Here is a 72,089-nt window from a genome sequence, read left to right on the forward strand (position 1 = left end):
AGCCAAAAATGACCAATTTTACACCTCTTGGAAAAAAATGGGCTATGGGTTAGTTAAAACGAATGTATAATTCATGGATACCATGAATATACAGTAAATTGAAAAAGAAAACAGCCAAAGTGACCTTTTTTAAAATGCTGTATGGTGCGCCAAATCAACGAAAATCAGATTTTAGTCCTATGTCAAAAGGTAGAGACTATTGACACAAAAAACCTAAATTGAGTGACAAAATATTATTGGAAAAATTAAAGGGAAGGCTTCAAAGGACCCTTTATATGCAATTTTAAAGAAGAGCAAAGAGTTAATCATATTATCAAATATTAATAAATGGATGACTTTTCATCAAAATGAAATTTCAGTTAATTCTTTCATGGTATATAATTGAAAAATATTAGTTACAATACTTTGAAAAGGCATGAATACAATAATGATAAATTTCATTTTCCAAAATTTACGTTTGGCTCTTCACTAGAGAATATTGTATAACATATAAATTAAATGGCTAGAAAAATGTATCAAATATAATTTAGCCCGTAAGCTCTAAAAAACTCGACTTCTATTTTTCGAATGAAAACTTCTGTGGTCCTCTCAATCTCAGCTTAAATTCTGAGCTCGAAATACGTATAAAACTTTTTTGCCATTTGTCAAACTCTGATTTGATTTTTAGACCGTGCATGATATATGAGAATTACAAAAATGCTCCAAAAGTGACTGAACACCCTGATTGACAAGCGTTATACATATGATGACTTGTGGGGGTGGACGGGGGTCGGGGAAACCGAAATCCCGACTCATTTTTCTTGGGTCATCGTCAATGCCGATAGCAAAGATTGCTAAAATCATTATTTTTCAACCTCAAAATCTAGTACCATCAACCCCTTTTGTGATAGGGATATCCAAAATAAACTGGTCTTTGGTCTAAAAATATTTTTTCGAAAATTTGCCCCGTTTTCAAGCAGTATGACCGCTCACGATCACATGCTTTGAATCTGACAACAAAAGAGCATAATGGACAGCAGCTAGAAACTAACATTTATCACTTTTAATGAATTCACAGGGTGTAAATGAAAGTAGGGGAGAAGGGACCTAACACATCGAGATTAATTCGGTTAAGGTCATGATATTAGATAATACAGAGCAATTATTTATCCGCGACTTGCGGCTCTTGTTAGAAATCATGATGGATTTACTTTGTCTGAATCGCAGACCTCTACAAAACCGCAAGTATATGGAGCAAAAATTCGTTAGTGGATGCCAGCAGCCTACGATTTACTCTAAACAAAATATGCTCTGTTTTTTAAGACACATTGTATAAATAATTCCATACTAGAAAATTTCCATGACCAAAAAAGAATGTCTAGAAAATGATTTTCTTGGTTACCCCAAGACCAAGATACGACGAAGGTTGGTCTTGTGAGGTGAAAGTGATCTGATCAGAAGTACATTTCGCTTCACCACTTTTCAATGTTGGTGGTTTATAGCCAACAGATAGTAAATCCTCCAACCAGTATTGAACTAACAGAGCGTCATCAGGTCTCCAAAAGTCCTCCTTAACCATATCTCTTGATAATTGTAATATAGTATCAAGAAAGTTTGTTTGTTTGGATTGCCAGTTGACCAAAAACTCAACTAGACCACTAGACTGGTGATACAGCTCACGTTCGTCTATAAAATCATCTAAGTAACTATGTGAGTTTCTAATTTGCACTGCATTTGGAGGGAAGAAGGAAAGATATCGATCGACTTCCCACATCAAACGTTGTGCCCAATAACCACGCCAAATATCACACACACGAAATGCAACAGTCTGAGGAATTAATAACCCCCAAAAAGCATCATATAAGTGTAACGTGTTCTGTGTATTATAAGGTGCCATGAGACCTCTTGGTAAAAGCACTGGTGGTGCCTCCTTATCGAATGTGACTCGTAAATCAACGCCGGTGTCTTTTCTGGTCAGTCTAAAGATGGCATCTACATCTGGGTCGCCATCTACAACCCCCTGCTGTATGCTTGCTCGACCATGACATTTTCTGAATGTCTTTGGTGATTCCTGGCTAATCTTATCCAATGGATAACCTCTTGGCCATATCGACTTTTGACCAAAATGAGCGTAAGGATTAACCACATGTGTTTGTGAGCCTGTATCGTAAACGTAGTAATCTCGAGTCAGTGATTGGTCGAATTCGATTTGTCCATTAGTTGGACTATTGTCGTCGTCTGTTTCATAGATGACTTGTGCGCCATGTTGGATGGCGTATAAATAACCGATATTTTTACGCGTGTACGCTCTGTATTTCAACAAAGAATGACATTTGTAACCAAGCTGTTTCTGTTTTTCAACATCCAGGAAAATGACGTTAGGATAACTGTAAAAAAAACAAGATAATGGGCTTTTATTTCTATAATCTGAATACGACTTCGATTTTAGCACCGTAGAGTGAAATGGACTGCTCCGTACTGTGTAACAAGGGTCAGAAACAACATTTTAGCGGGGCTGCGAAACAGGGGTGTAATACAGGTGTTGCAATTCATGAGAGTATCAACCTACCTCCAGTCTTTTGGTGATTTGGTGTCACCAACCATGACCACTTTCCATCCAGGGATTTTTGCCAATTTCTTGACATCTTCTGTTGGAGGGTTGATAGAAGTGATGACAATCCATTTGTCGTGTTTTTCATTTTCTGCTACTTCAATTTGTCGTTTTGCTTTATAGTTTTGGAATGAGAATCCTTCATCTATGGTTGAGATTGTCACTTGATAGTTTGTTCGTAAGTAGAGTATGATAAAACACACTGATAGGATTGGGAGGAAGACAAAACTTGGTCCTATGAAAGAAAAAAACATCATTTTATTAACACACTAGAGTCCCCAGAACTCGGACCTCTCTATTAATCGATATTCTCCTTAATTCGGAACCGTTTTTTGTCCCTTCATTACCAACACCGGAGAAACATCTCCATGACTCGAAATTGTTCCATTCCATCACACGAACAAATTTGAGTTCCCCGTGCTGGCTCGAGTTATGGAGACTACACTGTATCTCTTATTGAAATGGATTGGGATGGATGGATTTGTAGACGGGTTACCTAAACAAATTAAACACTATCCAGGCCGCCCCTCCTACCGAAGTGAAGCCACTTATTTTAGTATTAGAAGAGGTCATAAGGGTTGAAAAAAAGCAAAAGAGTACACTTCTCAAATTTCAAACAAAACAATATTAGAGAAGCTTAACTTACTTGTGCCCGAAGAGTTGCATTTTGGGTAGATCGAGTCATTCGGATCGAAATGCTTCATAAGAAGAGAACAAGGTATAACAGTTTTCGAGAAAATGAAGATGAGTAAAAAATACCTCTGATTTGATAAATCATGCTGGCTTTGGCGTCCACGAAACACTTTCAGCTTCTAAACGCACCAGGAAACAACTAACACAAACACGTTCGGTTACCAAACGAGGAACCCAGAACAAGACACTTAACTTAAAACTTGTGAAATTATTGACACAGTCCAATCTGAATGTTCATTCTGTGTTAAAATAATTCATGAAGTTTTGTTCATATTCATAGTACATAGAATTCAAAATTTTTGACACTTGATTGATCATCATTACTTAGCAACCAAATTGACTTCTTTACCTTAAACCTTCTATTCTTATATTTTTAAGAAGGCAGTTCAATGTTTTTTTTCCGGCTAAACAATTAACCTCTACAAGTTTTTTAATAAGAACATACAAATTTTTTTAACTTTTTTAGTGTGAAGCCTAATAATGTTCGTAACATGTTTTTATTTTCACCATTTTTCTGAGCATTTTTGTTCATTTTCCTAAGGATGTTTTAAATAGAGTCCTCAAAGCTGTCAAAGCCTGAAAATGTTCTTAACTTGTTCTTAATATATTGGCCATCGAAGCCTTAGATATATAGTTCTTATATAGTTTGTTCTTATAAAAAAATACAACGTGTACCAGATTATGTTTTTATAAGAAAGCATCATTTTTTAAGCTAAACAATCAAGCTCTAACAGTATTAGCGTTTTTTTATAAAGGCGTAATTTAAAGTTTTTATTCGGCTAACCAAATTACTTATAGATAAGTATTATAATGAATTGATGGATAACAGACATGTAATTGGTCAGACTGCAGAGCTTTAAAATCCCTCTTTCTCGTTGTTGATTAGAAAATAAATTCCCGATTGAACTTAGGCTGCACGCATCCTCTCTGATATGCTTTGATATATTGGATGCTCATCGTGTATAAATTCCCGTCGAGAGTGATCCCCCCCCCCCCCGTCTTCTTGTTTTTGAGCTTTAGAAACTTGATTAGCTTGATTAGTAAGTTTTATATGAGAGATATTTAAATTTCATGAAATTTGAATTAAAAATTTGAATCTCTCTAGAAGAATCATTGGATTTCTAAACCTTTTTAAGAAAATTGAAAGAGGTTACCCCAAAATTTGGGTAACTTTTGGAGGGGAATTTACTACACGATCAGTATCCTCTATCAAAAACATATCAGAGAGTGATGCAGCCTAAAAAAACGTGTTTGCTTAAAAATGATAATCCACTCCTACAGGATTCATTTTTGAGCCGAGAATCTGCTTCAACATGTTCATGGCTTCATCTACAACTTAAAAGATAGTACACTACTTTTTACAAAAGCCAGAACAAACTAACGAAACATGCATTTCTTATAAAAAACTCACGATAAAATCCTTTAGGAATGGATATTTCTAAGCAAACACGTTTTTTATAAGAATGGTGTTTTTTCATTTCATCATGGATATTCTTAACTTTTTGGCGAAAATCATCCAAAATATTCTTACGGTATTCTTAGGTTAAGATCGAAATTGGCAATCTACAGGTTAAAATGCATTAAAAATGGCATTCTTAGGTTCAGTTGCTATCATTCCATGATAGTGATATTCTTACCATATTCTTAATTTTTTTGGCCATTTTCGATGCTAATCGTGTAGTAAATTCGAGAGTTACCCAAATTTTGGGGTAACCTCTTTCAATTTTCTTAAAAAGGTTTAGAAATCCAATAATTCTTCTAGATTCAAATTTTTAATTCAAATTAAATGAAATTTAAAGATCTCTCATTTAAAACTACCAACATAGTTGAAAATTTGCAGTCGACGAATACAAATATTAGCTGACAAAATCTAAACATCTTGTATTTTTGTTTCCATTTAGGGTCAGACGGTTTCAACAACTCATCAGTTTGGTCCCACCTATAAATTTTCCATTAATTTGCCTGTATAATATAGTATATATCTGTTTTCTTTATTTGCTGACCACTTAAAATTGTGGATTTATATACATTTCTTCTTCCGTTTCATTAAAAGATCGCTATCAAAAATGCGAAAAATATTTTCCAAAAAATAGGTAAGTAAAAAAGGTAAGTTGTTTCAATTTTCTTAAAAAGATGTAGAACACAAATGGTTGCATCAACCTCTAGCCATTCAAATTTTTAATTCCAATAAAATTCAAAGATCTCTCATATAAACTTACTGATCAAGCCAATCAAGTTTCTAAAACTTAAAAACAATAACGGGGTAATTCTCGGACGGGAATTTTATACACGATACACATCATATAACAAAAAATATCAGATCAGAGGGGATGCATACAGCCTAACATTTAATATGTGTAACTCGTCCGATATCATCTTGGTGCGACTCCGATTAATCTTTCTAACCTTGTCAAAGATGTTTAATTTGGGTTCAGTTTAAAAAGTTCGATTTCCATTTAGTAACATTAACATTTTATCGTGTGATGAAACATTCGTTAACGATTACTGTGCAGCTAATTCTACAAAGAGACGTAGCCTTAAATGCATACACGACCGATGCTAGCATGTCTCGCGCCTACTTTCGGCACGGTATCCCTTTTAATACTCCTTAGTTTTGAGGCTGACATTACGTGCCAACAAAATACTTTTTCATCTTCCACTTCCGACGCACTCAATCACGTGCTCGTTTCGCTGTTCATCTCGTCGTTGGGCATCGTCTGTAATTGCTAGCATAAAGATGAAAATGGACCGCGTTACTTTCACTACGGAAGATAAGATACATATTACATAAATGAAATAAAACCTAATCAACCAAGGGGTCAAAGCAAGGTTTTTCGTGTGAGACGGTAAATGGATTTTACAAAGAGAAAATTAGAACATATTCTTGAAATTTCGGTGAATTATGCAGAATTTTGAGACGGAAAAGCCTCTTTATATACTTCCATGAGACGGATGAGCTTTGAACACTATCGTCAGAAGAAGTGACTGTCATCTTTCGTTCCTCACTTTGAGCATTAATAAAACTTTGCTTATAAAGTAATGCAATCCGAAGGCTTATTCTAAAGTCCTCCTGATATCAGTGGTGGAATGCGCTTTCAAAAGAAAAACATAAAAATCTGTGTTAAAAAGAAAGGAAGCACCAAAATTAGTGATCAGATGTATTTTTGGCTTTTTAGATTATATGCATGGGGTGGGGTGGGGTTGGGCTGGGATGGGTGAATAGCTGCTCCCTGCCATCATGCTAATTCTTCAAATTTCTCATTGTCGTTAAATAAATGATAAATAAAGGCCACAGCGTCAGCTATAAAAGCAGGGAAAATAGAATCAAAATCGAAGTGTCACATAATCCAAAATGGTGATGTAAGAGAATGTTGAGCAACGTACGGTATCTTCTTCGGAAGAAGACGTGCCACGATAACGAGGGTTTATGTACACACGTGTTGACGATCTACAAAAAGAAAGAAATGGATCATGGTTTTCTTAGCTGTATGAAGAATATAATCTAAAGTGGATGACTTTTCGTGTGGACTGTTTTTCGCGATTTCGCGGGTACAAAATTTCTTTTTTCAACTATTTTCTTTCTTTTTTTGAGGTTTTGGCAAAAGTCCTGATTTCAAATTTTTCGCGAGGACTAAATATTCGCGAAAATCGTGAAAGTTAATCCACGCAAAATTTTATCCACAAAGTATCAATGTAAACTATCAATTCTATCGTACATTAGAATGTAACTATTTTAGTTAAACGAGTGCCTAAATTTTAAATGATGACTATTCAAACTAAATCGTGGAAATAGTTGCATCAACAATAATTGTTGAAGTAAGTCACAAAGTCCTGGGAACAAATACATCCTTTAAAATCTGGGTTGTAAGTTACTAAAAAAACCAGGATAACTCATGAACCAGCAGCCTAATTGAAAATTTAACGAAAATATATTTCGGTTACTACTATAGTCCATGGTATCAAAGATTTATTATACACTGCATAAACGACGCATAAAACGGAGAGCGATCATTGTATTTTCATTGTTTCAGAAAACAATTGATGTTCAAGCTTTGTCCGCGAAGGACAACTGTCATGGCGGCTCGAAGATGTCTGATTTAAAAAATTGTTTATCAGTCTTATTTTAAAATAGTTCTCTAGCTCTTTCTTTTTGTACATTTGCAGAAAAAAAGTTTGAAAGTAAGGTTAGCATACCAAGCTGGATACATTTGTGAAATCTGGTGTGAGAAAATCATCATTAGACAAGAAATTCAGACAAAATGCTTATAGTGACACGAAATTTTCAATTGGAAATATCTTTCCAAGACTGTCCCCAGAATAGCTGAAATTAGCATACATAAGACTTGAGTGTCTTGGCTCCACTGTGGTATGAAAATCCTTTGGAGGCACGTGGTGGCAAGGTGGTTGTTTTGAGGTTGAAGTTTGAAAATTTCCGGTGTCAACATTCAATTTCTTATACACAACACGTCTTTTGCATCTTTCTCACAGCTTGAAACGTCATAACAACTTATAACAAGACGACTTAAAGTCGAAAATTTCGCATAATATTTGAACATAAACGACGAAGACGCGTGAAACGTGACTCCTGCAGCATTATGCATTATATATTTTGAATGAAGCGTTATACAAAAAATACGCATTGTATTGTACATACAGGTCGTAGATACCCTGTTTTCTTATGAAAAATCTCAATCCATTAAAAACAAAAAGATTCCAAAAAAATTCGACTAAAAAATTCCTTTTAATAAGCGTAAAATAAGCGTAAAAAAACCGTAATAAACTGGAGAAAAATAATTTTAAAATTCTTTGAAAATGAATAAGAAAAAAATAACTTTTCGTCATTCTTTGATGCCAGAAACTTCATTTTGTGCTTCACTTGGGCAAAATTTATATCAGCTTCTTTCTATAAACAGTAGAATTTTTCTAAAATTGAGAAAATGGCCGAAAATGGCTTGTCATCTCGAAAATATAGTATAGTATCTTTGCTTTTTGATATGAATGATGGCGCACCACCATCAAAATCATAGACATAAAAAAAGTTGAGTAGTTGAGCTCCAGCTTCTGGACTAGAAAATGGAAGGGTTAAAACTATAACAAACTTTAAGCTTTAAAGAAATAATACTCCTTGAGATTAAAATTTGGCTATTATTGCCAAAAATTTCCAAGATCTCAATGCAATAATCCATATGAAAATATATTAAGAAAAGCTTGTAAAATTAAGGATACAGACTTCGGTCAAGATTTATTTACCACTGTTACTCAAATTTTCTTACCAGATACAAATTGACTTAAACCTCACTTATAAAGTAATACAATTATTCTTCTGATGCTGTAATAGAGACCTTTAAAATTATTTTTTAATTAATTATTTCTAGGTTGACCGTAAAATCATAAAATAAATGTTTACACGCAAGTGAAAGTAGTAAGTGCTAAAAACAGTAACAGAATCAATATTATACGTAATCGATTAATGGCCCTTCTAGCAAATCCCAACAATGACTCCTTTGTACCGTCAACTGCTCTAACTTGGGACAATTGGTTGAAACATCGGACTGTTGCATATCTGGTCTGTATTTTCACTAATTGTAAAATCGAAAGAGAAATCCTTTAATACGCCGTTCCTTAACTCAAATCAAATGACATTGGAGGTTCGGTGAAATGGTAACCGAATTGCCGTCCCATGTTTTGTCAGATAGCCCCAAGTTAGAGCAGTTGGTTGACGGTAACTATTTAAACTGCATCCCGTTAAACAAACCCTCCCCAATCTCTTGCTGGTTCTCCAGTGAAAAATATATAGGGGAAAGATACCAGAAAGGCTACAAGAATCTTAGTGCGGAAATGGGAATCTTATACAAAACAAAGGTACCACTGGAGTTTTTTTATTTATCAAAATGAAAATCCAGATTAGCAAAAGGTGTATCAAGATCGGTGAAGTTTGATTGAAGCTCGATTAGTTTGATTTATTACCTTGTTGCCCATTCTTTTTAGATTCCGATGGCTTATTAGCAGACGCCCACATTAAAGCATAAAGAGCAGGCCAAAATCTATCACCCCATCGGGAAGTAAAAGCTGGAAAATTCTACTTACCAAACCCATCAAACACTAATCAAACTTTATCGGATAAAAAACTGTCATCAAACTTATATAATCAAACTAATCAAAAAAATTTCTTACCAAATAAGGTTCAGTAATCGAACAGCTATTGTTTGATTTCGATGGATACTGTCAGACTGTGAAATTGGGTATAACTTGCATCAGTGGAGGGAAACTTACATACCCATCAAAATTTCAAAACAAAAGAACTGCGCAGCTCTGCTCGCAGCTCTACTCTATCATTTTTGTTTTGATTTAACTTCATTTGAGGGGATATGCCATATTAGCCTCCACTGACAGTTAGTCACACTAGCGTCCCGCCAAAATACGTATCAAAGATTAATGCTGCGAAAGCGCTATATAGTTTACATGACTCTCCAAGCAAAAAAATGCGCCGCAAAACTTCTAAAGGGATTCATGAAAAAAATAACCCGGCGCTTTTTAATGAAATTAACATTTTCAAAAACTTTGAGAAATTGCCTAAAATTTGACCCATAGATGAAAAAAATAAAGCCAAGCCTACCTTGAAAACTAATTTGAAGATCAACTTCCCAAGAAAAAGATCTACGGGGGAAGCGGAACCTACCTAGATCCGCGCACCGCCGGATAGGATATTTCCCGGAAATTTTGCCAGACCTCAAACAACCATTTGCATGTGCAGAATTATTTTTACTTCAGTGTATAAACAAGCCCTAAAAAATCAAAGCGCTGTCTCGGGAATTGATCAACAAAATTTGGTTGGTTGATTTCTGGCTGCTGCACGTTCGCGATCAGTAATTTTGTCTCATTTTAAGTTTTCAAGTTTTAATTAATTGTCAGGTAACTCTTATCCTTGTTGTTGCAAATACATCCTGTAGATGACTGATGTTGTTTTTTTCTGAAAGCTTAATTTCCTAGTGTGGCACTATAACTGGACTGATGCAAGTTACCCGATCTCACGGTAGTTTGACAGTTCGATTACAAAAATAATCGCTGAATTTCAATTAACATGATTTAAAAAAAATACTTGCTAGAACTGAGTGTTTGTCACAACTGGTTTCACTATCAAAAGGAAAAAAAGATCATACCTGTGCTGTTTGTAGTTTTAGTGAAGAAGAGGGTTTTTTTATCTTTTATGTTGTTGCTGTGAAAAAGTAACTCTTTTTATTCTACTTGCTTTATTGGTGCATTCACTAACTACACAAACATAAAATACTTAGTAGTAAACGAATAATAAACCTCTTTAAATACTCTACAAAAGACCAGAAAACATGATAAAAATTTTACAGCAGCAGCAAGTTTCAAAAGCAGCCATTAAAAAAAAAGTTCTCACGATGAATGTTTACAAAGCCTTGGTTACACTTCTTTCACTAGCGTAATTTTTTATTATTAAAAAAAACACTTTTTTATCTTTGTGAGTGAGTCCAGCTTTAGAATATTGGCCGTAGTACGCCCGCAGCCAAACGCCCACGCCATAATTTGCGCCCCAAAAATTTTCTCGATAGACACGCAGAATGACAATCGTAATACTTTCGCTAGGCGAAATTAATTATCAATTAAGTGGAAGAATCTGACTCTCACAGGAAAAGTTTAAGTCTCTTTTGGGAATTGGATGAGTGGTTTTCGATAAGAAATGCAATAAAAATGCTTCGAAAAAACATTTAATGAGGGAAGGAGAGTGAACAATAATATCATTACTGCGGACATAGCTAGTACACGAGAAATCAGCAAAAATCAGGTACTTGTATATCCAGTGTATAATAAATCCTTGATGGTATGATAGCCAAACGCAGTGACTCATAGTTTGACAGGCCTTCTGACCCCTTTTACAGGCCTTAGAACACCGTCAACAATTCGCCCATTTTGCTTTGCAATCACAGCGTTTAGCCTATTAAGCCTATTAAGCCAAATGCATCGACTAAAATATTCGCTGTACTTCAGGTTCGGCATTCATCGAGTTTTTTTTCCTACTCAGTACTGGAATAATATTCAAGAACTCACTTGCGCTGTAAATAATAAGCCATTGCAGCAAACGCTCCACATGCTGACACAACTCCTACGCCAAACCCAATGATGGTGCCTTTCGTACGCTCTAATAAAAAATAATGAAACATTTAAAACATAATCACTACAATTAAATAGAATTCAATATGCTAGGAAAAAGAAACCACTAAAGCCATTCTTAGAAAACAACAAAAAAGTTTAATCTAACAATCATACGTTTTTGCACGTGGTTTTTTACCCTGGGTATCGAAGCTGTAAATTATTTTGATGTTTCTGTTATCGACAGCTTGGTCTTTAAAAAAAGTACGCATGCGCATGCCTTCTAATATTGGAATGCAAATCGCTTTAGGAAGATCAAGCAGTAAAACAGAAACATCAAAAATCTTAAAAAAATAAAGTTTACAGCCAGTATTTTTAGGCTTGTAAAAAAGTCGTTGAAATGGGTCACTACTATACGAAAAAAAAAATTTAAGCTCGAAAAAAATAATCAATAACGTATTTTTACGAGGTCCGTTTTCTGAACTTTAACGACCGACTAGAAGCTTTTTAAAACCATTTTTTGATTTTCAATTCATATAAGAACATGAAACTTCGATTGGCCAAAATGAGTATGAATAGTAGAAGTAATTTGAGAGCTTATGCAAAGGCTAAAGGCGCTTCGTACCATCAGCTTCTATAGCTTTTCTTTGTTTTTGTTTCTGGGCATCTGAATCGAACAAGTTTGTGTAATAAGTGCAACGTTCGCCGTAAAAGTTACGTCTACATCTGGAAAGAAAAGAGAAATTCGTTAATTGCGTTATAAATTAAACGCCCCTTTTTTTAAACGCCCCGATTAAACGCCCATGGTGCCTATTCAAAGTAATACGGTATTCCTATCAGTTGTTTCCGATTTTTATAACGGAAATTTTAGTCAGTATGCCCCATGGTCGGTAGAATGTAAGCGGGTGGCCACACATGTGTAGGTTTTTACTAAAAAACTAAATGTGTGACTTCCAAGAGCTTCCAAAATCGGGGAAAAATCGAAGGAATTAACAACCTTCCCTTAACAATATCTAACCATTGTACATACCTACAGATGGGTCTGTAAAAACTTTCGTTGTTTTTACTTTCAATACAAACGCCTTCATTCTTGCAATAACCAGGCAAACATCCATATCGAACTATGAAATACAAATAAAGTCTGTTAAATCAGCGCCCTCATTTTTCATCGTTTTCTGTGCCTTAATGACGGCGGATTGGCAGTCACCATCTTTGCTAAAACTTTACAAGTAGCAGGCAAAAAGGGGGCTTTTTCTGTCAGTGTTTTAGTGTTTAAATAAAAAATTTACGGTATTTCGGTATTCACCTTATGTGTAGTGACAAAATAAGGATTCAGGTATTTCGGTTTTAGCACAATGCTTTACGATCAACCTAATCAAAACTTAGAATTGAAATACTTCCAGGCCCCTTAATCGCGTCAACCAGGGTCTAATTTGCCATTGGAAAAGAATGACAGGCACCTATCGTTATCACCAAGTTATCGAAGTCTCCAGACTGCCCTAAAGTTTTAGACTCGTTTTGGCGCAACTCGTCCTCAGGCCATAAACATCAAAATTTTCAAAAAATGAAAAGAAAAACCAGGATACACCCAAGGAACAGATGTGCCAAGTTTCAGTCAAATCCGACTATTTTTGAAGTCTCTTCAGGCTGCTCTAAAGCTTTTGCGACACAAAGACACACAGACACAGACCGACATTGTCAGATTCTACTTCTAGCTCAGTTGAACTTGAAAATAGAATACAGTGTTAAGAAACTGGTTTGAGAAAAGTAAAAGGAGGTTCTTTAATGGTTTAAAGTTATGAAATAGAAAATGTATATATTGTAGGTATATTGTATTTCTTAACAAATATTTCTGTGGACAGTCAACTCTAGTTTAAGATCAATTGAGATTTACAGAATATTAAAGAACGCTTCCTAGTCTAGCAAGCTAGACGACTTATTCAGACATATTAGAAATAAAGCAAAAAAGTAAATTTTAGTCGTCTAGAAACCTTTGTGCACCAACTCCAAACAAAAAAAAAGTGTCAATATCGCAATTAAAATTTTTTCCCGCTCAAAAAAAGTTCTTGAAAATAAAATGTGTGTGGATTTGTGTGTTAAAAATGTTTCATTTGAGTTGATTTTATTTTGAGAGTTTGTTGTTGCTTGATAAATTGTTTTTTCGCTACGCAAGTTTCTGCGTAGCTAGGCCCGGTATCTATAAGGCTGGAACACCGGATTCTTCCAGTCGTTTATACAAACTAAATCCCGTATCATTATTTGTGTTTATTATTAGTATTACATGCATTATAAACGACTCCAGTCTAAACGTTTCCCTGAAGTATCTAGCACAACGAAATGGTACATACCAATTTTTCCATTCGAGTTATAGATTGGTTTAAGCAATTCTTCAGGCTTGTCACACCGCTCGCCAATGAACCCTGCATCACATCTAGCGTACAAAATCGTGAATTTAAGTTATATATAATGATCTAATATGGGTAATTAGCCCCCTATAACTAACTCTTTCGATTTACACAATTATTTATAAGAATTACAAGGCTAAACTCAAAAACTTGAGTTTTTCCTTCAGTTAAGGTTCAAAATCATAGTAAACCTTTAAGAATCGTGAGGCTCATTTTGATTTCTTCTTCCGAAGAAAAAACTGTTAGGTTAAAAAAATCAACTCCTCATAATTTTAATAACTGTCATCGTTTTGATCATACCCCGGATCATACTCACTTGCAATGAGGTTTCCATCGTTGATTCACTATCTTTGCTTCACATTCACCAGAATGACAAAATCCATCGTGACATATTGACGAGTCTACAAAGAGTGACACAAGAAATTGGTTGAAAACTACTGTTAGTGAAGGATACAGGCGAGTCTCTTTAACTCGAACAATTTTTCTGGCTCCTTCACTTAACAATATCTCATAAACCAGTGTTCATAACTCGAACAAATTTACATTCCCCGTGCACGTTACGGAGACTCCACTGTAGTACTACTTACTGACCCTTACTGAGAAAAAAACCCAACTCACCGTTGACATTACATGTGATTCCATCATCCATCAATTCCACGCCGTCTGCACATGCGCACTGATGGCCGTGGTTTTGTGATAAAAAACAAAGATGACTGCATTTTGCACGTGCACACGGGTTGGGAGCTACAAGAGTAGAGAAATTACTTATTATGAAAAACAAAACAATGTATTGGAGGTATGCTTTCTTTAGCCCGGAGAGGGGGGCACTTATACCTTTTTGATGGACTGGATGACGATACTAAGTGGCCAGTGTTATTTGATAGACTTCATTTTTGGGCTTTACTTGAATATGCAGCAAATCCATACCACTAGAAATCCAGTCCATTGGAAAAACAAAGCTTTACCTGCAGGTTGAAGCATGTTATGGTAGGCAGCAATACCCATCGGTCTGTACAAATACTCAATCATTCGTTCGTCTTTCGATCCCGTGAATTTGTTGACACGATGAATAGCACCAGTCAACCAATCCGTCCAGTAAGCGAAATCTTCAAAAATAGCCAATCCATAGGGATGATTTTCTCTAGTTTTATGGACGATCCGGTGGTTTAGCATTGGAGCATGCAACGTGACGACTTCAATGGTACTTCTCTTGGGGTCGATCCAAAATAAGGAATCCAATTCGAAATCGAGACACAAACAATTGGGCCAGCTACCTAAATAGAAGAATTATTGTTATATTTTCAACTTGGTTAAGTAAGATAATGGAGGTTCGGTCCATTAAAAAGGGTGGAGACCTATTTTCACAAGAGGATTAAAAAGGGTGGAGACCTATTTTCACAAGAGGGACTTTCTATGATTGGTCTTTTCTACCCGTCAAAATCTTTTTTCAAGAAATGCTCAATAATTTTTTTTTCCAGAAAAGCATAATTACTGAAACAGGGCATATAGCCATATCAAATACTGTAGTAGCCTCCTACAAATTAACCCCAGTGGTTCAGATGGTTACGGTCATTTGTTGATTTTACAATTTCTGCAGGTTGAGAGGTTGCTGCTAAATGAACAACAGATGGGACTGACTTGGGTGAGATTTTATTTTTCTGTAATTTAAAGTGTATTAGGGTTAAAAGGGAGGGGGTCGAGAATCCATTCATTGCATTATAGAAAGCCAAATTATTTGAGAATTTTGAGCTTTACAAAAAAAAGTCAATTCAAATAAATAGCCCATCATATAAAAGGTTCGTTCTTTATAAATATACCTTCAGATTGGTAAAAGATGATTTTTGTAGTGTTTTCACCATCCATGCTGATACGTTCAATTTGTGCGGTATCTCCCCAACTTGAAAAGTACAACAGACGGTGTCTAAAAGAGGAGAACAATTAGAATTAATCATCCGAAGAGGGCAAAAAAATACACTTAAAAGGTTTAGGAAAAAGTTAAAAAAACAAAATACTGAAAACACTCAGACCCAAAATTAGTGTTTAAGATAATACCCCAAAACGCCAGCACTTTAAAATACAAAAAGTAACCAAAAAATTAGAAATTTTCAAATATTTTCAAACAATTTTGAAATGTGAGGTAACGTACGTTAACCTTTATTAGCCTTTATAGCTAACTTTTTGTCAAAATAAAATGAACTGTAGTACAATACAATACAACAGCAATCAGAAATCAAAAATGACAGTGGTTGCTTTCCACAAGCTCCACAGAGGAATATTAGAAATTTTAGGAGCCCTCGTAAAAGTTTGGTACCGTATCGGCCCATTTTACACCGGCCCTTGTAGGCGTTATTTTTGGGCCTTTGGCGTAAAAAGGGCCGATAAGGTAATTGTTCTCAATGTTTTATCGAATTGGAGGCGCTAGAGAAAAAAATTTGGAAAACTGACCCCTATTGGCAAAAAGGCATCTTTGTTGAGTCAATTTTTGAAGCTATACAAAGCTAACCAGACTTATTCATACCATCAAGAATCTGGACACAATCCATAAAAAACAACTCTACCCTCGTGTAGCTAATAAACAGGGGGTTTGGAATAAGCAGGGTGGGTGGAAAAATTCTCAAAACTTAATAAGCAGGGGAGGGGTTGGAACAAAAAAGTCTTGAGTGAAAAATCTTTGAAAAGGAGGTTAATGAGGTTAATACAGCAGAGAATAAGAGCAAAAGGGAAATCTTTCAAAAAATTTTCCCAAAAATTAATAAGCAGGGGTTTGGAATAAGAATGTCCTGGGTGGGAAACTGTCGAGAGTATACAAGGGCCTAACAATTTGTCCCAGTTTTTCCAGTTAAATCAATTAAACGGTTTGAGCACGATCATAATGTTCCACCAAAATATTTGAGGGTTTTTTTCTTCTTTAAGAACAAAGTATATGAACGTAAGGCTTCGATAGCCGAAATATTATGAAAAACTTTCTAGTCTAAACATTTTAAGGCTTTGCGGACACAACCAATTTCTTAGGAAAATGGACAAAAACACTCAAAAATGGCGAAAAAAAATACATGTTAAGAACATCTTCAGCATAAAACCCAAGAAGTTAAGAATATCCGAAGGCTTCAACAATTTTATATGTTCTTATACAAAAGTGTAGTCAAAAAAAATTAGAACAGGATTAGTAACGATGGGAAAAAACAGTTTGAATTCACCCATAATATCTGATGCCCATCTGAAGTAAACTTTCGAAAACAATATTTTTCCTAAAATTCATTAACAAAAAAATCTTTCATTTTAAATGAATTTAGTGGAATCATCTACAGTGTTTCGGATCAGCGTTCAAGCTTCGGGGCCTATCTCTTGAGTTACAAATCCACATCTAAATGAAGTCCACCATCTTGCCATCGATGATTTCACCGGGGGGTTAATTCTCATGAAAGCTAGAGCATTTATAGTTCCAATGATAGACGGTAAAACCCCCTGGAAATTGCTAACTCCGATCTTTTCTTTCTCGGTTAACATTTTAAATCCTAGAAGTATTTGTACGATTATGAAAAATCCGACGTATATTAAAAATAAGTATAAGTAGACACCGGTAACATTCAATACGCCAGCCAGAGTCGTGTCCCCTATCGTGTCATGCGTCCTCACATACATTCTAATCAATTTCATGGATAGGAAATAGAAAATGATAACTACAACCATTACAATAAAGTTAGTTGGTAATGTGTAAGGGAAGGCATATCCTACATAATGTATATAACTTAACCACGATGAGATAATCGTTTGGAAAGAGACCAGCATAACATAACCTGTCAACACCATACGGAAACGTCTCTTGTGAAAAACTGTGGAATAATTCTCTAAATGTTTGATGCGTAGATAACGGTCGAATCCAGTCAAAGCAAACATATATATAGAGCAATAAAAGGAAAAATTTTGAGCGCAAAAATAACCAGCCAGAACATGACAATTGTTTTTAATGGATGGACAAAGGGTAATCCCTCGTGTAAAAGCTACCAGACTGCTACATATATCAATACTCGATAAAAACGCTATCAATCGAATGGATTGGTTTGACATTTGATTCGTTTTGAAAATAAGAGTAATCACAATACAATTGGTAACCATACCAACGAAACCAGTGATGACATACAACCAGACACACGTGTTTTCCACAGCCGCAGTAATTTGGCGACAAGTAATTGGTGACACCATCTTTGAATCTATTATCTTATTATTTTGTAATATATAAACCTTTTCATAAATTACGTCACGAACATCGCTTGCCTCGTTTTGAAATTATTTCCATGGTGATTAACTCTCAACGGAGTTAATTAAAACTACTTTCTATTTATACGAAAACCATTCAATGTCTCAAGGGACATAATCACCATGGTAATTGTTTGAATACGAGGCACGTGATGTTCGTGACGTAATTTATGAAAAGGTCTATTCTTGAATGGATATAGAGCTGAAAACGGTTAGGTCAAACGATAACATACACATTTCTTATAAGAACACCCAAAGTTTTTGAAGCTTTCTAATGTTCTTTCATACAATACACGGGTTTTAAACTATGTTCTTAACTTTTCGAGTTTTAAGCCTAAAAATGTTCTTAACATGTTCTTATTTTCACCATTTTGTGACTATTTTTGAACATTTTCCTAAGTAATTGGATGTTTTAGACTCTGCAAAACCTTAAAATAATCTAAACATTTTGACCATCAAAGCCTCATTTTCTTATATAGTTTGTTCTTACATAAAAACGTGTAGCCTTCTGCTCATCTTCTAACAAAAAGAGTTTCCGGTTGTGGAGTAAGTAGAGATCTGCGACTATACTACAGCACCTGACCCCGAGAATGTAGTAAACCCCGAGAATGTAGGTTTCTCATTTTTTAGCATGGTAGCCCTAACGATAGTTCAATTTCATAAAAAGTTGTTTCAGAGTATACTGTTACATATTACTGATTATTTCTAGACATAAAATTTTAACTTGAATTGATTTTTTCAGGCGAAAATCTGAATCGAAGTTGATTGGATACTACCCGAACTGAGACATTTAAAAAATAAATCCTCTCTAAATCGAAATCTATTGGAATTAAGTTATGATGATAGGGTATTTTCTTACTCCTAATGAACTAAAGAAATGGGGAAAATAGTCCATTTCAATATTTATTGTTCTAAGTTAGATATTTTAACGAAAATGTTTGACCTACCTTTTGGGGTTAGTTGACCTACAATTTGGGAGCCTTCATAACCCGACATGAAAAGTCTATCAAATTATATAAAACTTTTTTGTTGTACTCTCATAACATGAAAGTATTGCCTGAGAGATGATTAATGTTGGCATTGTAAGCTTTTACGACGTGTCCCAGACCCGCTGGGACCCCAGCCCAATCAGAAAATTTGCCTAAGTTTGGAACAATAGAATTTCTATCCCCATTGGGAATTTAGTAGAAAATTTTTGACCCGATGTGGGAAAAGTTCCACCAGGGCTGTGAGGCAGGGGTGTTGTTACATTATTCACGTATTTTAACACAGAATCTTACACCTACAAAATAAAAACAACTTTCTTGTCTCTTCTTTTCGTCCTTTCTTTTACTTTTCATCATTTGTAGCACGATAAAATTAATATCTTTGTTAATTTTTTGTCAGAGTATATTTCTAAAGTATGAATTTCACTTAGAGAACAAAAATTTCCGAATGATACTGAAATTTCTCTCTCAGCAACCAAATCTTTTCACCTACATTCTGGGGGTTAAAAAGTGAAAAAATCTAATTTTCAGAATAACAAAAGCTCTTTAGAATATTGTTTTGGCATAAAATATTTCTAAAATTTCCTGTTATAATTAATTCAATCGAAAAAATATCCAAAATTTTACTATTACTAGATTTAAAGCCATAAAACCAAACCTACATTCTGGGGTTATAACGAAAATGGGAGTCAACTTCAAGGACCAAAAAAATTAGCTTATCTATCAAAAGTAATGAAACTAACCCCTGGGAAAGGATTTTGGAAGTTCAAAATTTCGTTTAAAACATTCAATATGTTTTTAAATGCAAATCTACATCTCTCAGGCCTGATTCAAATTTCACCTACATTCTATCTCGGGGTCAGGTGCTGTCTGATCAAACTAACATTACATTCGATAAAACAATACTTACTACTCACTCGACTGTATAATTCTTTAAACAAAAACTACAATACTAGGTCAGCGTGTTTCAAACACACTGTTGGCGATCGCTTATTTCCGACAAAATCATCGGAGAAAGAACCTTCTGTAGTGTTCATTAAGAAAAGAATTTTCACTTTATCCATTTTTTCGTTAGTCGTAGAAGAACGAGGTTGATGGATTATTACTTTGCACCCTGCGATGCGGATTTATCTCTGATAAATTAGAGTAAGACTAGAGCAGGTAGACGAATTTATAAAGTCGAGTGAAACAGTCGAGTAAACGTTACATTTTAAAAGCTACTTTATGGTTGTTTTGATTAAACTTTCAATTGAAATTTCAATTCGAGACACTTATTTTACTATCAAAATCGTTGTAGTAAAAAACAAAATGTTTACGCATGCGTTTTAAAACAGCTGTGAAATTATTGTCTCGCTTAAAGTAAATCTATTCAACAGCTCTAAACATAATGTGGCATAATGAACATGGATAAATGAGACGAACATTGAAATGATAGGGGAATGACGTCATAAACAATACAAAAGTGATGAATACAATAGACTACTTAAGGCTGTTATACATTTTATTTGATCTGCAACTTTTGCCATTATTAGTCAGTACATAACACATGATTAAAGCAAAAGTAAAGCGTAGACCCTAGAGAAAAAAGTTACACTTTGAGGAAGGGGATGGGATATAGCCTGAAAATTTTTTAAAATCTCTCCTATTCAGACAAAATGTAAGGAAACTAATGAGTTTATAAAGGTAAGCGAGTCAAACATTTACTTTCGATTTCAAAAACGAGATTTGACTTGTATATCTACACTGTTAAAATCGCCCTCAGGCGATCGATAAACAACTGACTAGTTTATCAAATTGTAGCTTCTTTCTACGCGTGCTTAATTAAGAAGCCTACGGAAAGTCTACACAAATTAAATGTTTGTAATTATCTTCTTTCTTTTTCCCTATACTAATTGAGCTATTTCGAATATTCTTCTAAAATTGCTATCCTTTTTAGTCAGCCCGCTGACCTTTCAAATCGGCTTTTTCCATGCACTGGCAGTAGTAGAGCGTCCGTTTAAAAAATTGTTTCCTCGATTTTCCCTGATTGGAATATCGAAATTATCGCGAAGCGATTAAGTAATTCTGCGACCTATTGCATCAGAGTTTTTATCTCCATAGTGTTAAACACGTCTAATACACCTACCGGTAAGTCTATTTATCCGGCTTTTTTTTGTTCCTCAATCGCATGTAAAATTGGATCTCTTGTTACTCTCTTTGGTTAATTTAAAAGCGTTGGAGTGCAAGTCCTTCCGGTCAAAAACTGAAATTTTTAAAGTGGAATGTTTTGAAGCTCTCAGCGTCCAAATCTCTGCTAAGTGATCCTTTTCTGTTTATTTTCACTCACATCTTAACTCTAAATACTCTTTTAGATCAATCATAAAACTTTAGCAAGAAGACACAGTAGCGCCAGTTGTGCAACTGTTTTGTGTTTAATTAAAGTTACACAGAACTTTCTCTATATTAAACTTTCATATCTGATACCATTTTAAGCTTTGAAAGTTTCTTTGTGGCACTCTCGACTGAACAAACTGTTTTTTTAGAGTGAATTGCCACTACTGATCGCGATCTATCTCTGTAGGGCATAGAAAGTCATTTGAGAGCTAAAAATATGACATTCGTATAATTCGTATTGCTCCACAACAGATTCTATTTTGATTTGTTTATATTATTTTTTTTCATTTGTTTATACTTTGCTACTTTGTATTTAAGCATATTACAATTTGAAAAATTATAAGTACACGTTTTTTTTTTATAAGAACGTCAAAAATTTTCGAAGCCTTCGGATGTTCTTAGTTTTTTGGGTTTGAAGCCTAAAAATGTTCTTAAAGTGTTCTTATTTTCAGCATTTTTTGAGCATTTTGATGTAAATTCTTAAGAAATTGCATGTTTTTAAGTCTCCAAAGCCTTAGAATGTTCTTAGAATGTTCTTAAATTTTTGGGCCTCGAAGCCTTATGTTCTTATATAGTTTGTTCTTATAAAAAAAAACGTGTAACGTATTTTAAAACAGCGAAAAACAAAACATTTCGAACATTCCACAAAAAGGTAGTGCATTTCTCTTGATTTACCCAACCCTTATAGTGCACTATATTTCTCAGCTGTAAATCTGCGTGAAAGAAGAAGCTTGGGAAATTTTCTGTTTCAAAGAAAAACTGAGAAAACTATTCTTGTCAGCTGTAATTATCAGTCAATAGAAACTTTTTCAAACAAACGAGAAGTAAAAACCTTTCTTTTTAACAATTACTTCGAATTTGTTTCAAAATTCGACCCTTGCAGTGCAATCTCACAGAAACACACCCTTACAGTGCATTTTGGGATGCTGAAAAACCCTACCCTTAAGCGCGGCACATGACGTAGGCTAGATCATATGAGTGCCCCCCCGGGCCTATACCCCTCAAAATATCTCAGTTGGGAGACGATCTTGCGTATATCAAGCATATTTTGGAAAATTTTCAAAAATTGTCTCGAGGGCTAATTTTTTCGCAAAATTTTAATCTCCAAGGGTCCGTTTTCGGCGGTCCTGGCCCGGTCCGCACATCCACATAGTCTCCAACACTATTAACCTCTCCATACCTGTTATCAAACAAGATAACAATCAGAGACAAAACACTCTTTAAACTGAACTTGAAATCGTGTAATGAAAAAAGGTATGTTACAAGTCTCCTCCAACTGTGCTGCCAAATTTAAAGAGAGTCAAAAACAAGTTGATAAAAATCTAAAAAAAGAAACTTTGGAATTAAGAATGCTAGATATGAAGAACATTTTCATGAAAGTTTCTGATGGGTTTAGAAGATAGCAGTATTACATATATTTTTAAAATACACTGAAAATGTTAAAGATGCATTAAAGAAATGGCAGATTTAAAAGATAACAGTAATGAAATATTTTCAAAACACACGTATGAGTTTGACGCCCTTTTTCTGTAGGTTTTTCGTTGCTTGAAGAAAAAACGACAGGATTTTTACGATTTATGCTGCCGACGTAGACGTAGATTTAAGAAAAAGACTTTTTTATCTTGGTGTTGACGACCCCCGTACTCTCCTCACTCAGGTACCCGATAGAAATTTTTAACAGTGGGGATAAATGGAGATTCGTAATGCCAATGGTAATTAAAAATGGAATATCTCTAATTTGAAATCGATATGGAGTACAGAGTTCAACACACAAGTGCCGTAATCGGGTAGGAAAGAGAGTTTTACGTAGTCAAAAAAATCACATTAAAATTCAAACATAATACAAAAAATCAGCTCTTTTTTATAAGAACAATATAAGAACAATAACGCTAAAAAAATAACTAAAAACAAAGAATAATTTTAAGAACAATGTTTAGCCTAGAATGACTGAATTTTAAGCATGTTAATTGTCAAAAAGGAGGTGTTAAACATAAGATAGCTAAGTTTTGCCCAACTGTAGACATAAGAACAGGATAAGAACAATTTTAGGCTGAACGTGTTAAAAATAATAGCAAAGCCTCATATAAATGATTCTTAGAAAAAGCAGTGAGATGAATGAGATGAGATACTCTATCACACCAAAAACATCGAATAGGGAAAAAACAAGTTTGTTACTTATTACAAAAACAATTATCTCCTCTGATCCGGGGGGGGGGGAGTTAGACAAAATTGGGTACGGGGAAGTGCCGCTTTTTATAGTGTAAAATCTCATAAGTTCTAATACTGGAGATATTCCAATCATGACTTCGCTATCAAGTCTCTGATAGTTTTTGACACAAAAATGATGATTTTTGGCATATTCTAGCCCCGTTACTTTCTCATAAAATTGTTCTCACAATGCACTGGTCATTATCATGGGCATTCATCATGGCACCTCCTCCCCCACGCCTCAGTGAACTGGTTCCACATTTAAAAACAATACATCATGTATCACATAATCTTATTTCTTTCTCTCAACAAAACAACAAAAAGAGGCGCCCCTCTATGCTGACAAAAAAAGACATCAAAAAATCTTAAAATTTGTGATCGCGCGTCGCCGAACAAATAGGAAAAAGTTGGATTCTTTCGTTTCAAAATGCCGTGAAAACAAATGGTAAGCGATGAAATTTACAAGTTCAATAAAAGTATTTTTTAACATTTTGATCGATAAAACAATTTATTAATTGATACACCTTATAAGATTTAAAATTTAAGATAAAGGGGTAACTTAGAGAATAGAGGTAGATAAATATCACTGGACGCCTCGACGTTTCGTTTTTATCCTTAAATCAATTCAAAATACACGCTTTTTTATAAGAATAGTGTACTTTGGCTGAGGGTTAGCATTATTCTTATTTTTCTATTGTTCTAAACAATAGGCCTATTGTTCTAACTCTGAAATCTCAGCCTGATATTCTTATAGAAGTTATTTTTATAAAAAAAGCGTGTATTGTGACCCCCTTATGACTCTTGTTTAATGCAAAGATTCAACGTTAACCGGTTTAGTTAAAAAAAAAAATATCAATCGTACCTAGCCAGTAACTTTCCCTACTTCCCTTCCCAAATTTTAACGCTAAAACGCGGCAAAAAAGCGTTTTTCGTCTAGCAGGCTACATGTAACTATAAAACCTCTGAAGATTTAAAGCTGATCGAGCTCAAGTCATAGCGACTAGTCGATCACCTTGAATAATGAATTTGGGAATAGTAACATTTAGGTAATACTACATCTAACAACAGAACACTTCACTTGCTACCAACAACTTATACACTATTATGGCTATGATAAAATTTGATGCGAGAAAAGGCTTATTATAAGTTGAGAAAGAAAGACAATGAAACTTAAAAACAAGAAAATCCTCGTTTCCTACAGTTCAATACTTTTTAATATATTTTCCGCTAAGCCGCTTTGAACGGTAAAAAACTTTTATCACCCTTTCGTCTTTGTGCGCCTATATTGTAACTTTGTAATGTAATTCAATTAAGAAAGTTAAAAACTTTTTCGAAAGATAAGAATCCCCACATGGTATGCCAAATTTATGGAGTGTGTTCATGCGGACAAAATTATATCGGTGAAACAGAGAGAAATGTAAGGCAAAATGGGCCTGATAACATAAAACTGTAAATCACAATTCCGAGCCCACAAAACATTAAAAGGTAAACCCCACCCACCAATTTCAATGGAGATGCATTTTGAAATCTCCAATACACCTTTTCGACCGTAGCCACCAATTGCCGCGCGGGCATTTTTTTGTCCGTTTTACCACCCTGAACTCGATCCAATCCTTTTTTACACCTTTTTCTATTGTCTATAGGTGCGGAAAAAAGACTGGGACGGTTTTGCAGTGGTAAAACGGGCAAAAAATGCCCGCGCGGTAATTGGCGTGATAAGGAAAGGAAGTTTCTGGAAGTCTCGCTTATTGTTACTATGGAACCATTATTGAAAAATCAACTAGAATCCAAACAATCACAATTCTTTAAAAACTATATCAATTGAATCACAAAACAGAATAAAATTTTATGACCTATTGTTTTAATTTTTTATCAATGAATATTCTATTTGTTGATAATTGGGCAAATTTCTCAGATTTTAGATAGTTATCATCGAAATGAAAAATATAAGCAATCTGATTGGCTAAAAACGCGTAAATAAATGCTGTATTTCATATTGTACCGTACAAATACAAGACCGCGTTCAAAAAAGGGCCTTGGTAAGCGAGAGCATGAACATATAAACGACTGGACATCTATCTTTTATTGTCTCTTTGAAGCGAGCTTCGTTGCCGCCTGTATTTCAAAATTGCTATAAAAAATCCGACAATATTCCGTCGTAATTTTATTTCTTTGAATTGTTTAGGTAAAATGATTGATAGAGCTTGAACATTACTCCTAATGCACAAAAAAATTATTTTTAAATTTTTTCACGAGTTTGAAATATATTTTATCAACATTTTCAACTCTGAAATGCAGAATTTCAACTGCGTGTTTACTTTTGAATCCCTTTTGTCACTCCAATAATTTATTTTATGACTTGAAAAAAATAGCTTGCCAAAGTTGAGAGCCTTTGTCATAAGAATATTGAAATTAGAATGTGACACTCTCTAAAATTATAAGACACTTTTAAGTCAAAATTTGGAAATATTAGTCGGAGTTTTGACAAGCTGACGATGATTTTGCCTCTGTTATCTTTGTTATGATATAGATAAAAGACTTAAGAAAAGTAGAACAACAAAGACTTTTGTCCTAATTTTTACGTTGTTAGCAAGGTATTCCCAAGAGGTATACCATCAGAATTTATTGTTTTATTTGATGATTTTAACGAGGCGGCAACGAAGCTAGCAGTGTTATCTTCAAAAATACAACGGAGATGTCCAGTCGTTTATATGTTCATGGCGAGAGATCGTATTTTGAACTTTCTTGTTGTATCTTTTACCGAAATTTATTTCCAGAAATGTTTTTGTTTTCCTCTCAAATCACTAAAAAAGTTGAAAATATGACGAAAAATATATCCCATCCCATATTGTACTCTGTATCGCGTGATAACTAATACAAATTTGTGACTTTTTACCATTCTTGTGTATACCTTAATCTTCGGAAACTATTTGCCCACGCATAGAAAGAAAAGTTGAACATAATTGGACTATTAGCAAAACATGAAAAACATAATCTTCAAACTGTGGAAGGGGAGAAATAGATATTGTAAATATTTTTCAAAAACAAATACCTTTCCCTGGGATCGACGACAAGATTTCTTGGCTTATTTACACCCGTCCACGTCACCGTTGTTCGGTGGTATCCCGTAAGGTTTGCGGCTTCGATAATATGCTTCTTACTGTCCACCCAGTAAAGATTCTTAGCCAGCCAATCCACTGCAAGCCCTTCAGTGGATCCCAGTCCACTGACTACTAAACTTTCTCTTCGATTGGATCCGAAAATTGGGATTCTAAAATTAAAAGAACTTTTTGTTGAGTAGTTTTAATATAGTCATAACTCCTTTACTCCGAGGGTTTTTAGCACTCTCACAGTTTTCAAGAAGGCTCCTCTCATTTCAAATTTCCTTCAGAAAAATTTTGGAACTATTATGTAACACGTACTTAATCTAATCAAAGGACAAAAATGCGCACTTTCATATTTCAGAAGAAGATAAGTCAATAGTCCCTCCTAGTCTATATCAATTAGTTAAGATCAGTTAATTGGTGTTGTCGATTGCCGTTTAAAAGGGGTAAGGTTTGATATGTGGTAGTGGAATTTCATAGGGATATACAAAAATCGGTCAAAAATAACTGGAATTCCACGAGGGTAACTTTTTAAATTCTTCAAAACTTCTGAATTCAGAGGGGTTTAAAGTTAACATTGCTTGGAATTCCAGCGAGTTAAAAGCATTTCCAGTCACAACAGGTTGAACCTTCTTAACAGGGGGTATATGGATTTTTTTTCTTGAAACGGAGGAGAACGCAGTACCTGGAAATGCTCTTCTCCTTCATATCACTCCAATACAGTAATCCATCATTAGCATAATACGTTAACCCAACAGCACCGTTCAAATCAGCGATCACCGAATGGAGATGAAGCGTCTTTTGAATCTTTAATATGCGAATGGTGCTTCTCTCCGGGAATAAGAAGAACATTTTATCTCCTGAGAAAGAGATGAAGTTAAACTGTGATCCAACAATGTTATGAAAAATTCTGAGAGATAAATCGCCGTATCAATCGACTCTGTTACATAATATCAACCGTAAACAACATGAATTCATGTATTTTAGGTGCAAAAAGTCAAATCAATACAGCCTTAAGTCCTTTGAGAGCCGTTTTAGAACCCCTGGCAAACTATGAAAAAAGCCTTAAAACACAAAAAGGCGATATGGAGTTAAAACTAGCTTTCAACGTTATATACTATAGGCAGATTCCGTGTGACGTCATTTTCACGATCAGCTATTTTTCTAAGAAATGTTAGAAAGGATATGTACAGGATGATTTAGTAGCACCTTGATAGCTCAAAATCATCAAATGTTTCCCGTTTAAATTTTGTGGGTGAAATTTTGCTTGAAGTTTGCTTGAAGATAGCCCCTAACTGTATTTTGTCGAATCGGTCTATACTTTCTGTTTTCTATTAAGTTGGAAGTAAACTGAGTTTAAAATTTAAAGTGACTTCTTCGATGATGAGAAGAAAGGAAATCTATTTTAATGATCCTTGATGTTTAAATGGTAATTGACCGATAAGAGAGTAGATATCATCACTCCTGGCAGTGAAATAAATTCCTCCCTTTAAAGTTAAGCTGAATCCATGAAAGATTCATAGAAGCTAGTATTTCTTAATACAAATCATGTTGTACCAACCTCTAACTTTGCAGCCAGTGTTATTTACCAGTTGATATCCACTTGCACAGATACATTTGAAGGAGCCTTTGGTGTTGACACATTGTTGACTGCAACGACCAAGTGTCTGACATTCGTCGATATCTACAAGGTACAATGAATCAAGGTTTATAGAGAGACAAAACTTACAGGAATCCCAGCCAATATTTTGACAAATTAGTTAGTTATATAAGACTAAAATATAGGACAATATAGGATATATCTTGACTTAAACTTTAAAGAACGAGTAAGATTAGAATGTCTGGGAGTTCAATATTGCTCGATATGGTTCAAACAGTGTGTGTTCATCTTACTCTAATGTTCTGTTTATATAGAATCTAGAGAGCATATGAAAGGTATCTTAGAGCTTCTGACAACTTCTTCACTTCAGATATCACAACAAGAAAAGCCTCCTTGCAATTTCAGCTATGATTTTTCATGATTTATATCATTTGAAGAGGGTAAAGGTCAAGAATAAAAGGGGGTCCGAAATTTGTTCAAAATCTAATGAACGAGGGGGACCCAATTCCCGGGAGTTGGAGATTGTACGTCTTAAAACCTAAAAATGAGGTAATTATCAACTAAAATCAGGCTATTTAGAGCAATAACCGGGGGAGACGTTATTCGGGACCATAGAGTAGTTTCGTGCACTTTACCTTGGCAAGTGAAACCATTTTTTTGCAAATAAAACCCCTGATGACATGCACACTTGTATCCATCTGTGAGGTCGATACATTTCTGTGAGCAACGATGCTTCTTTTCTTTACACTCATTAATATTGCAATTCTCATGTTCATCAGCTCCATTAGAGCAATCTGTTTTGCCATCACACTCCAATGATTGGTCAATACACTCATCAGTAGAGATATTACATTTGAAATGTTTATCACTACAGTCTTTTAACCCGTTATGAGCTTGGTTATTCGAATTTTCGAGTGGATTTGAAGAACAATTGCTTTGACTGTGCTCACATTCAGCGTTACAATTTTCCTCGTCGGAACCATCAATACAATCACGAACACCTTGGTAAAATAACAAAGTAACCTTCTAAGCTTTTTACTTTTTATCGGATTAATTTTCACGAGATTTTATTTTGAGTTTTCGGAAATTTTTATCATATGCATGAAAATAAATCTCAATCATTGAGGGGAAATCGAACCCCGACTTTCTGGGCGAAAAACAATGCTTTACACACTATACTTAGCTTTAATTAGATGAATTTGAAATTAAAACTTTCAGCCTCACTCCGTAAAATATCATCGAGCTCGACTTGTTATGTTTTTGATATCCCATTTTTCTTGTCAAATATCATTTTGATAGATAGTTTCTGATGTCTGAATCAGTACTCAGTCTAAGAAAAGAAGTACACCACAAAAATTGTAATGGCTAACATACCGTCACAACGCCAATCCATGATGATGCAAGATGTGAAAATATTTGAAGTTGACGACCGACATTGAAAATGATATGACCCACATTCAGAGCGTGGTCTCATTTTACAGACCAGCGCTTTTTCATCAGAACCATCCCGACAATCATGGTCACCATCACAAACCCAGTGTGATGGAATACAAAATTTATTGCTGCATTGAAAATGTCTGACACTGCAATTTGTATTACCTTGTGCTAAAAACAAATTATAAAAATACTAAGTTTTAGTTAATTCTCCCAAAAACAAACATACATATCTAAATTTTAAGGAGAATGGAAAAAGTATACCTCGTGTTTCAAAATAAGTGTATAAATTTGAATTGAGGTTCTTAAAAAACTTTCAAAGCTAAATGAATTCTTTTGTTGTTGTTTCTTTATAACTTTGGAATGAGTGACACATAAATGATAGCTCAAAATTTAAGTTAAAACCCTGGTTAACCTTTCCTCTTCTCAAATACCGCAATGTTTAGTTTGATAAGATTTTCAGCTTTCTTAGAATCTCAATTCTAATGTGTACACTTTCGCTTGAAACACGCAGTTGTTTTTAGTTTTAAAGTTTTTTTGATAGCTTGAACATTCGCTTGATTTCTCAAAAAAATCATATAATCATACATAAAAACAATAAGTTTATGTTTATGTAAATATGTTTTGGGCATTTGACGATACACGCTTTTCTTTTTATAAGAACCAGTAAATTTTGATTCAGGCTTGGCTGTTCTTAATTTTCGGAAATTTTCAGGCTTAACTTCCCTTATGATGTTCTTAATAGGCTTAGTTTTTCAATTAAAAGTTTAAAATGGATTTAAACCTGTTAAAATCAGTACTTCTTAAGTAATTTCTGAAATTTGAGGCTTAGGGTTGTTCTTAAATCATTCTTAGGTTTAGGCCAATTTTCAGCCTCGTGTTCTTATAAAATTGTTTTTATAAAAAAGCATGTATTCAGTTGGTTGTTAAGACTTACCACACCCTTCTTCATCTGTGTGGTCACCGCAATCATTCTCTCGATCACATCTCCATAATTGATCAATACATCGACCATTCCTGCATGTAAACTCTCCTTCATTGCATTTCACAACTTTGAAAAATAAAAAAATTATAATGTAAAGAAATGAACTTTGTGCTAACCAAAGTCATATCTAAATAAGACAATACTTGATGCTTGGTAATTCAGGCTAGCAGGCTGAAAAAAAACTTTTAATATAAAAGTAAGACCTTCTATTATTAAAGAATCCTGAAAATAAATAATATTTTCCAAAAGACTTACTACAATTAGTTTCATCACTTCCATCTTGACAGTCCATATCGTTATCGCATTGCCAAGTCTTTGGAATGCATTTCTCGGATTTCTTGCATTGGAATTGTGAAGGTAAACATTTCTTCACTGTGAAACAAAGGGAGATGGATAAATATAAAATCCATCGTTATATTCAATTTGAGTGGACGTCAAAATGTGCAGCTTGGTAAATACAAGGAGGGACATATAGGGGGATGAAATAAACATGGGAGACTCATACCCTTCTGCAAACTACCCCCCCCCCCCCCCAAGTGAGATGTAATTCACTCAAGAAATATCATACAAACCTTCACAGTTTTGTTCATCTGATTGATCAACCTTATTGAAACTACAATCAATCTGTTGATCACATTTCCAGGACTTTGGTAAACATTTACCATTCCCACAACGAAACTCTTTCAATGGATGACAAAAAGTTTTACCTAAAATTAGAACAACATATCAATACAAAAAGAGAAGAAATATTTTCAGGGAAGCCTACATTTTTTCAGGATAAAATTTTCTCAATTTCGAAGACCTACTTTGAGTTATATGAGTGATTAAAGAAAATGATATACTTACTACAATTTTGTTCATCTGAGAAATCAGCACAATCTGCATCACCGTCACAAACCCATTCTTTTGGAATGCACTTCAAATCAGAACACTGATATTGCTCTTCAGAACACTTTGGAGCTAAACAGAGAGAAAAGGACCCGTGCATGTTGATTCACAAACCAATGAAATGACATCCTTTTAACAGGATGGACCTACCATGATGCATCCCCTTTTCATTTCCAAATGAGAAAATGGTCAAACTTTGAAATATTTATAGTTTTATAGAAACGTTTTTTTTTATAAGAACATTTTCAAATATTCTTCATTTTCTTCGCTTTGCATTTATGGGATGACATGATTCTTCATTTAAAGTCTTCCTTATCCAATTCATAATATGCACCATTACAATGTCTTCCAAGGACCCAACAGCTGATTGGTTGAAAGTAACGTATTGCATGATTTTACGTCATTTTCAACCAATCAGCTGTTGGGTCCGTGGAAGACATACAAAGGTGCATATCATGAATAAAGGTTTGCTTGTGAAGGTTTCATGACAACCCATGGTTGCAGTATTGAGATATTTGTATGACAAACATTTTCTTTTGTCTTTTTTATAGATTTCTTTTGTCTATATCTGATAAAACCTGATTTTGATCCTATAAAAATTCAACTACTTCTACTAACTGCCTGTTTCAATTTATAGATATAATGAATAAGAAAGGTGCGCTTATCCAAGTCGTACTCCTTGGGGTAAATATAATGGGCATCTATCCGTTGAAACGAGGATTGACAAAATATTTACCAAACTAAAGACGAAATATGCATTGCATGATTATGAAATCATTAAGTACTCAATATCGATTCAATGCACTTTGTAAATATTGTGTGAGCTCCTAAATCTAACTTCAAGTTCTAATATCCGATGGAGACCGATGGGGTCTTTCAAAGCCACCGTCAATGGCTCTAACTTGCAACGATTGGTCAAAACATGGGATTGTTGATATCTGGCCTGTATTTTCACTTACTGTTTAAATCTCTTTGACAACAAGTTTGTTTTGATACTTCAATCAAGTTCATCAATCAAACTTTCCCCATCCCATAATCACAACCAAATGTATTTTTAAAGCATTTCAATAGTACATTCCAGGCCATATTTTAGAAAGGCAAGGTAGCGTCCGTTGGTGACCAAAAAGGGCACTTTTCTTCTGTTGTTCCACTAATAAGACTGTTTTTACCAATATTTTAGTAATTTCAGGAGGGGAAGCGTCCAATAACCGGACGCTTAAAGGGCATGAAAAATGGCCTGTATTTATAATTTTAAGAAGTGACTTTCTCTTCTCCTTTTTAGTCCCGGTGGTGGTAAAAAAGGTCCAAGGGTCGAAAGTTGGGCGGCAACCGCCTCCCCCCGTCAGCTCGCGACCGTAGTAAAAATTTAGGTTTTAAGGAGAAACAGACCTTCATTTCTAGGAATAAGATTTTTGAAACTTTTGGCTAACAGAAATTTAAACAGATATTTAAAAAAAGGTCCTCGCTGGATGCTTTATAACAGTTAGTTAAAGTACCTCAATTTGCGAAGCGTCTTTACGTCACACAGAACAAAAGAAAATAGCAAAAGAACAAAGGAATTACCCATAGCTACCATTTCGCAACCATGGGGAATAGCGATTTTTTAGGAAATGGGAATCTTCATATTGAATAAAGCATCTTCTGAAAATTTCATTCTTCCCCATAAATGCGAAAATGAAAAACGAAGAAACTTTCGTTTTCTAATTGTCTTTTTAATCTGCCATGAAGTGTTATAAAATTCCTTATTGAATGACACGTTCTCCTACTAAAAGGTTTAAAAAATGACGTAGAAACAAGAAACTGTGAAAATCAATTACAAAACCTACGTCACAACCACGGAGTGCTGACTTTTAGTTTTAATGACTTGTTCTCACCTGTTTGGTTTCCATAATAAAAAGAAAGTCGTTACTGTGAACTTTGAACATGCTTTAAATGGAGGTATTTTCACAGACTGTCTTACTTCCATAGCACTTCAAAAAATTGACAGGATTAACAAGTGTTTGTTATCTGAAAATTACTGTCATCCATCCCCTATATCAAATTTTTTCTGGAAGAGCCCATTCTACAAGAAGTACATTTTTTTCCTTCCTCATTTTTTTCACTTTCTTGTGCTTGAACGAATTTTGAAAAGCCAATTATCAGTCCGTCACAAAGAGAAATATTTCGATTGCACGGAAGCGCTTCAAAACACCAGCTTTTTTCAAGTTTTGTCTTGTTTATCCAAACGCTTCAATCTCGCGTAGGCTTAGGAGTCAAGACTAGAACCCCCAATACAAGACGTTTGCTTGACCGAAAAAAAATTATCATCATTAATTTCGTTATTGTCAGAATCGTTTACTCACTGGATATACGCAACTTTTTGAAGCGAGTAAAAGAAGGTATTCCGACTAGTCTACGAAAAGTGCGCTCACACTGCGAATAGAATATCTCGCAAATTAATATATGCATAAAACTGACAAAATCCTTTCTTTTTTATGCTTAGGTGACGTCACCATCGATCCTGACTTGACAATGGAGAACCAAATTTGGCAACGCATAGCTAATTATTACAAGTGGCCGAGAAAGTTGGTGTTACGCAAAAATTGCACGATCAACGCAGCGCTAGAAAAACGCCAACTGAAAATGGAAACTAGAAATTTATTGAATATTTCACTGATGAAGTATCGAATTTTTTGTTTTGTGTAATTAATTATTATAAATTCATAGTTTTTAAATAATATTTTTCGAAAGTCAAAGCACAATGAAAGTGAATTTAAGATGAAAGGGTGAATATTGGGCTGACGGGCATTTTGCACGTCTCAAGATCGGAATTTAGACGAGAGTAAAAGACGGACGCGCTTTATTACCGTAACTTGGTCTAATATCGACATCCCTCGTCTAATTCAGACACCCTTCTTTAGAGGCAGGAATAATATGAAAGTTTGAATCACTGATTGAAAAAGGATATTTCCTCCCTGACCACTAAGCAAAGAAAATAACTTTGACCTTTCTATCAATTTCAGCTGATAAAAAGGGTGTCGGAATTAGAGGAGGGATGTCGACATTAGACCAAGTTACGGTATGTAATATCAATTTATTTTTTTATTTTTTCGCGATTGGAAAATGTATTTTTGATTTTTGAATTAAGGAAATATGTAATATATTATATTTGATTGTCAATGCCAAAAGATATTTCTTTACTTTACGAATAATCTGCTATGTTGCTTCGCCACTTACCCCCGGATTGTTTTAGTAGGCACTTTGGTCACGTGAATAAAAACACGTGTATATGATGAACCCGACTGTGGACTAAGGCGGCAATAAAAAGTATGTTCCGATCGACTGTTTATTTACAAGAAAACCGGATTCGGAAAGTCTGTAAAATTGTCGGGTTTTTTTGGGCACTGTTCCCAGGTTTGGATCTTTCCCATAATGGCGAGCACGGGCGAAAGGAGCATGTCTTAGAATTATTATTTTTTGTTTACTTAACCCACATTGAGTTCTATTCAAGTTTTTTCATGTACCCTTATTGAAATTTTCATGTCAAAGTTCAGCAACGCGGTAGGGCCAATACCCTGGGGGCCGAAGAAAATAAGGGCTGCTTTAATGTTAACATGTGCGCGCGCATATTTAGTTTGGCAAATTAAAGATGGCGGCATAAGATTCTGTTGATTGCCAACTTGATTCATCGGGATTTACTAGATCTTAAAAATCCGACAAAATTTACTACCGACCGAACGACCGACTGGATTTGAAGATGTTTTAGGACCCGCCGAATGGAACATATTATTGATTGCCGCCTAACAGAAATTGCAATTACATGAATTACATAAATTATTGTGGAAGTGAACGCTTGAGACAAATGTTTGGGAAATCAAAAAGACAACTTTTGTAAGGATGTTGAGTTTTGTTTATTTAGGCACTTTGTGACGGACTGGATTACCGGTATATAGTGGAAGAAATATCCTTCCAACCATACGACAATCTGTAACTGCTCAAAAATCAAAGAGAAAGGTTACCTGGAAGAACAATTTCAAGATTGATAAATCCTACGACAAGGATAGATCTCAGAAAGAAGAAGTTCATGTTTTTCGTTTTTCATCTTCTGTCTGTTTTCTTTCCAATTTTATGTGTGTGAATGTTTTGTAAAACGTGCATTCAAAAATGTTGTAAACAAACCGAGTGGTCACGCTTGCTACAACATTTGTCCTTGAATTTGTCATAAAGCAAGTGTAACCATGTCTTCCCGCGGTTGTTCTTTCCTTGAACAAGAGCCGCGAGCTTGCGTATCAAATCCATCTAATTCAGAGAAAATCGTCGATATTTTGTTCGAGTTGTTGGTTATACCAAAGTAGAGGTAATATACTATAGTCTGGCTGAAATATGATAAAACAAAGGTAAATATTTGAAAGAAATTCATCCACACTATTTTGCTTGGTACCGTTGGAAGCAGAATTTTCTGTATGTAGATTTACAATTTACATGTTCACATCAGAGCCTCACCACGGTGAGGTGATTCCCTCATAGTCTTTTAAATAATCTCTTTTCACATGTCGTTCAGTGGGCTGGAAACAGAACTTCGTCATTTAACCTAAATCAACAATGGGCAAAGACTTTCTTAACTGAAAGTGACGCCCCCAAAATAACATAACATATGATGATGATCAGAGCCTCACCACGGTGAGGCCCTATACCGAAACAGAAGAGTTTGATTGACAGCTTTTCTAGATAGTTTTAAGGGCTTTAAAAAATGTTCAAGAAGTTCCGATTCCTTATTGGTATATATTTTCGCGTGTTACAAATTTTCGCGGGTACTTAATTTCGCGAGTTTTTTGGTCAATTTTCGCGAAATTTAATACTGTTTAAATTTTTCAAAATTACAATATCGCGAAATTAAATACGCGCGAAAAATTTTTTCTTAGTATTTTGTTAGTATTTTTACATTAAAAACGTTGTGTTTCAAGCAAAATCAGCCTATTTCTTGCTTTATATTCCCACTTTCTGAAAATACCTAGTTTAGTGAATCGCGAAATTTAATACACGCGAAAATTTTTACCAATAAGGTATACTTTTATTATTCATTATTTTTTGGTGGTTGCTATGATTTGACAAACCAGATAACACGGAGGTTTCAATGGAATGAGAAAAGCGTTCAGTAGAATACAATTCTCTAGCTATGCGTTTGCAAAGCTACTATAAAATCCACTAATGGATTCATGCTTCTTATAGTTTTTGAGTTTTGTAGAGGACTGCGATTCAGACTATGCGTTTAGAATGCGTTCAAAAAAGGTATCTGCTGTAATACCTTCAAATGTTCATTCTTGTTGGTCAATGCATTGGCGGGGCATTATAGCGACAGCTATTTGCGCTATTGACCCAGGCGAATGTAAATTCACTTGTCAAGGGATGAATCGAAATCATTAAGCATTCAGCTCGGACCTGTCAGACAGGAGTCAAGGGCAATGACCAGCAATCTTTAGTCTTGCAACGAAATAATTAAACTAACGACTAGATAATAATTCTAAAGGAACTCCCCGTAAGTTACGACGTGTTCAACTTCAATGCAGCCCAATAGCACTCATCTTTAGGAAATTATTTATTCACCAAAAGAAGCGAACGTACATTATGTACCTTTTCGACCGTAGTCGCACGGTCAGGCGCGTGTCACTTTTAAGGGCTCTGACCATAGTCGGAAAATTGATTTTAGTATCTGAACATGAAAGTTATGTTTTAGATTCTTTAACACTTTTAACAAAGAATTGCTTTTATAAATTGCTTTTTAATCAAATCCCTTAAGAGTAATTAAGAACTTAATTCCAAAAATGACGTTATGAACTTTAAAAAGACGTTAATAATATGTTACATCACCTTCTTTTATAAAAAGTGCTAAGTTTTAATAGGTAATTAACCTTTTTGTTTCGAAGTTTTTTCAAACTGTCCGCAAAGAATTGAACTATTTTAAATTTTGCGGAAAATTTTTCTAAAAAGATGTGTCAAAAGTTATGACTGTTTTTTTAAGCACAATCCAGATGAAAACTTGATGAAAATCCACTATTTTGAAGATTTTGATACAAAGTAGCATTTACAAAAATTTTCCGCAAAAATTTTTATTGTTCGGTAAAAGATACACCATCTACTGCGAAAATTTTTTCAAAATGTTTTTTCTTCGCCGAAACTAAGCTCTTCAAAGTTGAAATACTCTTCCTCGCAAAAGTCTTCATTTTCTTCTTCATCAAATTTTTTCAATGCAATTTTTGAATTTTCAGATTCAAGAATATTTTGTCTAACAGAAAATGTATAACATGCCATAGTTTTGTTGGTTACATCAGTCAGAAAACACATTTTAAAAACGGCAATTATGAAAAATTCACTATGGTCAGAGCCCTTAACTATCCCCCTAAACTCGAATCCTTTTTTACACCCTTTTTTGTGCGAAAAAAAAGACTGAGGCGGTTTAAAGGGTGGTAAAACGGACAAAAGAATGCCCGCGCGACAATTGGCAGCTACAGTCGAAAAAGGTGTATTGCTGTTACAATTAATTTTTGCGTTACCTTTATTAAGATAACATTACCAGAACATCATACCTTTTGGTAATGATACGCTCTTTTATTTAAACAAGCATTTAAATAGGTTTTTATTTTTCTGGTTTGAAATTTTTCTTATTACAAAGTTCATTAAAGCCCATTAAATGATATATTACAAAAGTAGTGCGTCTGGTTATAAGAACAAGTATATGCGTTTTATTACTAAGTTAACAAGTGCAGCTCAACCATTAATTAGGAGCAGAGGATTTTGGTCGTGTTCAGACATGAAAGTTTAAGTTTAAGGCGTAAGTAGTACTAATTTGATATGGGAATTAAGAAATGCAGCGACTTAATTGCTATTTCATCTTTTAGATGGATTACATAAGAGGAAAAAGGAATCCCCTTTTGAATGTTTGAGTGAGGCTTCGTTTTTGATAGAGGAGATCGCAAACAGTTTTTTTACGGAGTATGGGAATCTCCATACTTCGATCCATGATATTCTCATTAAAAGCCCATTAGCTGCCTAAATTGCTAGAGACGCTCCGAGCGTCTCTAAGTCATAAAATTCACGTTCTTTTTTCATAATTTACAAAAGGAGCATGCTTTTAACTTGCGAACTCTGATTTCGTCTACTCAAAAAACTGTGATAATATCGTAAAAACTTTTTTTTTAAACCAGAGGGTGATTCCTTTTTAAACTTTGGTTTAACTTATGAGGAGTCTGCAGCTAAATACAAAAGGAATATAAAAGAAACATGTAGACTTAATTACTTTAAACCTTGGTCTGAACACGACCTTTCTGTTTAATCTTAATTGGCTGCAAAATCTTTTTATAAACCGACCAAAAATATTAATATGAAACGATGTACAAGGAAATTCTGATTCGACAGGCACGTGAGGAACTTTATTTAGATTAAATTGTCTGTGTTGACATACTATATCCCAAGTTTTTGAGATGGATGACCTGAGCCGACAAATAACTGATATGAAATGAATTTCGATTTTGATAGAAAATTTTAATCCTTAATTTACAATAAAGGTGTATTATGGTCTATGAAAATACTAAATGGATAAAAGCTATATAAAAAATGTGGCGTTGAAATTCAATTTTAATTTATACCAAACCTTGTCATTTGATAACAAAGCTTGACAACACAATGTCATACGGGAAATTCCATGTCAATCCAGTTATCATATAACTCGTTGAATTATTGATATCGAAACTTATCTTAGGATAAGCAAAACAGGTTGTAAAAGTCAGAAAAAGTACCTTATGAACTGAGTAATATTTTGAGTGACCAGTAAAATAACCATTCCGACGATAACCCATACGACAGGGTGTTGATATAGGTCATTATCCCCATTACAAGGAAATTTTCCTTGTCCTGCCTCCTCTTGTTTTGCCACTGCACCCATAACTTCAGGAACAGCGGTCGGAGCCTCTTCTGCTTGTATTGGTTGACAGGGCTGCTCATCTTTTTTTTGTTTTTGCCTTCTTTGAATCACTGGTGGACGTACTTCTTCTTTATATTGGCTTAGCTCAGAACCTAAATCATCTTGAAGCATTGGTACCTGTTCCTGCTCTGCATCATCATCATCCAGATTGGAACCATCACCGCCAAGCTCTTGAACGACATCGTCTTCTTTTTCCTGGTCATCATCATCATCTTTGTTGTAGACATTGGCAACAGCACCATTAAAGCAAATGTTGTTTCCTTTCGATTGACTGTTGACAATATCGGGGAATCCGAGGGGGAATGGACGTTGGTCAACAGATTCTTGACTGCTTTGAAGAGATTGTGAATGTTGGGTTGATTGACGTTTATTATATTGAGCAGGACTTTTACAGTCGGTGATGAACTTCTCCAAGGTTATAGCCAAGTCAGTTCTTCCAATCTTTTTAAAGATTACAACAAGATCTTTTAACATAAAGTCGGGCTTGTACTGAGCGACACTCATTAAGATTGCCTTTGTAGGGTTCCATTCATTTGGCTTCGATCTTGCACTTTTGAAAGCACGTCTCTGCGAATAATTATAGCCATACTCTTCTGCAATTTCTTCCCAACCAGAGTTGACACCATTACAGCTATTATCCAAACGCTTCGTGATAACACTTAGGACACTTCTTGGCAGATCCTTGACAAACACACATTTAACGGTTTTGGTATCCACCAGAATATCATTCCTCCCAATTTTTTCAAGTTTCTGCCGTAGTTCTTGTATGGTAGCATCTGGAGCCTCAGCAATCAGTTTTTTGAAGACTTCATCAGAAGGACTCCCTCCACCAAAATGTCGTCTTTTAAATTCGCTTGTATCCCTGGAAGGTAGAGCTTTACAATCGAATAATTCATCCACGAGATATTCGTAAAAGGGGACACCACTTTGCGAAGTATCGTTCAACTCCCTTGTCAATTCATTCTCAATTCCATGTCCATGTTCTAGCAAATCTTTGATTCGAAGATCTGCAGAGAGTTAAAACAAAGAATCATTCAAAACACATCTCAACTACTATACATGTTAACTATTCAATAATGAAGTTTGTTTGCTAGTATTTTGTGCACACATCAAACAACAAATCAAACAGAATAGTATCTACAAGACTTACCGTTGTAATTGTCACCACTATGACACATATGACTATCGTTATTTCTAAATTCTTTTTGCATCATTGCCAGTATGTTTTAAATCTCGCGTAGTATTAGTACAAGATATAGTTTATAGAAAAAATAATTGGTATCAGTCTGCTGTCTACGCTGTTAATGCAAACAAATGCTTATCCTACAGTTTAAAAAGCTCCCTCTTTTTTATGATATTATGTCGGGAATTCCGGGAATTCTCATAGTAACAAAATATGATGTTTGTATATGATGCGATTGCATTTCATTACAGTGATACGAAATTGTTTATTTAAAACTTTTAATTAAAACTACATTATGGGAACGTACATAAACGGATTTGAATGTCTTTTGTCGACTATTGGCTAGAACTGTTCACAAGTGTATCTGAGCTGTCAATTAATGTCTGTTCACAATACATTTTTCCAAGGCGAAATTAGAATTCGGTACAAACGAGTGGTAAAAGTACCTCAAAAATCTCACTGAAGGGTAAAAAGAACCATTCACTTTCTGGAAGGGTTCAAAAATCAGTAACATCCTAAAATTTCTCACTCAAGTGTCATAACATCGTACCTATTCCTTAGACAATATTGGACTTTAAACAAAGACTGATAAATCATCAGTTTTCATCTGATCAGAGTCACTTTACCTGATCTAAGTGTACTTCACATTTATCATAACATCCCTGTCTCACACAACCCCGGTCGAGCCTTTTTTCTTAGTGGGGATAAAAATTCATATTGAAATCAAGAATATATGAAATCTCAATGGGGCTAGAAATTATATTGTTCGAAGCTCAAAAAACCCAGTGAGGATAGTTTTGGTGTGCAATTTCTTCTAAATATTGAATTTCGAATGATGATGAAATTAAAAGTCAATTTCCTAGTTGGGCTAAAATTCCAGGGTATTTTCCCATCGGGAACAAATTGAATTCGGTCGAGTCATAAAAAATGATCTTGACACTCATTCAAAATCATATTACATGAGGACCATGAGAGTGAGGTTGAGAAATACTAAAGTTGCTACAACCAGGCTATACAATACAAACATATGTTTAACAGCTGTTAGAGTCTAGATTTTGAATACTTATTTTTTAGATTTTAGGCATTATTTTCACTAAACTTGCTTTTTATTAAGAGATTTTGATTTGATTCCCCCTTGCTTATAAAAAACATACAAAAGGTCTCCGTGATTCAGACTAACTATCGAAACCTTGTACTCATTCCTCTGAACTGAACTCTTATGCAATATCGTTTTTGTAAGAGTCGTGAATTTCGGCTCAGCCTTGGCTGTTCTTAATAATTTTTTGAAATTTTTACAATCATGGTCAAGATATATCGAGAATTCCAGTTATTTTAACGTTTTTCAAGATTTAAAGTTCCGGCGAGAAATTAATTTAATCGAATATTTAAATTTGAGATGGGTTGGAAGACTTCCAGGCTATATTCCCCGGCTATATTCTGATAGCCTTTTTGGACTATTTTTGAACGTTTGGATCTCAGATCCTAAGGTCCTAAGTCTACCCTTCTAACCTACTTTAATGCACTTACAATTTCCGTTTTTTTACCTTGATTGTAGCACATTGTAGGCTTAAATCTTTTTTCGAATGTTCTTATTGTAATATAACTTTAGGGCATATTAATCCACTCCTTTTGAGTCTTTATATAAATCCAAGAAATTTAACTAGAAAGATTAATTTTATACTCTTATCTCCCGAATAGACGGCGAGGGGGGGTCCGAACGACCGAATAAGCAGGGGTTAGGAAAATTTTCTAAATAATAATAAGCGGGGGGGATAGAATAAGAGGGGGGGGGGGGGTAATTTGAAGAAAGAATTTTTTTTAACTGATATCAATTTCAACAACAAAAAAGAAACTTTCACAAATGAACACGTAAAATAAGAACCTATACTAGAAAAAGAAAATTTTTAACAAGTTTAAGGTCTATCTACACTGTAATAAAATATTGAAGTATTCGAATTTAATCAGCGGGGGGAGGGTCTTAATAAGAGCGGGGGGTTGGATTTGTTTTCTCTTAACAATTAGCGCAGGGGGACGTCTATTTTTGCTCATCAAAGAGGCTTTATATATTAAAAGACATACACCAGTTTTGAATAGTGGCCTGAAAGCCTCGAGAGAGTTATATTTGTTTTCATAGGCCTCTTTTCTTGGTTTAGTTTCTCTCGAGATTAGTTTCTTTTCATCATTGGTCACTTGGGATCATTTATACTTCGATACTTAGCTAATTTTACATTTTGATTGCCTTTTTATTGATAACATTTTTCACGATTTTTACCATGACTTTTATAAATAGTAGCTTTTATTCTTTGTACTTACTTTTTGCCTGAAAGATGTATTAGATAGAATACGAGATATAGCATATTTTACTTGAAATCACTTCGTCTGTTACTTCAAGATTTTTGATGTCAGAATGAATCTTTTCGGACTTTCTTTTGTTTTGTGGTTTTTTAAATTATCGGCTGGTTATGAATTCGGGACGTTTATTCGGGAGACAAGAGTAATGATGCAATAAATTAAATTGACAATTATAAACCCTTGTTTTGTAGAGAAAAATGCACTCTTTTTCTCTATATACTTGATTTTATGTGGTCTTATTTAACACCCTTTAGACACAGACCCGGTGGGATCCCTACTAGACTCCGAGTAGACTAGTAAACTAGTCGTTGAAAACAGACCCATATACAAAAAATCAAGCTCCAAATAAAAAGAATCGAACAGGTTATAAGTTGCGTCTCTTTTCTGAATTTCAACGACTAGAAGCTACTTCCCTCAAAAAACGTTGTTTAATTTTACAACTTTTTTTAGGTTTTTGAGAATCCATCCAACTTTTTTGACTAAATGATGTTTCATAGTAACATTGAACATGGGAACATATAAATAAATGAGCATTTCTAAAAACGCAATAAACAGAAAGAAAAATAAATGCAATCCCGCACGGGTCAGACATACAGAAATCTGTATGTCTCTCCTTACGATTTTAGGTGAAGAAAAAAAGGCGTTGGAAGTAGCTTCTAGTCGGTTATTTTCCTTTTCTCTCACGCGCGCTGAATATTTAATTAGTGTTTACATTATTTGATTGACAGTTTTATTATAAGGTTATAAGTAATAACCGATTAGTTTACTAGTCTAGACTCCGAGCAGATTCTGATTACTCCGCGTTGGTGCGTATTCAATCTAAAGGCCATGGCTCGGTAAGAGAATCTGCCCAGGCTGGCGCAACGCTTTGATATTTTTCTTCCAGTTTTGCGACGAATATTAAATGAGCTTTTGTGTGCGGTGACGCGTGATTGGCTAAAACAAAACAGTTGTGTTAAAATGCCAGGGCCTACCGGCCTACACACTGGAAATTTTGGCTAAAATTTCGTGCTCTTTGGAAAAATACCATACAATTTCAGTTACTTGGGTTGGGCTTGGGTTCAGACCGATTAGAGGCCCATACTGGAAGATTGACTTTTTTTCCCATCCCATAAACCCATTTTGAACCTTGATGGAAAAAAAACCTGGTTAGCTCTCTTAAATAGTCGCTAGAGTTGAACCTCAGATTGCTCCTAAATTTGTTCTTAGATTTTATTCAATTTTCAGCTTCGCATTCTAATATAAATCGTTCTTTTCTTATAATAAAAGCGTGTACCTTATCGGGGAAAACTTCGTCGGGGAAAAATGACGAAATTTTGTACAAGTGACGAAGATTTTCCCCGACGAAAATTTTCCCCGGCCTTAATGCGTTTACCAGCAAGTGACGAATTTATCCCGACGAAAATTTTCACCGACGAACATTTTCCCCAAAGAAGTTTTCCCCGATAAAACAAGTTCTAGTTTTATATTTGCATAAGACAAAGAAATGCCTAATCTCGCAAATTCTACGTAAAAATACAAAAATGAAAAGGTTTAATAGCTAAGATAAAGATATAAAATATAGAATAAATAGGTAATTTATACAATTTTAAATTAGATTTATTAGATTAAAATTCAGAAAAATTTAAAAAGTTCAAAAATAGTACAGTAATAAAAAGTGTGTTAAAAATAGTACACTAATAGGGGATGCAAATTTTCAGGGTCACATGAGAAAGGTGTTTAAGCTGAAGGAGAGCACATACTAGAATCGAGGTGAACAAGAGTCCAGCTGGTCGCTAGAGGATAATGTAGCAAAAAACATAGATAAATTACTCATTCTAAATGTAGCCAAGCCCTTAGCTGTTTTTAAAGCCCTAGCTTCACTTTATTATGTTTTGATTTTTAATTCTAACAAAACAGCTAAATAGTCGGGCTCAATCTGAACAGACCGACTCTGCTCAGATCGAGGAGTTTATTCAAGCTACACCCGACTGTATACATGATTTTTCCTTGACGCTTGACGGGAAAAGGATAATTACAAGGTCTCAAAAGAAGGTTGTCTATTGCTCATTCCGACATTTTAAATTTTTTTAAATTTTCCAGGGGTTTTGTTGTTTGGAATTGATTAACTAACAGTTAGGTAGGGTCAGGGTTGCTAGTAACGGCTTGTCACTGTGCCGGGTGCATACTCGGCGCCTTGGGCCCCGCAGGGTTGCTAGTAACGGCTCGAATTTCAGTCAGGTTATAAGTCGATGTCGGAATGAGCAATAGACAACCTTCTTTTGAGACCTTGTAATTATCCTCTCCCCGCTTGACGCTGACGTGGTTTGTGAGACAAAAACTTTAATTGTAGGATTTTTACAATAAAACGATGACAGCTTGAGTGAAATATTATTACAAACAGACAGAAGTGAGTAATCACCATGTGTGCAGGAAAGCAGGTTGTATATACCGGGTGCACCAAAAAAAAGTATACAACTTTGTCGAGATAATTGTGAGCTTCAGGATTTAAATTTTTTGTTCATTCTTTTTTTATTGTATAGAGGATGCTTTACCTTGAATTTTGAGATATCATACATTAAATTTGAAAAAATAGTTTGAAAGTTATTTCCGAAAAATTGACTTTTTTTCCATGTCGAATTCAAAAAATCATTTTAAAAACATCGAGCAAACTTTTCTAACTTCTTTACCCATAAATAAAAAAAATACCAAAGAGAAATGCAACTGTGCTCATCAAAACTCATTGTGGAAATTTAAGAATATGGTAAAACAAGCTATTCTCACGTGGGATAATATTTTTGGAAAGGCTGAAAATTTTTTTTGGAAATCTTAAGTGTTAAGAGAGGTTCTGATGTTATAGGTGGCAATCACAAAATATCTTCGTTTCGCGTCGCCCGACCGACTCTCGAAAATTGAGAAGAATTGAGTCGGTGAGTCGGTAAATTTGTCAGACTTTTTCTGTTGATGACGTTTCCTTTGTTTAAAAATGTTATTATTGCCAATTTTTGCGAGCGATTTCTAGCGCATTCGCAGCATATTTTGACTTTGTTTATCATTACATGCGCCATGCATTTTGGGTCGGAGATATCACAATGTTCAAAGGTCATAATTTGAAACCACCCATAATACACGGTTGTTTTTTAGCTGCTGCCTGGCTGGCAGTTATACTCGATTGAAATACTGGCTCGATAATGGATCAACGAAGGATCGATACTCAAGACTTTTTAATGGCTGAATCTTCCATCGATCTCCTATCCGGATCGTAAAGTAATCCATGGATCACATATCGATCCCTCATCGAGCCGTTCCGATGATCGATCCTATCGAGCGCGGACGTCTGGTCTATACAATAAAAAAAGAATGAACAAAAAATCCAAATCCTGAAACTCACAATATCTGGACAAACCTGTATACTTTTTTTTGGTGCACCCTATTTGATAAGATAACTTTATAAATATATTGAATGAAAATGTTTTTTGAATGTTTCATCTTTTGAGATTTTTGAAAATTTATTCTTTTTTCACCATCAGATTATCAAAGGCAAAAAGTAGTTTAGCTCCTGAAAATCATGGACTATTTTGTACTGTCAACTGCTTTAACTTGGGACTATCTCAGTATAGACCTAACTCTCCATACAAAAATATTACGGGAAACGCATGTTTGGACTTATTTGTACCGTATGCAGCCCTGTGAATCCAGGTCGGCATTCGGCAATGCCGACCTGAAAGCCGACGTAACCAGACGTAACTTGAGCTGAAGTCGGCTTTTATTTGCCGACGTAATTTACACTCTAGGTCGGCGTGCCGACAAAAGAAATGTTTTGAGTCGGCAAAGCCGACCTAAAGAGGAAAAATATTATTTGTTAGGTTAATCTAATTGTGTTATCATTTGATAACACATGATAATCGAGCCTCATTCCATTCTCTTTATAAATCATAAAACTTATTAACACAATTATTAAGGATAGTTAAACTAACTGTAGGAGATTTATTGTCTTTGCCGACCTAAACAAGCTACTTAGGACGGCTTTGCCGACCTAAAATGACCTCTAGGTCGGCAAAATTTTGCCGGCCTACGGCCGGTTTTGGTCGGCACTTACGTGCCGAAATGATTTTGTCTGAATTCACAGGGCTGCGTATGCTGCACGCAAGCACTTAAGTCAGAGTCAGCGCAAAGGCCAGGACAAAAATCAGTTTTTGAAAATTGCAAAAAAACGCCACATAGAAGATCTTTCAAATTCATTATGTGAAAAGAGCAGTAAAAAGTACAACTTTTCTATTTTTCCTTTTTTTGCAAAAGTTCTAAGAATGAAAATAAAGGGATAATGATATTTGAATACTATCCATTGTGCATTGATGATCCGTGGCACTAAATCGTAAAGGTAGGAATCGCTTTGCGTACTCTTGGTTTGAGAAAATGATTGACAGATTGAAGTTTTTCACCCGCACAGGAGCTCGCGGACGTGTTCTGCGAGCGTTCTCGGCTCAATCCTCGGCCCGCGCTAAAAATGGTAGACTGAGCTGTGATAGATCATTTTGATGAAAGTTGTTGGAATGTTTACAAGGCTCTTGACAGAAAATACTTTGTTTTATTGTCAATGATGACAGTGCAGTTATTAATTTTGTCAGATCTGACAAATTGATGTTTGTAAGTGCACTTTACAGTTTTGATTCCCATTGAAGAATCATATTCTGGTTTTCATGTTATTAGATGCTGTTTTAGAGCTTTAAAGCTAGCCTGTATCTGACAAAACATGGGACGGCAATTCAGCCAACATTTCACCGAACCTCCAAAGTCATTTGATTTGAGTTATCGAACAGCATTTAAAAATACACAATTTCTCTTTCAGTTTAAACTTAAATTAAACTCCTATATCAGGATTAGAAACTAGGCTAGTCCTCCCACTTTTATCTTTTCCGTTACAACAATACAATGCAGATAAGTTGACACAACACATGTGTACATGTACATTGACGAGTAATCCATGAGAGAAGTTTATATTGAAATCTGCAACAAAAACGAAAGTGGTCTCTTCTACTGATTGCTTCCCAGCGCTCCTTTACAGCTGTTTATCAAATTTCCACCAATGAGGTTGCCGCATTTTCAAACAGCCCTTCTTTTTGGCACCCACGGCCTCTCAGTGCCTTGCACGACGGGCGGCTGTAAAATCCCACCCTTCATATATTTGTTTCAATTCGTGATCCGTGGCTTAGGTTTTTTCTAATCTTCAATTTATTGAAGAAAGCGGGAATTTGACGCAAGAGTTAGATTGTCAACAGAGTGCCGTAAAAATCATTGAATAAAATTTAATTTAATTGAAATGAGGGATTTGGAAAATTTTTATGTTTAGTTTTTTGTATTAAACCCCCGTAACTATGGGCGAGCACGTACTCGAAATCCCATAATCTTGATATACGAGTTTAAGTCTATACTGTCTTTTACACTGAGTAGGCTTTTAAATTGAAATATAAAAAAAATCCGTAGTGGAACACACGCAAGTGTCTGTGCACTCTAAGAGGAACGAAGAAGTATGATTGATAAACTTGGTGGAGTTATCAAAACAAATTTGTTGTCAATGAGATTTAGCAGTAAGTGAAAATACAGGCCAGATATCAAACAGTCCCATGTTTCGACCAATCGTCCCAAGTTAGAGCAGTTGATGGTATGGTGTTCAATGATAATGTCAAAGACGTACAGTTAGTCACACTAGGAAAACGTCTATGAAATCAAGCTTTCAGAAAAAACTACCGTGAAGTCGGGTAACTTGCATCAGTGGAGGGAAACTTTTTATAATGAATGACCTGGCTGGTCATCAAAATACAAAGTTAAATAAAAAAAAAAATGGTATAGTAGAGCTGCGTAGTTGATTTGTTTTGAAATTTTGCTTCTTTGATCGGTCATTTGATGGGTATGCAAGTTTCCCTCCACTGATGCAAGTTACCCAATTTCATAGTACATCAGTCATCTACAGGATGTAATTGCAACAAAATTTGCATCCGAAATTCAAAAAAGGCCTTAAAAATAGTTTTTGTAGGGCACCCCTTAGATCAGACATCTAGACATTGAATGTTAACAAACCATACCATTTTTGGATACTACTAATTCAGGGCTATCCAGCTGTGGGAATGATTTTTCTTCTAGGAAAATGTTGACGTCATCGGAAAACGCCCAAAACATCGATTATTTGCCTTAAAAATGCTATTTCTCGGCACCATGTGGTCGAAACTTAAAATAACCCCATTTTCTTTATCTACTTTTCAGGCCGAATCGGTTGGTAGCCTCAGATATTTGATCTTCAGACATCGAAAAAACCGTTAGTAATGGGGACACTTGATAAGTATCAATTAACTAAAAATCGATTCACTCGAAAAATGCAGGAGATGCGAAGGGCACATTTTTTTGTCAATTCTACACCCTATTAGGAGCATAATATCAAAAATTTGCCCTGATCTAAGGGGTGCCCTATGAAGTGACACAATTCACTGCCTCGGCCGCTGGTCTACAACAAGGATGAAAGTTACCTGAATCAAGTTCAAGTTCCATAGACAATTAATTAAAACTTGAAAACTTTAAATGAGACAAAATGACCGATTGAGCAGCGAACGTGCAGCAGCCAGAATTCAAATATCAACCAACCAAATTTTTTCATTCAGTTCCCGAGACAGCCCTTTGATTTTTAAGGCCTTGTTTATACGCTAAAGTAAAAGTAATTCCGCACATGTAAATGGGTCAGTGTTTGAGGTCTGGGAAAAGATTTCTGGGAAATAGCCTAGATCCGGCGGGGCGCGGATTTTTTTTTATAAAAAAATACAAACCATCGTATTAAGTGAGCCACACTAAATAGAGCCACAAAACCTGCCCTCACTTTGCCACCTTATATTCCAAGACTGAATCACTCAACTTCAGAGGGAGCCACATTTTTTGAAAGCTTGCTAATTTCCTTATTTTATAGAAAATTGCACTACACAACAGCCATAAGAATGTCAATGCTCACTTTTTGGGGTTCTACCATTATATACCTTTTTACTTAAAATTCATTTGCTGCTTGGATTATATGCAAAATCATAACAGCAAATTTGCTGTGCTCAGATTTCATACGAAAATATGCAGAACCTGTGCAAAAATGAAAATATAAAACTTACATAAATGTCAATCAGCTTATTAAGTATGTGAGGAATGAGTGTGCTAAATCTTGACTTTTGAGCAACTCTGACAAAAAATATCACCAAAATATATTAACAATTTTGGGTATTTAAAAGTTTTTCAGAATTTTAAGCTCAGGGAAGGATCGATTTAACTTTGTTCCATTGTTTTTTTTTTGACTGGGGAGGAGTTTAAGTGGCTTCCAGGCTCTTTCTCAGCTTTATTGGGACATTTTGGAGCTTTTGGACCCTGGGACTCTAAGATCCTAAGTATTTAAGTCTCATGTTAAAACACAGAGTTGAAACTCTAGTTGTCAATTGTATTTCAGTTAAAGCACTTAAAAAACCACTTATGGTTTTAAATTTTGAGGAAGTTGCCCTTTTACTTCAAATATTATGGTGGTGATTGTAGTTTTGATATGGTGAAAATTTGATAAAACGCATGTTTTTCTCTGCTAGAATAACCAGGTTCTTTTGGATCTTCTCAATATTTTTATTTTTTTTTTTATTTTTTAGCACAAAGTAGATGCATATTAGCAATGCATGAAATGTGAGTTCAAAAACATTAATGATAGCAATGCCCAGAATTTCATTAATGTCAATAAAATCGATTTATCTAGATCGTTTTCAAAGTTGCTGGAACAGTTAATTATTAGTCTTAAATTTGTTTCTCTTCATTTTTGATTTTTTGTTAATTAGTTGTTTGTTTGTTCGTTCATTAGTTACTCTCGGGTATCTAATAGCCGGGGGGGGGGTTGGAATAAGCGGGGGGGATTGGAAAAATCTTAAAACTTAATTGCGAGGGGGGGGGTTGGAATAAAAGGTCCGGGTGGGACAATTTTTGAAAAGGAGGCTAATACAGCTGAATTAGGACAAAAAAGGGAACTTTCAAACACATTTTCCCAAAAATTAATAAGCGGGGGGGTTGGAATAAGAATGTCCTGGGTGGAAAATTTTCGAAAAATTAATTAGCGGGGGGGGGCAGCTATTAAGTACCCGAGAGTACAAGCTTAAAGCATTAGTTTAGCATAAAGATGCATAACTATAACTTTTTTTTAATGTAAATTTCAGCCAAAATTTTTTTTTGGAACTTATATTGGATCATTAAGTTTTGAGTAATTGGCCAAATCTTTTCTATAATAACATGAATTCTATATGCATAACCAGGAAGGTCCATAAAACGATTGCTAATTTTTCTTCTTTTTCTCTTCGTCTTTTTTGCAGTTTTCATCAGGTAGGACCTAGCAGCATTCGACTTGTTATTTTTTACCTCAAATACTTTCTTTTTCATTAAGAGGTCAGATCTTTGCCTTATTATAATATAAAATTACAGTAAATTGTATTTTAGGACACATGGTTTCAGCCCCCCCTTAAAATAAGGGGTGATTTAAAATTTAGAGAAAAACACAAAGGGCAAAACTGTTAAAAACTGAGAAATAAGGGGGGACTTGGTCTCAAGGGTCAAATGGAAGCCCTTGCTACTTGAGGGGGGAGTAATCTTGTTCCTTATTGTTCCGACAGCTGATATTTCTTCGCACTTTTTCATTGACCTCATTCTAAATAATTTGTTCTGCGGTCACGATCTTGAAAGCATCTAGGCTCCAACCACATTCATTATGTCCCGTGATCGAATGTTAATTTTTAAAGCCATCAATTTTTCTGTTATGCTTCTATAGGAATAGTTGCCCCTGTTTGAGGAGAAAACGATTTAGAAAAGGTATTGTAGGTTTTATACCAGGTTGTTTATTGCGTTTATCATATTACTAATTTTTAATTTGCTGCTTGAAGATTATCTTATGAAAAAACTTTTTACAAAAAGAAGAAATATAAGATAGAGCTCCTCAAAAGATGGAGCTGATGTGATGCACCACCAACCAAAAACAAAAAAAAATAAAAGGGACCAGAACTAGGGTTTGCCCGGAGGCATTCAAAATTGTGAGAGGTTTCAAAACCAGCAAAAAAAAAGAAATTTGAATATCTCTTTTGAAAAACAATTTCAAACGAAAACTTCACATATGGTTCTAAGTGGTGAGTAGGTTGAAAACAGTTTTGTAAAAGGCCTAATTTCGCACAATCAAGAAAAACACTAGTGATAAAACAGCAGCCACAATTTGTTAATGAGTAAAATCATTTTTCAGATGCAACTCGTAGCAAAAGGGTTTATCCAAAAATATAAAAAATGGAACAAAATTATTGGTCATTGGTAGAATTGGGCTCAAGTGAAAATTTTTTTTTCATATTGCTTGATTAGCCAGTTTTAAGCCCATTGAAAACCCTGCAGTCACAAACAAACCCATAGTCTCTAAACCTTAATAAACTACCATTTCAAGAAAAACGGTTTAAAAAATATTGAAGTCTTAAAGCAGACAGCACATAGCCAACCCTAAATATGCAACTAGCCTTTATGTACGCTCAGAGGGTTATGGTACAAAAAATGGTATAGTTGCAGCCCAAAAGTACACTCTTTAAATAACACTTATGTGTCAGTTGTTTTCTTTGCGTAGGCTTGCAAATTCATTTTTAAAACAAAACCAACGGATGTGTAAATGATAATTAGTGATGAGTAGCTTGAAGCCACCTTTTAACCCATTGAAACCCGCAGCCCAATTAAACCCAAAGTACTTTATGACCTTAACTACCCTTCAAGAAAACGGTTAAAAAATATGAAGTTCAAGCGGACAGCACATTAAGCCAACCCGTTGAGTGAGCCACAGTGACATACAGCCACAAACCGCCTCACTTTGCCATCTTAATATTTCAGACTGAATCATCAATTCAAAGAGGGCCAAGTTTTGAAGCTATCAATTTCTTATTTATGGAATTTTTACTACACAGCAGCCACAAGAATGGCAACGCTGTGGGCTAAAAAGTGGTTGTTATTGAAAACCTCACTTTTTGGGGTTCTATTTTTGAATGCAATCCCCGCAATGTGTTTATGGACTAATTTCTCGCTTGTCTCTACCCCAAAAATTAAGGGGATGTATACATAAGATTCTTGCAAATTTAAGGGGGGAGTAAAAATTAAGGGGCACCTCAAAACCATCTTTAAGCTTTAAGGGGGGATAAATTGATAAGGGGTGATTTGTGTTTTAAGGGGGGACTCAAAATCATGGATGAAACCATGGGACATAATTTTATTAGTAGTTCTAAAACACATTTAAAGGGATTTTTATATAGTAATAATTGATAGCACCTTCCATACAGGAAGTCAACACTCATCTTTTTCACACTCACAATCTCTATTAATACAAATTTTGTTTGTTGTTAGAAGTAGTGTATGGACAGTACTAAGTAAGCAGAAGGACACATTCATGGATGGGTTTTTACCAAATAAATTTGGCAATAATGATAATAGCAAAGAAATAACCTTCTGATGAGCTTTCTCCAATAATTCATTTTAGTGCTTCACATGGTGTCAGCCCCCCCCAGAAATCTGAAGGGCACCTAGGCCAGGTTAGTAGAGGGGGGGCTAATGCCTTGCAATTCTTTGGGGTTACCTATTCATTAAGGGTACATAGCTGTCTTGATGGAGGCTCTGGGGGTTGGTTATATTTCCAAATACAAATTTCAAAATATTCAATATGAATTTTTACCCTCAGCACCTAGTTCCCATCACGCCATCTTGCTATATTTTTCTAATAATGTGATTGTTTTTATTTATAGCCGTCATCTTTATAGCATAAAAACAAAGCTTTTCTCATGCGAGTGCGCTTCTCGTGCTACCGTGAGATCGGGTAACTTGCATCGTGGAGGCTAAATGCATTAGACTCAAATAAATGACCGGCTGTATTAAATACAAAGTTAATCAAAACAAAAGGGTAGAGTAGAGCGGAGGCGAGATCCTGTTGTATTTAATCCAGCCAGGTCATCATTTAGGCGCATGTAGCCTCCACTGATGCAAAGTACCATCTCACGGGGGTTAGCAAGAGAAGCTAAAAACTCAGGATAAGAGTATGCAAACAGGATAGCTGTGTTTTTTGTCGTTTAAACCTTTTTAACACTCACACTCATAACTGATTACAATCTTCTGGTATACCATACAAAAGAACAAAAAGTGTCGATTCAAAAAAAGTTCTTTTGGCTGAATGGGGGTACCTAGCTCAAAGCAATTTCTCAAGGGGACCTAAATTGCTGGGGGCACCACGCTCAATGGGGGCACCTGAAAAGTGGGCTGAAACCATGCTTCATTTCTTCTTTAGCTCTACATAGCATCAGCCCCCCCTATTTTTTTGGGGGGGGGCTAAGAAATTTTTTTGGGCTTTAAAGAGCCTGGGGGCTAAAATTACCAAAATATTTGGGGGGACCTAGATTGTTGGGGGGGGGACCTAGATGATCTGATTGAGACTCAGGGGGCTGTTCAGCTAATTTCAAAAGATCTCTTATCTTACTGTTAAATCAAATATAAAAAGCAAAAGATTTGTAAACGTAAATATTAATACAAGTAAAATTGAGTTGTCATTTATCAGTACTGTACTCGCATATATTTTTTATTGACTTCTCTACAGGGGCGGGAGAATAATGTTTTTGTTTTTTCCCCAAGTGTTTAAGGGGACCTAGCACAAGGCAATTTTTTTTTGGGGGGGAGCTAAATTATTGGGAGGACCTTACTTTGTTGGGGGGACCTAGAAACCTGGCTGAAGCTATGCTCTATTTGTCAGATCAATTTTTCATGCCTAAGCATCTAGTTATTGGTCACTTAGAATTTGTAAACAAAACACACACATGATATAATACTTTGGAGATTTTTTAGCATACCGCCATGCCACTAAAGATAACGATGTCTGGGCATAAAATTTGGTTGTTTGGTCAATGTTCCAACCAGTTTATTTGTCTTATTATGTTTATACAAATCTCTACTGTTAATGTTTTATGGTTATGATGCATGTAATCCATGTACATAAAAGCTGTTTTATATAATGTAACATTATGCAATATGTGAATCATGAGGAGTTAATTATAACAAGGTTACTTAACACATAACCGAATAAAGAATGAAGTTTTGATGAATCAGGAAAAATGTATTTAGAGGACTGATGCAGGAAATTTTTTGAAATTTTTACCTCAACAGGATAAATGTTTTTGAAATTTTAGACCCTTACTGTACCCCTTCTGTCTTGTCAACAGTCAAAGGGCTCTGTTTAAGAATAAGTTCAAGATATTTGATAAGGAATCTTCGAATTAAAACATTTTGAAGAAGTGAACATGGGTTGAGCAGTGAGTTGCATTACGCGTCTTTCATTATAGATTAAAAGTGGATTTGCTAAAGTTATTGTATGTTAATTGTTGCATTGCCTTTTTTCTAATTATCGTTTGATAAAATTTGTTTAACCAGCAATGGATGCCATTGGTTTTACTCCGGGCAACGATGTAAAAATAATAGATAACCAACTTGCCTTGATTCTCAAAAAACATCCGTGTTACGGTTGTAAAAATATTAATGACATTTTGCATCGTAAAAAGAGCAATTAAATAAAAACTTGCTTCATTTGCAACCTTCTATTGGACAGAATCGATCACGTGATGTATATTTTTCCAAAATTTGGGTTAAAAAAAGGGTATTTTCCTATAGGCAGCCTGACAGAAGGAATTTTTTAATTAGATATTATTGTTCTATAAACATTCATCTGTTTATTTTGTATCAGGCAACCTTCATGCACTTTTCATTCGTGAGTTATCGCACTTTAAAATCGCACATATATTTTTCAGATAACAGCATTTTATGAGCGTTTATTTATCCAGATGAAGATTAAGTGGTATCAGGCCGATCCGTAGTCAATTTGTCTAAAAATTGGTACCTTTATCTTTTAAAAAAAATTCCAAAATTTGCAGTAAATAACAATTCAAATTTTCTATCAATTCAGTGGATGTCAAAAAGTGTGTCAAAATCTAGCTAAAAGCATAACACGCACTGCACACAGAGCTTTTTTAAGGAGTGCTCATTTCAATAGGAAAACAATGGTTGCTCTCTTGGGAGAAGTGCCTTCTAGAGGTAGTTGGTTATCTATTATTTTTACATCGTTGCCCCGGGTAATATATAAGCATGGTTCATTTGAACTTCAGCACTAGCTCTGTGAGTAATCCTAAAAACTAGTATCTTCTAAATCGTAGCCGATGGAAAGGTTTGAGTTTTATTGTCTGATTGAAATAACGTTCTCATTCTTCTTTATTAAGTACTGAAAGGAGTATCTGATTGCAAACATTGTACTTTTAAAACACTCTGGTATTATTAATAAAGTTCAAAAGGGCATCAGTCCATTTATCATATATCATTTTGAAGAGAATGATTTTTAAGCTGTTAACAACTGGTCGGATTTTGGTTGACCTACTAATATTGTGTTGTGTTTTAGTTAAAAATACAAAAACCATAAAATAAGTCAACTGTGACTTTTCTTTCAGAAAGGAAACTTGTAAATTATAAATAAGTCATAACCATATTTTCCCGAACTCTTTATTATCGTTGAGAATTTTTTTTCTATTTTTCTTTAGAATTTCAAATGTGAAAGATGAACTTCATCAATATCAAATGAATAGTTGATAGCTCTTTTTTCTTCTTATTTTGACTTCACACTTTTTTGAACATCTTCAACTTATATATTAGTTTGTCAACTACTTTGTTTTCGGTTTTACTTTTTGCGATGTATGTGTATGTATTGGTTTTGGGTTGCTATTCTTTATGCAAAATAAAAATAATTGGGAGATAATATTCATTGAATCACAAACAAAAACATTTCAGAAATTTTTCCATCATTTATTTGTTTGATTAACCTGTACTGGATGATTTTCATCTCTTGCTCAATTTTTAAGGCTCAATATGCTTCTAGTTTGTGAATTTCGATGATTCTGGCTTCAAAATAAATAGGCTGTTAGTTATTAAAACGGGCTTTACTACTCACTTGATATGAACTTGGATGGAATACACTGTTCTTAAAAACCCTGGAAAATATGAAGTTGTACCGATAGGTGTTCTGTATTTATCCTATTTCAGCTAGATTTAAAAAAGGCAGAGTACATGTTTTTTAAAAGAACATTCAAATTCGGAAGCCTTCGGCTGTTTAACTTTTTTGAGTTTTCAGCCTAAAAATATGTTTTTAACCTGTTCTTATTTTGACTAGTTGTAATAACTATTTTTGTGCAATTACCTAAATATTGGGTGTATAAAATATTCAGTTTGTAAAGTCTTAAAAACTTCTTAACTTTTTCTTAATATTTTAGCTATTGAAGCTTTTATGTTCCTATAAAGTTAGTTCTTACAAAAAACTAGAAAGCGACGTCCGAAAATTAAAAGAAGTCAATCGTCTTTTAAAGATTTTTAAGGAAAGAATAAGCTGTATTGTGCTGATCACTTTGTAAATGAGCTTGCGGTAATTTGTAATTGTAATTTAAAAAAGGAAAGTTGCAACTTTTGTTATTATCAGATGTTTACATGTTGATTAGTCCATTTAAATGAAATTAATTGCCATTATCAATTTTTTCGATAAGTAAGCATAAAAGTGGAGTTTTCGTCAATATTGTCCACAGTACTTCAGTGAAAATGGTGCTTGAGACCTTTTTTCTACATATTGAGTATATTTTTAACTCGGTTAACATACTGGAAGAACTTGAAATTCGGAGAAATGTTGTTTAGAATAAACAGTTCTTTCTTTTTATATGGAAAAAGATATTTATAAATTTGTACATTTTGAAATAATTCGGCTTTTCCAATTCATATTTGATAAATATGATTTTGGAATAGGCATTGATTTTTATTTTCAAATAAACCTCTTTTTTCTTACCTATGAACTATTAGTCTAAGATTACTCATACTCTCCTGGGCAATCATTTTTTTGTATCAAATTGATGTTACCTGTGACTGACAGCAAAATATAGTGACGTTGCTAACATGTGACAAAAAAGACAGCCAAGTTTTTCATCTTTCCCTGGACGCTTTTCTGAGTCGATGCCGACCGGTATGGCTTCTTCTTTTTGAAAAATCCTGTCGGCGGTATTGCGTTTATAGCATCTCTGTGTCTTTCCTGTTTTGTTTTTTTATTTCTTACTCTTTATATAATTACTTATCAAATACATCTACTCTCGTTCCATTGTGTGGTATCTATCTTTTGTTAATACCTCTAACGGTATAAGAGATCTTATTATTGATTTCAAATACATTTAAAGCTGCTAGCACACGAACATAGATAAACGTTAAAGAATGCATTTGTATGACATATTTTTGTAGACGTGGCCATGTGCAAGTTTTTTTTAAATAGAATCAACGAGATTTTCCGATATTACAACTTTGGTAACAGTAGAACGTTGAAATATAAGTCATATCTAGATTGGTGATGAGTCAACTGGTTTTACATTTTAATGCTTAATAAACGTAATATTTTAGCTTTTTTAAATTACTCTATTTTGCTCCTTTAAACAATCTTTTTGGACCTACCCCGGTGGAGGTCCTATAAATTAACCTCTGTTCGTCCGTTCGTTCGTTTGTTCGTTCGTTTGTTCGTTCGTTACCAACTTTTCTCGAGATTGGCTCATTAGTTTTTTCTGATTTTTTGCACAAAGATGTGTAGCTATAAACCCTCGAATGTGACGGAGCCCGAATTTCGAAAAAAAATGTTTTTGAGCAAATTTGGGCTAAAAAACGGCTAAAAAATGGGTTTTTTTGGACTTTGTAAAAAATTGCATCATTAATTTTTTCTGATTTTTTGTATGAAAGTAGGGTACCATCATAGGTAAAAGATGGCCAAGCAGATTTTTGCAAAAAAAGTTTGTTGGCTCAAAAAACGCATGTTTATCTATAAGAATCACTATTAATAAGCATACATCAATGTTCTTAGTCAAATTACTCAATTTCTTTTATGAAGTAGATGTTTTTTTTGCTCATGAGGGCTTAGTTTTGAAGAATATGTGTGTTTAGACAGGAAATTTTGTTTGCTTGGCGTGTTTTTATGGAAAAAATGGCCAAATTCGATATTTTTTTATAAGCACATTATCAATAACTTAGGTATTAGCTTTTCTCGAGATTGGCTGTTTTATTCTTTATGATTTTTTGCACAAAGATGCATAACTATAAACCCTCGAATGTGACAGATCTCGATTTTTGAGAAAAAATTTTTGGGGTAAATTTCAGCTAAAAAACGTCCAAAAAAAGAGTTTTTTGGACTTTGAAATATTGGAATTTTTTGCGTGAAATTAGGTAAAAGATGGCTCAAGCAGATTTTTGTAAAAAAAGAATTTTTCAGCTCAAAAACGCATCTTTATCTATAAGAATCAATATTAATAAGCATAAATTAATGTTCTTAGCCAAATTGGTCAATTTTTTGACGAGATGAATGTTTTTTTTGCTCACGAAGTCTTGAATATGAAAGAATATTTCAAGAGCATGAAATTTTAGTTTCTAAATGTTTTTTTTTATAAGAAACAATTGACTAATTTTAATAGATCTTTAATATTTGTGTTCTGAATGATTGCTTAATGATCACGTCAAGTAGATATCAATTATAAATATGTTAAATGCATAACCAGGTAGGTCCATAAAAGTATCACTTGTTCTCAGTAATTTTATGGAAGCTCTAACACTTTGAATAAATTATACTTCTTTTTTATGTATTTCCATGTTTCTGTGAAAGTTCTGAACAATAACGGGGAATAATTGGCCATTTACAGTAGGAAGTTAGTAATTGGTGTCAAAATAGGTTTATTTGCCACATTTCATGATGGTAATATTCTGGTATATTCTTCATTTTTTGGAAAATTTGATCTAATTTCATCACATGTATATTCTTATAGGAAGGAATGGCATGTGAAGAGCACGATCGGTCTTTCAAAAAAGCAGACTAAGTTCTATGTTATTATGATGATAAATATAGTTTGGGCACAGCTACTTTCCTAGACTTGTTAACATGATTGTTAAGTACTTAACACTGAAGATTCTTGTGCAAATAATTTCCTTTATTCAAAATTCAAAATTGGCTTAATTAACATCGCTTTCTTAATTTAAACTGATTGGTATGCAAAGCATCAATAATACTAATCATTGTTAATGTGTAAATTAAACAAGATTGAACTCAAAAAGGAAAAGGGAATTTCGATTATTGATACACTCATTGGCTAGTATTGGACACGAGAGAAATTAAAAAAAAGTCTATTGTTTTGTTTGTAAGCAAATATTCAGGGCACCACTTCCTTATTGGTGCCCATCGGTGAATGTCTTTAGAAACTGATAAAAGACTTTCGTATCAAGTATAAAGTAAAAGCACACAGTCACATCTTTTCCTTTGAAATCTTAATTTAAAGTCTACGTTCTAAAAATCTAATTTATTTTTTATGAGATTGGGCCTAGATAATAGACAGCAACACGAGAATCATATTTTTTCCTTTCTATTATAGACCAAATAATTAAATCATTCAAACAAAAATAATATTGAAATTACACAGTCGTATAGTCCGATTGAATCATGGCATCAGCGAACAACGAGCCAAGCAGTTCATTGGGTATTGCAAACAAAGCCACCAATGTGGTCTTTCAAAAAGGTCACGTGACACGCAAGAAACGTGGACAAGTGTTGGGTCAGTCACATGGTTTTAGGGGATGTACTATTTGGTTTACAGGTAAACAGTGATAATTCATTTATATATACTTTTAATCCATCAATCCTTTTGGATTATTAAATTTCAATTTTTCCCGACTTCGGTTCGATTTGAAATGTAAATTTTATAAGAATTAGCCTTTGTTTTCTGATATTTTCAAAGGTTGTAAGTTGAACACATCATTACGATTAACACACCTATCTCACCGACTTGATTGAACTTTGCAATTAAACTAATCCAATTCCAAATTATTCGATCTCAGGTTCCAATCTTCGTCTTTTTATTCTTTCTATTAAACTATCTGTCTATAGGTTTATCGGGAGCTGGAAAGACAACTATCAGTTTCGCACTAGAAGAATATTTATGTTTAAGGGGAATTCCAACCTATGGTCTGGATGGGGATAACATGAGAACTGGTCTCAATAAAAATTTAGGGTTTTCCCCTGAAGACCGTGAAGAAAATATCCGTCGTGTCGGGGAAGTTGCTAAATTATTTGCCGACGCTGGTATAGTTTGTTTGTCCAGTTTTATTTCACCTTACGAAAAAGATCGTTTGAAAGCACGTAAATTGCATGAAGAAGCTGGCCTCCCGTTCTTCGAGTGCTACGTCGATACGCCGTTAAACGTATGCGAGACGCGCGACGTGAAAGGTCTGTATAAGAAGGCCAGAGACGGCGTCATTAAAGGATTTACCGGTATCGATTCACCGTATCAAGCACCGAGCAATCCAGAGCTTGTTTTGAAAGCTGGCCAACAAAGCATTGATGAATGCGTCCAAGAGATTGTGAAATTACTGGAGAAGAATCACATTGTACCTCTCACAGTCATCAACGAAGTCCGTGAACTCTTTGTCAATGATGACGAGTTACACGAACAAAAAGTGATCGCTGAATCATTACCCAGTCTCCCTATCAATAAAGTTGACATGCAATGGCTTCAGGTGTTAGCTGAAGGTTGGGCGTCACCCTTGGAAGGGTTTATGTATGAGCGCGAATATCTACAGACGCTTCATTTCAATTGTTTACAAGATTCAGATAATATCAATCAATCAGTTCCCATTGTATTACCTGTCACTACTGAACTAAAAGAATCACTGGAGAATAAAGGTAAGCTTTTGTTTTACAATGAAGTGAATACAGTCGCTCTCATGTTGTCTTCGGACAACAGAAGTTTGCTCGCTGTTTTTAATGATTTTTCGAAATTTCGACGTGGAAAAAAAGTCAGTTTTTTGGAAATAACTTTCGAACTACTTTTTCAAACTTTATGTATGATAGCTCAAAATTCAAGTTAGAGCATCCTTTATACAATAAAAAAAGAATGAACAAAAAATGAAAATCCTGAACCTCACAATATCTCGACAAACCTGTATACTTTTTTTTGGTGCACCCGGTACACGAAGCGAATGTGTCCAATAAACTTGAAACAAGGTTATGTTTCAGCTTTTGGTCTTTGCGCAAGCTGAGCCGAATGGTTTTACTAGACAACTTACTGTTTAAATGTTGTTTTCCTTCTAACAGGAGAAATCGCACTTGAATATGACGGTCGTCGTGTAGCCATCCTCGGTGAAACAGAGTTCTTCCCACATCGTAAAGAGGAGAGATGTTGTCGACAATTCGGTACACGAAGCGTGAAACAACCTCATATTGAAATGATTTTAGCTGCAGGTGATTGGTGTGTTGGTGGCAAATTACGTGTCTTAGGTAAGTTGATTGATTTGTGGTGATTTTTAACTGGTTCTTGAATTTTAGTCGAATATAATTACTAGGCTTTAAAACTTCTGTCGTAGTGACTCGGCGGAAATTATTTAGCCCATAATGATAAAATCAAAGAGCTACTGATGGGAAATCGCTTTTATCGTTTTTAATTAGTGGGAACTTTGCACTATATACTGTCTTATTAGCTTCCCAAAATTACAATGCCCTCCCCAATTGGGATGAAATTTAAGTGACCTTTCTAAGGGGATCACATTTTTCTTACCATTGACAATCTTTTGAGCCATTTTTCCAGTGGGGGTGTTTAGAACATGTGCTTTATAACCTCAATTGGTTGTTTATGGAGCAGTCTTTCTTTTCTTCTTCTTTTGTACGTTAAAGTAATATATATGAGAAATACAGAAATTTTAATATTGAAAAATTTTTTATGTTTTTTCTTTAGGTAAAATTGAATGGAACGATGGTCTTGATGAATATCGATTGAAACCAAACCAACTTCGCAAGAAATTTGCTGAAATGAAGGCGGATGCTGTGTTCGCTTTCCAATTACGTAATCCTGTGCACAACGGACACGCCCTTTTGATGCGAGACACCAAACGGAACTTGGTTGAACGTGGTTACAAAAAACCGGTCTTACTTTTACATCCTTTGGGTGGTTGGACTAAAAATGATGACGTACCTTTGCCAATTCGTATTAAGCAGCATTTGGCGGTCTTGAAAGAAGGTGTATTAGATCCAGAGTCTACTGTCTTAGGTAGGTGGCCTCTTATTGTCAGCCAACTGAGTTAAAGCTGCATGATTAGATATTTTGATATTTCTCCATCACAGCGTTTATATACCCAAAGAATTTTGAAGAAATCTCAAGAGCTTCTAATGATTTCAGTGGTGTGGTTATTTGTTTTGTTTTTTTCACTCTAATGTGTAAAAAACTCCAAAACTCTGTTTCATCGTTAATGCATGTCTCAGAGGTCTTTTAACCAGATTTCAATCTATTTAATCTTAACTTGTTACTTACCTGCTTACTTTCCCTTTTATCTATATCCTTATAAAAAGCGTGTACATATACTTCATAGTCATAGTGTAATCTGTGATGTGATTAGTCTAAATTCGATCTTGGGAATTTACTCTGTATGGTTTTCTGCTGCCCAGAATTAATGACTAGTTTATTAAATCCTCTTTTAATTTCATATTTCAGCTATCTTTCCGTCTCCAATGATGTATGCTGGCCCAACAGAAGTCCAATGGCATTGCAAAGCACGAATTGCCGCAGGAGCTACATTCTACATTGTTGGTCGTGATCCAGCCGGTATGGGACATCCTGACCAACCTGGGGATCTGTACGATGCCACACACGGACGTAAGGTCCTCACCATGGCTCCTGGTCTCGTTCAGTTAGAGATTGTTCCTTTCAAAGTTGCTGCTTACAATAAAGTAAAACATCAAATGACATTTTTTGATCCAGAAAAGAAGGAAGAATTTGAATTTATTTCTGGTACTAAGATGAGAGCTTTTGCCAGAAATGGTGATACTCCACCAGATGGCTTCATGGCACCTACCGCTTGGAAAGTGTTAGCCGATTATTACCAATCAATCGTCAAGAATGATTAAATTTTGTTTACAATCAATTTCTTCACTTATTTTTTACAATTTCTTGTTCATGTTTTGTTTTTGTTTTTTTCATTTTTATCGTTTTTATAAATTTTTCAGTTTGATGGCTAGATCTCTCATTTGGGTAGATGACGTCAAAGATAGGGATGGGCAATACTTCAGTCAGATATATATTACTGCTAAAGGTAATATTATCTGGACAAGGCTTTCTTTACGTTTAGAAATGAAATTGGTGTATCCTGATTTTGCCTGTTTTTGACTGGGAGTATACGGATTTTCAGAAATCCCCTAAAATCTTGCTTGGGATATTAACATCCTTGCAAGCATTTTTCAGTATCCTAAGCATCTCCGAGCCTTTTTTCAAATTTTTGTATTCTTATTAAAGAAATAAAAACAAAGACAATTACTTCAAGATGGTGTCGGTATTTAGAGACCAATCCCCCCTTGCCTTTGATGGTCCAGCTATTAAGGTAAGATAAGGAAGAGCAAAGGTAACTCCATGCGCTCTACTCGAGGTATGACCCGGTTTCGTCTCTTTTAGGGAACATTCTTTTTGCATTAGTTTGGTCTAACCTTCTCTTTTTATTTTGTACGTTTTTCATGGTAAAAAATTTCTATTTATTGACTGTATTTCCAGTTATTTGTTTATGCTTAATTTTTTTATACCTCGATCTATTTCAAAAATGTTGTTAGGAATTTTCAAATTTTTGTCTCATTTAAAATACGTGTTTTTTCATTAATTTATCATTCTAATATGTATACCCTGGAGACAATATCAAAAATGAATTATTAAGTGCAATAAAATCCAAATATATTCCAGTCAGTATTTTATTTATTCTGTACAGACATGATTTCCACAGGAAATTCGAATTCTGAGTGGTAAAATTGCACTTTTTTAAGACTACGCTCATGAAACGTCTTGGGTTTGTTATTGTGATTGTTATAAGAAACGCCAACTTTCGGCTCAAGCTTTAAGTTGCCTAGCATTCTAGCTCATTTTCACCCTACATAATGGCTAAGGTGTAATGGCTAACTGTGTTGGAAATAATATTGGGATATTACCGAATAATTATTTTTTCATTATAAAGCAAAAATTTATATTCAATGCACCAAATTGAAAAAAAACACATGATTTTTAAGTTTACTTTTCCTTTTCATTTTGGAATAATACTTTGTTGCTATTTCAGCTATTTTCCTTTAACCAGCCGTTAATCCATAGCTTAGATTAGATAATCGCATTTGAAATTTGGTTAGGTTTCTTACAAAAGGTACAAGAGGCTAGGAAGTATGAAATATCTGATCTTGAGGTCCCTTTCTCCTGGAAAAAACTATCTGTTCTGTATCCTGGGCTCTCCTGGATTATATCATCTGTTCATGGAAAAAATGGGATTCCTGGAAAATTATATCTGTTCTCTAGAAATATTATGCTCCTGGAAAAATATAACAGCTATTCTCTAAGAAAATTAAAATAATCCTAGAAAATGAGACCTTTTAAGAAAATTATGAAGCTCCCTGGAAAAAAATCTGCCATCTGGTTGCGTTTTTCACAATTTAGCTCCTGGATTTTTTGAACAGATTGTCCGCTGGAAAATTGTATCTGTTTTTCCTTAAAATGTGTTTAATTTAAGATGTCTTTAAGAAGGCGACCCCTGGATTTTACCTGGGTGTTTTGAGGAATTTACTCTCCTGGAAAAAAAGAACAGATATTTCAAAAAAATCTGCCGGCGGCTGCTCTTGAAGGTATTGTAATAAAGGAGAAGACTCTTCGGTCAACTATGTGTCAATTTGTTCGAACTGCTGGGTACCTTTTTTCACTCTTAGAAAATTTCTAGGAGGAGTTTCAAAAAACAATTCACTAAGATATATGAAAACTACTAGAATTATGGTCCGCAAAACCACCACACACAATGCACTAAATTGTAAAATTTGTGTCACTCGCATTATTACGGGTCGTGATTTCTTAACCTGAGATCAGATTGTGGTTGTTTTCTGCCCACCACGCTGAAGCTCTATAGGGATGGGTGAAAACATACAATCTGACGAATATGCAATCTCGAAATCGTAATGACCGCGTTCGTCTAAAAGGACTGGGGATGACAACAAAGTTGCGTGATTGTATTTATGAATAGGGCGGCGCCGTATCAGTTTTTGACTTCCTGGCGCACAACAAGATTCTTGTTGTAAAATTTTCCGCGGGAGGAGTATTTTCCTCGGATGTATAATTTTCAAGTGCCTTTAGAGGTTTACCGTGCACGTAAGAAAATTATGAACAGCTGTTATCAGGTTATGATTTCTGGAATGAATATGCTGGATTTAAAAATATGGATTAAAATAACGGTTTTGGCGGGAAAAATAGAACCCGCGGTGTCGATAGGGAAATTCCCCTCAAATTCAAAAGGGTAGACAAGCTGTGGTGCTGGTAAAAATTTGTCGAAGAAGCAAAAAATGGAAAAAAAGAGGAAAATAACGTTTTTTATTTTGTGTCCATCTTTGCATAACTCAAGAAATAATTGCATTACACAACTAGGTTTGTATCAAATTTTTATGACATTTTTATTTGCTGTTTATTGCTGTTTATCTCATATATTTTTTTGTCAAGAGCGCTTGCTGCTTGCTTCTTTATAATAGCTTAAAGCAGCATTTTTGGTCCGTCCATGGAAATGAGTTGTTTTGGTAAATTTTATAGTGTTTTTGCTGTTTCATCAGTAGTAGCTCTAACCTCTCGTACAAAATCTATGGGAATGCATATTTAGAATTTGTACCGTGAGTGGTCCTAAATCCGACAGCCCTGCCTAAATTCCGACCCCCCAAATAAAGGTTATTAAAAAAAATTCTATGTTTACAGCACTCTTTCTCCAAGTTGAACAAAAAACTATTGCAAGAATTCTCAAAACAAATTCATAACATCTAACAAGATGGCTATCTATTATGTCAAAATGTCAATAATGTAATTAAAAAGTGTGAATTGTAAAAGTCTGAATGTATACCTTTTATTATTGCCAGACGGTGTCAATCGAACGAATCGAACGCCGAATCAATTGAACGCAATCGAATAATTGCAATTCGATTGTCGAACGCAATCGAATCGCAATCGAATATTACCCAGGATTTGCTGTTCGATTGCTTCGATTACGTTCGATTGTATTCGATTACGTTCGATTGATTCAATTATATTAGATTTTATTCACTTTGGTACGATACTTAAGCACTCGGCCGCCCGCTAAAAAGCCCTAACGGAGTGATCCAATTTAATTTAATCAAACTCATCAAACATAATCCTAATCAAACGAAATCAAACATTATTCGAATGCAAATGACAATCGAACATAGTTCAACTATCAATCGAACCAATCTAACCTTACTCAAACGCAATCGAACACAATCGAATATTACCCAGGAATCGGCCGTTCGATTGAGATTCGATTACGTTCGACAATCGAATCGCAATTATTCGATCGCGTTCGATTATGTTCAATTGGTTCGACTGCGATTTTTGTTCGAAGTTGTTCGATAGACCTTTTTTCAAAGAGGCCACCCTGTTGAATAATTATGTAGTCCAGCAGAAAAACAAGGATAAAACCATGCATAATTATTACAATATGCATGATACAGTAATTATGCATGGCTCTATCATTGTTTTTATGGCTGGACTACATAATTATTCAACAGGACGTCCTCTTTGAAAAAAGGTCTATTGACACCGTCTGGTTATTGTCATTTATGATGTTTGACATAATTGCAAAAAAAATTATGTTTCGTATAAGAAGCAATTATTGTTAATTATTTGGTTCAACTGGTTTACTGTATCAAATTTCCCAGTTTAGTTGATACTTTGGTATTTTTGTTGCGTCACAGCAAAAGGTTTTTTTTATTTTAGTTTGTATCTTTGTGAAAGACCACGTCGGATTTAGGCAGGGCTGTCGCATTTAGGACCACTCACGGTACCAATTCTACACTGCAATTCTGCAATTCAAATTTGTGAACTAGAACTGCCTAGGGTCAATGCCCCAGAAGGCTCAAGTGACACTGCGCACTTCTGCGAAACTTAGGGGCCATCGTAGAAAAATTCCGACAAATTTACAGACTCACTGACTTAATTCTACTCAATTCTTGAGAGAAGATATTTGTGATTGCCGCCTAAGTCGGCAAAATAACTTTTCCTGGGGGTTTGAGGAAAAACAGAACTGCTATCATTTTTTTTTAATTAACCAGATATTTAAATTTGGGCTCAAAAATACTTTAAATAGGCACTTTAGTCACGTGACTAAAAGTTGTCGCGAAAATTTAGCAGGGAAGCGATTTTTTATAACGACGTGGTTTTGGACTTTTTCAAAAAATAGTATACATTATTCGATCAAAATATGGCAGGGGTTTTTACCAGCCTTTCATAAAACAAATGATTGTGTCTAAAGCTCAGATGACTGCCTGAGTTTCTCTCGTGTGTGCTGAATTTATTGTTTTCCCCAGTAAAATTCTACAAAGCAACGAAAAGATTAAACATTCCATCCTCTCATCTTTTGCTGATGACACAAGACTTATGAAGGCAATATCTTGCTTCAAGATGATCTAGACATTGTCTATGACTTGACATCAATCAACAATATGGATATCAATGGAAAAAAGTTTGAACACATTGCATACAGAAAAAATGAACAACTGAAAGAACAGATGTACAGCAGCCAATCGAAATAAAAAGTGCAGTGAAAGACCTGGGTATCCTACTCTCAAACAACCTGTCATATGAAATGCACATTCAAACGATCACTGACATAGTCAAGGGTATAAGTGCCTGGATATACAGAACCTTCAAGTCCAGAGATAAATCAGTAATGATCACTCTTTGGAAGACATTGGTACTTTAACATCTGGAATACTGCTCCCAGCTATGGTCTCCTACAGGGGCGGATACAGGGTATGTGAACGTGGTGAATTCACACACTCAATTTTCTCGAGATTCGAAAAAATAAAAACACTAAAATTGTTTTCTATAGATTTTTTCTTGTAGAAAAAATACTTTGTTCTTTCAAAGAAATGTAAATGCTTTCTGTACACAAAATGTTCAAAAGGTACATCTGTTGATACGTTTCGCTTTCTGTGTTCAAAATGACGTCAAAGAAACTTTTGTTTGTGTGAGAGAGACTCTCCATCGTAATAAGTTCTCTGAAGGAGTCACATTCATCTTGTTATTTTGGCAGAATTTCGTGAGGATAATTAAATAGTTTTGCATACTTTTCACGAATTTTCATTCTTTCAGACTGTGTGAAACCACTTTTTCATACCCTTCACACTATCGCGATTTTTGTGTAAACAAATCACGAAGTTTACTCTCTTTCTGAGTCTGATCTAAAGTTTTTTACAAGAACATAAACTAACATGAGGACATTTTTTGAAACTATGATTCTGTGCTCTTATAAATAGAGTGAATCAAAGATATTATATACATATGTGTGGCATGCAGCGATGGGGTAGAGTATTCCTTCAATTATCAGATTCAAAAATCGGGATTATATTGGAAAATCGGGGTAAACCAGAATTTTCACACAGTGATAAAAATTCCTGTATCCGCCCCTGTCCTACAAAGCGATCCCTGATGCAAGAACTGGAGTATCTGCAAAATTCCTTTATAAAAGGGATCCAACTTTAACCCAATTTGAATTATTGGGAGAAGCTCAAACACCTCAATATGTACAGTCTCGAGAGAAGACGCGAAAGATACCAAATTATATATACATGGTGTATAATCGAACAACTGGTGCCAAATTTTAACTATGGTAAATGAGAAGGCGGTATTTATTCATATACAAACCAACGCCTGGGAAGAAAATGCCACCTCAAACCAGTGAATACAACGAACAAGAACATTTGGAAGAGCTGCCTTTCAGACACCGGTCCAAGAAAAATATGTCACATGACCAAATGTTCCGAAAATTCCTTCAAAAAACAACTTGATCAATTTCTCCAAGATGTTCCCGACCAGCCACTGCTCCCTGCCTATCTCCCTTACAGGATGTCTGATTCGAATTCAATTGTTGAAATGGTCAAACACTGGACCCGTCGGGTTGAGTGAGTAGAGAATTTGTTGAAACACATCAAAGGTAATCAAAGGCAAAGGTAAAAGCTTTGAAAATCTTTTTTAATTATAACTTTTTGTAAACTCAATTTTTAAATATAGCACACCCTAAGTATTGTAGAGAAAAAACTTAACTTTCCAAAAACTATAAACACTTTATATCCGCTGTATTAGAGACCATGCCAAAATTCAATATTGTGATTTTCAAATTTCCAACATGACCCCCGTCCCTTTTGCACGGGTTTTTTGAGATTTTGGATCAAGAAGCAGTAGAAGAAGAATAGGAGGGAAAGGTAGAGAAAGAAGCTGAAACACATGGAAATCCATTCCTATTTTAATGAATAGAAAAGAAGAAGGTAAGAATAAATTTCTTTATGACTTCTTGTATATTGTCTAGATTTTAATGATCAAAACTTAAAAAACTTGCACACTTCTTTGTGCCCCATTATTAGCCTTGATGCCTGATGGTTAAAAAAACAGCTAAAGTTTTGTATTCCCTTTTTCCTTTTGTTCAGTCGAGTCTTTTTGAGTTTACAACTTCTCTTAGACATAAGAGTAGATATAATTTGAATTATTGTACCTTCTGCTAACTATCTCTGTGTACCTTTTCATACGTTCCCCGTGTACCTTATTGTATGCTCCCGGGTACTTTATTTATTGTATGTTCCCTGTGTACCTTATTGTACATTCCCCGTGTACCTTACAGTATTGTTTGTTCCCTATGTATACACTTTACGTATGCACCCTGTGTACCTTTTGTAGGCTCCCCGTGTACCTTACAGTATTGTTTGTTCCCTATGTATATACTTTACGTATGCACCCTGTGTACCTTTTGTAGGCTCCCCATGGTCCGTTTTGTATGCTCCATGTGGTCCTTTTTGTACGTTCCTGTAAACTTCTTTAATGGCTCAGTATATATGCATGGCAAACATAGCCCTAACCGTCAAGCAGAGCCTCTTTTTTTCTCCGGAGATTTCAGCGAATAACCAAACATCAGACATTGATTCATTCAAAGAGATTATTTCAAAATTACAGTATGAAATATTGAATTTTTCTTCTTTCACATTCAGGTGTTAGGATTTCAAATTCCGAAATTCAACAAAGTTTGATGACCTCAAAGGCTGACAATGCAATGTAACTTGCTGACAATGATGTAATGATAATGTTGCACATAATGAGAATACAAACAAAGACAAACATTCTTGCAACAATTGAACCAAGGAACTCTATTGTTCCAAGGTGTGATTTAATGATCTATGATACAAATGTCATGGAGCTTAGTTTATCAGACACAGATTTCACAAAAAAGATGGCTGGAAAGTGTTGTAAATATTTAACAATAACTAAATGTGACAATTTCAAGGTTGACAATTTGGTATATAATCATTAATACTAATGTAATAGATGTTATACAAGGAATTTTGTGGCGTCATTGAATCTAAGCTCTTCAAATCTGTTGATTGGAACAACGTGAGGTGATAAAATTTGCCACACTGTAAGATATCCAGGTAAAGAAACTTTAGAAATAAATTTTTTCAAAATCTTTTTTTTCAAACTCTAGTTTACCACAATGCCTTTCAGTGTGCAAAATTTTAGCTTTGCAATCAAAGTATATCAAGAGTTATCGCAAAAAACAATTTTATGACGTCATCAGATGGCCTAAAATTGAAATTTCTTAATTTTTGGGCCAAAACTTTGAAAAATTGTAAATTTCACGAAACACCATTTTCAGCACCGAAATGAATCAAAATGGACATTCAATATCGAAATCCTGAATTTTAATTGCGATTTCTGTTACTTTTTACCCCCGGATTTTTTCGTTTTTACGTTACCTCCCAATATAAAAGTGGTATTAATTCTGTGAAAAAGTAAA

At 34.7% G+C, this 72,089-nt stretch overlaps 4 protein-coding genes across 4 annotated transcripts; 1 reads left to right on the plus strand and 3 right to left on the minus strand.

Moving 5' to 3' along the window:
* Window positions 1-1,302: 1,302 nt before the first annotated feature.
* Window positions 1,303-3,101, minus strand: LOC136806393 (uncharacterized). The gene is made up of 2 exons (XM_067062960.1): window positions 2,549-3,101; window positions 1,303-2,366 (listed from the first exon to the last, which is right to left on the minus strand). The coding sequence occupies exons 1-2, from the start codon at window positions 2,845-2,847 to the stop codon at window positions 1,358-1,360; spliced, it is 1,308 nt and encodes a 435-aa protein (XP_066919061.1). The 5' UTR covers window positions 2,848-3,101; the 3' UTR covers window positions 1,303-1,357.
* A 2,520-nt stretch (window positions 3,102-5,621) lies between these two features.
* Window positions 5,622-35,770, minus strand: LOC136806395 (very low-density lipoprotein receptor-like). Its single transcript, XM_067062962.1, has 20 exons — window positions 35,637-35,770; window positions 31,597-31,710; window positions 31,323-31,457; window positions 31,006-31,122; window positions 30,703-30,816; window positions 29,706-29,936; window positions 28,967-29,332; window positions 28,293-28,415; window positions 27,417-27,591; window positions 26,680-26,898; window positions 15,621-15,724; window positions 14,769-15,077; window positions 14,422-14,547; window positions 14,120-14,204; window positions 13,747-13,829; window positions 12,429-12,519; window positions 12,024-12,124; window positions 11,357-11,447; window positions 6,668-6,731; window positions 5,622-6,009 (listed from the first exon to the last, which is right to left on the minus strand). Exons 1-20 carry the CDS (start codon window positions 35,701-35,703, stop codon window positions 5,959-5,961), a joined length of 2,766 nt encoding a protein of 921 aa, XP_066919063.1. The 5' UTR covers window positions 35,704-35,770; the 3' UTR covers window positions 5,622-5,958.
* Window positions 35,771-39,139: 3,369 nt separating this feature from the next.
* Window positions 39,140-40,915, minus strand: LOC136806396 (uncharacterized). Its single transcript, XM_067062963.1, has 2 exons — window positions 40,746-40,915; window positions 39,140-40,602 (listed from the first exon to the last, which is right to left on the minus strand). Exons 1-2 carry the CDS (start codon window positions 40,807-40,809, stop codon window positions 39,398-39,400), a joined length of 1,269 nt encoding a protein of 422 aa, XP_066919064.1. The 5' UTR covers window positions 40,810-40,915; the 3' UTR covers window positions 39,140-39,397.
* A 19,708-nt stretch (window positions 40,916-60,623) lies between these two features.
* LOC136806398 (bifunctional 3'-phosphoadenosine 5'-phosphosulfate synthase-like) lies at window positions 60,624-64,965 on the plus strand. The gene is made up of 5 exons (XM_067062965.1): window positions 60,624-60,847; window positions 61,138-61,932; window positions 62,344-62,526; window positions 62,981-63,292; window positions 63,734-64,965. Exons 1-5 carry the CDS (start codon window positions 60,694-60,696, stop codon window positions 64,144-64,146), a joined length of 1,857 nt encoding a protein of 618 aa, XP_066919066.1. The 5' UTR covers window positions 60,624-60,693; the 3' UTR covers window positions 64,147-64,965.
* The last annotated feature ends 7,124 nt before the right edge of the window (window positions 64,966-72,089 follow it).

The sequence above is a fragment of the Clytia hemisphaerica genome, unplaced genomic scaffold (assembly GCF_902728285.1).
Source record: "Clytia hemisphaerica strain Z4C2 unplaced genomic scaffold, Clytia hemisphaerica genome assembly, whole genome shotgun sequence".
Classification (NCBI taxonomy): domain Eukaryota; kingdom Metazoa; phylum Cnidaria; class Hydrozoa; order Leptothecata; family Clytiidae; genus Clytia; species Clytia hemisphaerica.

What these genes read in the sequence shown, in the direction of transcription:
- LOC136806396 (XM_067062963.1), bottom strand. Translation starts at nt 40,809, where the DNA reads ATGATGCAAAAAGAATTTAGAAATAACGATAGTCATATGTGTCATAGT. An exon ending in TAGTGGTGACAATTACAACG is followed by an intron (nt 40,603 to 40,745) that starts GTAAGTCTTGTA and finishes AACTCTCTGCAG; the next exon opens with ATCTTCGAATCAAAGATTTG.
- LOC136806395 (XM_067062962.1), bottom strand. Translation starts at nt 35,703, where the DNA reads ATGAACTTCTTCTTTCTGAGATCTATCCTTGTCGTAGGATTTATCAAT. An exon ending in CGATGGAAACCTCATTGCAA is followed by an intron (nt 13,830 to 14,119) that starts GTGAGTATGATC and finishes TTTGTACGCTAG; the next exon opens with ATGTGATGCAGGGTTCATTG. An exon ending in TTTTACAGACCCATCTGTAG is followed by an intron (nt 12,125 to 12,428) that starts GTATGTACAATG and finishes TTTTCTTTCCAG; the next exon opens with ATGTAGACGTAACTTTTACG.
- LOC136806398 (XM_067062965.1), top strand. Translation starts at nt 60,694, where the DNA reads ATGGCATCAGCGAACAACGAGCCAAGCAGTTCATTGGGTATTGCAAAC. An exon ending in AGAATCACTGGAGAATAAAG is followed by an intron (nt 61,933 to 62,343) that starts GTAAGCTTTTGT and finishes TCCTTCTAACAG; the next exon opens with GAGAAATCGCACTTGAATAT. An exon ending in TCCAGAGTCTACTGTCTTAG is followed by an intron (nt 63,293 to 63,733) that starts GTAGGTGGCCTC and finishes TTCATATTTCAG; the next exon opens with CTATCTTTCCGTCTCCAATG.
- LOC136806393 (XM_067062960.1), bottom strand. Translation starts at nt 2,847, where the DNA reads ATGATGTTTTTTTCTTTCATAGGACCAAGTTTTGTCTTCCTCCCAATC. An exon ending in AAATCACCAAAAGACTGGAG is followed by an intron (nt 2,367 to 2,548) that starts GTAGGTTGATAC and finishes TTTTTTTTACAG; the next exon opens with TTATCCTAACGTCATTTTCC.